This window comes from Nerophis ophidion, linkage group LG02, assembly GCF_033978795.1.
Source record: "Nerophis ophidion isolate RoL-2023_Sa linkage group LG02, RoL_Noph_v1.0, whole genome shotgun sequence".
In the NCBI taxonomy this organism is placed as follows: Eukaryota; Metazoa; Chordata; class Actinopteri; order Syngnathiformes; family Syngnathidae; genus Nerophis; species Nerophis ophidion.
The window spans coordinates 42,587,336-42,656,906 of NC_084612.1; the positions used below are offsets into that span (position 1 = coordinate 42,587,336).

At 40.5% G+C, this 69,571-nt stretch overlaps 1 protein-coding gene and 1 long non-coding RNA gene across 3 annotated transcripts; one reads left to right on the forward strand and one right to left on the reverse strand.

Annotated features, from left to right (window-relative positions):
• Positions 1–14,965: 14,965 nt before the first annotated feature.
• si:ch211-71n6.4 (para-nitrobenzyl esterase) lies at positions 14,966–60,589 on the reverse strand. 2 transcript variants are annotated; one of them, XM_061884070.1, is made up of 11 exons: positions 60,453–60,589; positions 59,261–59,531; positions 49,603–49,740; positions 49,320–49,521; positions 44,364–44,471; positions 43,600–43,796; positions 34,900–35,099; positions 34,768–34,826; positions 27,613–27,780; positions 22,826–23,053; positions 14,966–19,395 (listed from the first exon to the last, which is right to left on the reverse strand). In XM_061884070.1, the coding sequence occupies exons 2-11, from the start codon at positions 59,522–59,524 to the stop codon at positions 19,253–19,255; spliced, it is 1,707 nt and encodes a 568-aa protein (XP_061740054.1). In that variant the 5' UTR covers positions 59,525–59,531; positions 60,453–60,589; the 3' UTR covers positions 14,966–19,252. The 2 variants fall into 2 exon arrangements, with proteins under 2 accessions (XP_061740054.1, XP_061740046.1); XM_061884062.1 differs by having other exon boundaries at positions 49,320–49,740.
• LOC133541037 (uncharacterized) lies at positions 41,443–43,820 on the forward strand. The gene is made up of 2 exons (XR_009803779.1): positions 41,443–41,543; positions 43,620–43,820. It is a non-coding gene; the product is annotated as an uncharacterized LOC133541037 (long non-coding RNA).
• Positions 60,590–69,571: the final 8,982 nt, after the last annotated feature.

Sequence of the window (69,571 nt, forward strand, 5' to 3'; positions counted from 1 at the left end):
GTATACTTACACCGATCTCTGAAAACTCAGAAGCCTCCAGGCTGAAGCCCTTAAGTGGAAGTTTGTCCCTCATATGGGTTAGCCTTAGTTCTTGACCCTCTGTGATGGACGTTAGGTGGGCTTCCCTCCGCAGCACAATTCTCACCTCTGCACCATCCTGCAAAATCAAGTTAAAAACCTCAACTCAATGTTAAATGCATACATACAATGTAGCAGCTGCGTGTGTCAAATCAGCAGTGTTACTGATTGACTTCATCAGTAAAAACTAAGTTGCTTACTTCTTTCAAAAAAAAGTCCTCAGTGGTACACAGGTGCCCCTGATTTGTACCTCACGGATTCGCTGCATCTAATGAGTAAAGAAAAACATGAATGAAAAGAAAGACCACTTTATTTGTTTGAATGTAGATGCAATGAGTGGGGAAACACATTTACTAAGAAAAATAGCAAGTGATTTCACATTAAGAACAAATTTTGGATTCATTTAAGAAATGTAATTACTTTAAAAATTAGTCCTTGAGGGGTCACCAGGATGTTCGTTTGACCCATCTTAATGACATCCTTTATCACCTTGTACACAGACTCGGGGTACAGAAGGTTCATCAAGGTCTGCGCTCACCTGAACTGTGACAACATTAAATATTTTTAGATTCGATTTGGAAAGGACATGTTTGTCCTTTATTCCAATTCCATAATTTTTCAGTACATAGCTGCTGCCAGTTATGATGTTTGAGGTCTGTGGCTCAAAGAATACAATTTTGATAATGATTTTGCTATCTGAAATTGCCACCACTTTATTTCTGTAATGTACAGCGGCCTCCCCTCTGTCTTCCTCCTTAATGGAGATCCAACTTGTGACCCTTGTTACCTCACGTGTGTGAAGGACCTTCACATGAAGGGAAACTAACATATCAATTTTCATGGCCATGATAGATTTCTACAAAAAACAAAACATAGCACAAAGTATAGTTAATACATTATGATTCATACCAAAACATACATATATAATGTGATTACATTTAATTGTGCAATGTACAGCTGGAAGTAGCATTTAATCAAGAGCCTTCTCTTGTGCTCCCCATATTAATAGCTAGATACCTCTTATGTATGTATGCATGTATATATATATATATGTGTGTGTGTGTGTGTATATAATATATATTCATCTCAAAGTAAACACTTGCGCATTTTATATTTTTATATATAAAAAAATAATTATATATACATATATATATATATATTAATGGCTTAGATGCATATTGTCCTTTTGAGCTGCGTGCCTACGAAGTCCACAAGAATGTTGGCACACTGTGTTGCATACCGTTAAAACAAGGACATTGGGAATACTCTTTTATGGATAATTATTATTTTTTTGATATATGTTGTAACACATGTTCATCACTGTGTTACATCACTTTTTCTTTTAACTACACTCAATAATCATTTGGGAACTGAGGAAACTAATTGTTGAAGCTTTGAAAGTAGAATTATTTCCCATTCCTGTTTTATGTAGAGCTTCAGTCGTTCAATAGTCCAGGGTCTCCGCTGTCGTATTTTTGCGCTTCATAATGCGCCACACATTTTCGATGGGAGACAGGTCTGGACTGCAGGCGGGCCAGGAAAGTAACCGCACTCTTTTTTTACGAGGCTACGCTGTTGTAATACGTGCTGAATGTGGCTTGGCATTGTCCTACTGAAATAAGCAGGGGCATCCATGAAAAAGACGGCGCTTAGATGGCAGCATATGTTGTTCCAAAATTTGTATGTACCTTTCAGCATTAATGGTGCCTTCACAGATGTGTAAGTTACCCATGCCTTGGGCACTAATGCACCCCCATACCACCACAGATGCTGGCTTTTGAACTTTGCGTCGATAACTGTCAAGAGGGTTCGCTTCCCCTTTGGTCTGGATGACAGAATGTAGAATATTTCCAAAAACAATTTGAAATGTGGACTCGTCCGACCACAGAACACTTTTCCACTTTGCATCAGTCCATCTTAGATGATCTCGGGCCCAGAGAAGCCGGCAGCGTTTCTGGATGTTGTTGATAAATGGCTTTCGTTTTTCATAGTAGAGCTTTGACTTGCACTTCCAGATGTAGCGACCAACTGTATTTGTGACATTGGTTTTCTGAAGTGTTCCTGAGCCCATGTGGTGATATCCTTTAGAAATTGATGTCGGATTTTGATACAGTGCCGTCTAAGGGATCGAAGGTCACGGTCATTCAATGTTGGTTTCTGGCCATGCTGCTTACGTGGAGTGATTTCTCCAGATTCTCTGAACCTTTTGATGATATTATGGACCGTATAGATGTTGAAATCCCTAAATTTCTTGCAATTGCACTTTGAGAAACGTTGTTCTTAAACTGTTTGACTATTTGCTCACGCAGTTGTGGACAAAGGGGTGTACCTTTCCACATCCTTTTTTGTGAAAGACCGAGCATTTTTTGGGAAGCCATCTTTATACCCAATCATGGCACCCACCTGTTCCCAATTAGCCTGCACACCTGTGGGATGTTCCAAATAATTGTTTGATGAGCATACATCAAATTTGTCAGTATTCATTGCCACCTTTCTCAACTTCTTTGTCACGTGTTGCTGGCATCAAATTCTAAAGTTAATGATTATTTGCACACAAAAAAATGTTTATCAGTTTGAACATCAAATATGGGTTAAAAATTATTTGCAAATCATTGTATTCCGTTTATATTTACATTTAACACAATTTCCCAACTCATATGGAAACGGGGTTTATATTCTGACACCAGGGCAGCACGGTGGTAGAGGGGTTAGTGCGTCTGCCTCACAATACAAAGGTCCTGAGTAGTCCTGGGTTCAATCCCGGGCTCGGGATCTTTCTGTGTGGAGTTTGCATGTTCTCCCTGTGAATGCGTGGGTTCCCTCCGGGTACTCCGGCTTCCTCCCACTTCCAAAAACATGCACCTGGAGATAGGTTGATTGGCAACACTAAATTGGCCCTAGTGTGTGAATGTGAGTGTGAATGTTGTCTGTCTATCTGTGTTGGCCCTGCGATGAGGTGGCGACTTGTCCAGGGTGTAAACCACCTTCTGCCCGATTGTAGCTGAGATAGTCACCAGCGCCCCCCACAATAGATGGATGGATGGACGTTATCAAATCCCCTTGTTTTACTACTTTCGTGTGATACTTAAGCGCATAGAGATATCTGTAGGTTTCAGTCCTTGTTGTTCCAATGTCTAAATTAATTGGCTCCAAATACATTGTAGCCAAACACACGAGACTCACTTTTACTTCGAAAATAAAAACTTCTGCTGTCAGAATTCGAAAAACATCTATTTTGGTCCGTTTTTCTGTTTCATATTACTGGAAGATTTTATTTTTCATTAATGAAACATAAAATTCAAATTAAACTGTTTTTTATAATTAGTTATTGAATTTTGAAAACAAAAAAAAATAAGAAAACTTTGTGTTGCTTTTTTGCATTTTTAAAGGAAAATCAAATGAAGTACTTGGTTTTGTTTTTCAATTTCCATTTATCAAAAGAAAATTAAATGACCAAAAAAAAACGGACTGTGCCCCCCTACGCACTGGAGTGTACTAGCGCCCTCTAGTGGATAAATGGCAGTAGTACCATTTTTATAGGTGTCGGTTTTTTTTCTCGGTAGCATCTTGTAATGTTTGTGCTACATGTAAAATTACTCTATACATATAACGCAAAGGGTTAATTTTTGCTTCCTATGAAATCTATGTTCAGTTTCTTATCAGAATCAGAAGTACTCCAACAAATTTTGTAGTCAGTGTTTTTAGTTAAATTTAGGGAGTTTTAACCACAGAGCACACTGTCCCACTTAATCATGCTAAATGCTAATGACAACATCAAACTAAAGTTGTGGTTATTGTGATTGTGTTTGATAAGATGAGGCTTAAACTGATGATACACACGCGCTAACTTGACGAGAAAATTTGTAATAATGACTTATTAATCGTCAAAAAACTAAAACGTCCATATCTTGCAGTCTCGAAGAGTCTACTTGAATGGCGATTGATTAGCTGGCATTTGATTGGTTGGTTGTTGCCGTACTGCGTGATGTCACAAACTTCTAATTACAAAGCAAACACATCGATCCATCCATCCATTATCTACCGCTTATTCCCTTTTGGGGTTGTGGAGGGTGCTGGCGCATATCTCAGCTACAATCGGGCGGAAGGCGGTGTACACCCTGGACAAGTCGCCACCTCATCGCAGGGCCAACACAGATAGACAGACAACATTCACACTCACATTCACACAATAGGGCCAATTTAGTGTTGCCAATCAACCTATCCCCAGGTGCATGTCTTTGGAAGTGGGAGGAAGCCGGAGTACCCGGAGGGAACCCACGCAGTCACGGGGAGAACATGCAAACTCCACACAGAAAGATCCCGAGCCTGGGATTGAACCCAGGACTGCAGGACCTTCGTATTGTGAGGCAGACGCACTAACCCCTCTGCCACCGTGAAGCTCAAAGCAAACACATACTGTCAAAATTTATAGACAGACAATGACAATACAATATTTCGAGAAACAAATGTAAAGTTGAAGTAATTTGATGAAAATGACGTCACATTTGCACATGAGTGACGTCACAACATTTTGAGTCACACTCCAGTTTAAGAGCTTTTGTGCCAACCGCTGATAACAATTTTTCAAAGAACACTAAACCTGAAGATGTTGTGTGACTGGCAAATTGTAAATGTGAAATAATGATTGCCTTAATTTTTGTGTCAAAATCGAGCAGACAGACAAACTTGTGAAAAGTTAGGGAACGTCTAAATCAGACCTGGGCAAATTAAGACCCGGGGGCCACATGCGGCCCGTTAAGCTTTTCACTCTGGCCCGCCAGACATTCTTAAATACTTTTTTTAAATAAATGATAAATGGGTTGTACTTGTATAGCGCTTTTCTACCTTCAAGGTACTCAAAGCGCTTTGACACTACTTCCACATTTACCCATTCACACACACATTCACACACTGATGGAGGGAGCTGCCATGCAAGGCGCCAACCAGCACCCATCAGGAGCAAGGGTGAAGTGTCTTGCTCAGGACACAACGGACGTGACGAGGTTGGTACTAGGTGGGAATTGAACCAGGGACGCTCGGGTTGCGCACGGCCACTCTCCCCACTGCGCCACGCCGTCCCTTTTTTAGCTGTTTAAGGTTTGAAAGTGTAGCTGCCATTATGATGTGCAGTAATGCTTTCTAATAACTGTAAGTCTTGAACTATACAAAGTATTTCAATGGTTGGAATCTGCGCTTTTTGATGGTATACCAATTACTATGGAAATCTAATTAGGTAATATGGTAATCTAGTTACTTACTATGGTCATCTAATTAGTTACTACGGTCATCTACGTCACAGCAGCTCAGACGAGGCACCAAGCAGTGTGGGTGAGAAGTGTTTCCACAGACGCAGAAGGAGATTTTCACAACAAAGTTCTAAAGCTTAGTGATATATCAGATTGTAGGTGGGTTCATTGTATACCTTTCCTGTTCATATTTCACTGTTTGTTGCATTTTTGTCGTGTTTCACTCGATTGTAAAATATGTCGATCGAAAGGGGGTGTGACATTCATATTTTGTCAATATTCAGTATTTTATTGTTCATACAAAAAGTAAAAATTCCATTAGGTGTTTTAAGGCGGTCTGTCACAACGTTTTTAGCATTCAATCAGACATTATTGTGAGGTTTTGTATTAGTGTTCCTAAAAATAGATATACGTCTCTCCCAGACACATTTTTTTTCTCTAAATGTGGCCCCTGAGTCAAAATAATTGCCCAGGCCTGCTGTAAAGCAATTTACCAAGAGAAAGGAGAAGATTATTGAAGGGAAGAATCTGGATGGAAAATGTGTGGAATAGAATCTGCTTCACTCATTAAATTTATGCTATATATTTCACCTCATGTTCACCTGCTTTTAGTCAGTTATGATTTAATATTGTTAATGAACGAAAACCAGTAATCACTTTTATGGAAAGTGTTTACTATTCTACATAAAAGCTAACTTAGATGAAATGCTTGTGAAAGTACAGCATGATGTTATCTTGTACACACTGGATCCCTGCTTTTTGTGGCCTGGTGTTTGGTTCTCTACATGTACTGCTACTAATATTACTATTAAATAAATAATCCAACGCAAAATACTGTACACAAGCAATAATGTCCTGCGTACACAAACTTCAAAAAGTACCTTCCAAGTAATTCAACTACAACAGATCAGTAAATAAACCTAAAAAAAAGAAGTTTGCAAAATGTTGAACACAATTCAAATAACACACCACCATATAAAGAGAAAAACATGTTTTACGCCCTTTAGTAGTACTCCTAAAATAGGCCCCTTTTTTGTTTTTATGACTTGGGATTGAGGATTGAATAATACTGTACGCTATTCAAATTGAATCCTATGAATGTCATTAGCTGTTGTATATGTGCCCCTTTTTATGTTCTGTTCTTGAACAATGGCAGATTGTTAATGGCAGGAGCCAGCCCTGCTTGTACATTACTTACACACAATATGTCGATTCTTCAAACCCCGTTTCCATATGAGTTGGGAAATTGTGTTAGATGTAAATATAAACAAAATACAATGATTTGCAAATCCTTTTCAACCCATATTCAGTTGAATATGCTACAAAGACAACATATTTGATGTTCAAAATGATAAACCTTTTTTTTTTAATTGCAAGTAATCATTAACTTTAGAATTTGATGCCAGCAACACGTGACAAAGAAGTTGGGAAAGGTGGCAATAAATACTGATAAAGTTGAGGAATGCTCATCAAACACTTATATGGAACATCCCACAGGTGTGCAGGTTAATTGGGAACAGGTGGGTGCCATGATTGGGTATAAAAGCAGCTTCCATGAAATGCTAAGTAATTCACAAACAAGGATGGGGTGAGGGTCACCAATTTGTAAGCAAATTATCGAACAGTTTTAGAACAACATTTCTCAACGAGCTATTGCAAGGAATTTAGGGATTTTACCATCCACGGTCCATAAAATCATCAAAAAGTTCAGAGAATCTGGAGAAATCACTGCACGTAAGCGATGATATTATGGACTTTTGGTCCCTCAGGCGGTACTGCATCAAAAACCGACATCAGTGTGTAAAGGATATCACCACATGGGCTCAGGAACACTTCATAAAACCACTGTCAGTAACTACAGTTGGTCGCTACATCTGTAAGTGCAAGTTAAAACTCTACTCTGCAAAACCCATTTAAAAACAATATCCTGAAACGCCGCCGGCTTGGCTGGGCCCGAGCTCACCTAAGATGGACTGATGCAAAGTGGAAAGGTGTTCTGTGGTCTGACGAGTCCACATTTCAAATTATATTTGGAAACAGAGGACTTGGTGTCCTCCAGAACAAAGAGGAAAATAACCATTCAGATTGTTATAGGCGCAAAGTTCAAAAGCCAGCATCCGTGATGGTATGGGGGTATATTACTGCCCAAGTATCATGGACGCCCCTGCTTATTTTATCAAAACAAGTGTTACAACAGCGTGGTTTCGTAAGAAAAGGGAGTGCGGGTACTTTCTTGGCCCGCCTGCAGTCCAGACCTGTCTCCCATCGAAAATGTGTGGCGCATTATGAAGCGTAAAATACGACAGTGGAGACCCCGGACTGTTGAACGACTGAAGCTCTACATCAAACAAGAATGGGAAAAATTCCACTTTCAAAGCTTCAACAATTAGTTTCTGTGATATATTGAATGGGAGGCAATAAACAGGCGAGGTGATGAAGTTACGTCTCGTTTACTGTGACTTCAGAACAGACTCACTCACTTGCCGTCAAGTGTACAACAACAACGTAAAACGTTGGCCAACCAAAAAGCAACCCCAGTATGCTATGACCAACAATGACCAGGAGATGGCAACATACACACATAGACCAATCTATTACATTCCTCCCCTTTTAGAATTTTAGAAGTTACTCAAAATAAAAACAACCCAACCCAAAATGCAGCAGGCTCAATTAGAAAAACTACTTATGCCATATATATATATAAAAAATTTTTAGTACTGAACACTTAACCCTCATTTGTAACAACAACATATGTATTATACAAACAGTATTCATACACCTTTAACACAGCTTTTTATACTGTTGTCAGAGATTCAGTTTGTTTGGTGGTACTCGAACCCTTTCTGGATACCTGCGGATCACTGGTGGGGTTTTTGTTGTGGGTGATCTGAATTCTGATGATGGCAACTCAGCAGGACTTGAATCTACCTCAGTGTTGAGACTTGTTTGTGTCTGACTCACTGATGGTCCTGGTGATGGAATTGACATAGCACACTCCAGTTGTACTGATGGCACATTTTCTGCAACTGGTGGAGACAAGATAACTGGCAGTCTCTCTATGTTCTCTCGCCATGGTAACATGTGATCCACATGCACAGTGCGCTGTCTCTGTCCCGCTTGGACAGTTCCCAGTCTGTTCAGTATTTTTGCTTTACTCCATTTTTCCACTCCTTCCCTGAAATGTCTGATCCGAACAACCTCTCCCTCCAGGAAAAAGCGAATAGGGGGAGCCCTTTTGTCATGATAAAGCTTCTGCGCTGCTTGTTTTCCTTCGATCCGTCTGGCAAGGTCCGGCTTGAGCAAACTGAAACGAGTCCTCAACTGGCGTTTCAGGAATAACTCGGCTGGAGTACGTCCCGTCACTGTGTGGGGTGTACTGCGGTACATGAGAAGGAAATTTGCAAGTCTGTAACTGAGTGACAAGGAAGACTTGCTGTCTGCTTCCAGCACATTCTTCATCAGAGACCGTTTCAAGATATGTACTGATCTCTCTGCTGCTCCATTTGATGCTGGGTGGTAAGCCGGTACAGCAGTGTGTTTTACTCCATTACTCTCCAGGAACTGAGTAAACTCTTTTGCCACCAGCTGTCGGCCATTGTCTGAAACTAGCTCTTCTGGCAGTCCATACGATGCAAACAGACAGCGCAGCACTTTAATGGTGTTGTGAGAAGTGGTGGACGACATGGGAAAAACCTCTAACCACTTTGAATGGCTATCAATGACAACCAAAAAATACTGTTTATCTTTCTCTGCAAAATCAATGTGAATTCTTTGCCACACTCTTTCTGGCCATCGCCAAGGATGTAACGGTGCCACAGCTGGCATTTTCTGTACTGCTTGGCATACTGAGCACTTGTTCACCAGCTCTTGAATTTCACCATCACAGCCTGGCCACCAAAGGTAACTGCGGGCAAGAGCCTTCATACGGCAAATACCTGGATGTTCATGATGGAGATCCTCCAGTAATCTCTGTCGATAACCTGGGGGTATGATGACTCGCTGTCCCCAGAGAATGCAGCCTTGATCTGCTGACAACTCCTGTCTGCGTACAAAGTAAGGTCTCAATGCTACATCTTCCACATAACTTGGCCAGCCTTTTAATGTGTAGTTCCACACCTTTTTAGCACAGGATCTTTAAGAGTAGCACTCTCAATGTCTTTTGCACACACAAGAAGTTCATCCAAGTATGAAAAATAGAAGATACTTCCCTCCACTGCTGTGTTGTTCATCCCTACTCGGGGTAGGCGTGACAAAGCATCCGCATTAGCATGATCAGCTGACTTTTTATACTCAATCTCATAATTGTAGACCATGAGAATAAGTGCCCAGCGTTGCATTCTTAATGTTGCCAACGTTGGAACTGCTGATTTTGGCCCCAGGATGGCCAACAGTGGCTTATGATCAGTGATCAGTGTGAATTTCCTTCCGTAAAGGTATTTATGAAATGTCTTTACTCCAAAAATGATAGCAAGTGCCTCCTTTTCAATTTGGGCATACTTCCTTTCTGGTTCAGTGAGTGTCCTTGAGGCAAATGCAACAGGTCGCTCTTCTCCATCTTCTGTTACATGTGAAATTACAGCACCAACTCCATAAGGCGGAGCATCACATGCAATTCGCAGTGGCAGGCGGGTGTTGTAGTGTACCAGCACTTTGTTCTGCAGTAGAAGTTGCTTTGCATCTTCAAATGCTTTTGCACATTCAACTGTCCAAATCCACTTTGAGTCCTTTTTAAGTAGGTTGTGCAGAGGCTTTAGCACAGTAGAGGGATTTTGCAGGAATCTGCTGTAATAGTTCAGAAGACCCAAGAAAGACTTCAGTTCTGTTACATTTGTGGGCTCAGGTGCATTGGTTATGGCAGTCACCTTTTCTTCTGTGGGATGTAACCCAGTCTTATCAATGCGATGTCCCAAATACTCGACACTGCTCTGGAAAAACTGACATTTTGATAGCTTCACCCTGATGCCATGCTTCTCCAAACGTGTGAGAACATTATCCAGTCTTGTCAAATGCTCCTCCTCCGAAGAAGCTGTAACGAGAATGTCGTCCAAAAAACATGTCACATGGTCCATCCCTTGCAGAATCTGGTCCATAACAGACTGAAATATTGCAGGAGCACTCGAAACTCCATAACTGAGGCGATGATACTTGTACAGACCCTTATGTGTGTTTATGGTCAGATACTTTTCTGACTCTTCATCCAAGTGTAGTTGTTGGTAGGCGTGTGACAGATCCAGTTTGCTGAAAGATGTACCTCCTGCTAATGTAGCGAATAGATCGTCCGTATTCGGTAATGGATAGGTCTGCTCTTCAATGCATTGATTAACACTAACCTTGTAGTCACCACAAATCCTGATCGTTTTGTCAACCTTAGGTACTGTAACTATTGGAGCTGCCCACTCGCTAGTGTCAATCTTTGAAATCACTTTTTCACTCTCCAACCTCTCTAGCTCTCTCTCTACAGCTTCCTTTAGTGCGTAAGGAACTGGGCGAGCCTTGCAGAAAATTGGTGTGGTATCAGGTTTGGTGCGTATTTTAGCTTCAAACCCTGTGATACAGCCTTGGCCCTCTGAGAACACTGCCTGATGTCTCTCTATCACCTCCTGTACTCCTGTGTTACCATGCGTCCTTTTCTGCACCTTTTGTACAGTGAAAATATGTTTCCAGTTCAGCCGTAGCTTTTTTAGCCAGTTACGGCCAATCAGTGCAGGTCTGCTTCCCTGTACAATGACCAGTGGAAGTGTCACTTGCTGGTCCTCGTACTGTACTGGTAACATGATGTACCCTCGAACAGCAATCCTTTGGCCTGAATATGATTTCAACTTTAACTTGAAAACTGGTTTCAAAGGAAATTGAGTGAGGTTTGCCTGGTAAAAGCTGTCAGAAACTACTGACACTGCTGAACCGGTGTCCAGTAACATTGTGGTGCTCTTGTTTCCCAGTACAATATCCACTGTGTAACCTTTTTCCCAGTTTGAGGTAGAGTCAACTGCGTACAATCCAAAAAGTTCTGCCTCATCACCACTTCTAGATGCACTCCCTTCAGTTTCAACATACTGAGTTGAAGATTGGCCTTTAGTCTTCCTGCATGCACGGGCAATGTGTCCAATTTTGGAGCAAGAATGACACTTTTCATTTTTAAATCTGCAGTCATGTGGTGAGTGCTTCCCACCACATCTGTAGCATGTTTGCTGTCCCCCTGTGTCTCTTTTGCCTCCTTTGTATTCCTTTGCTTTGTTATTATTTTTCCATCTGAACTGTCCTTTCCTCCCCTTCTCAGAAAAATGAGAAACACTTGACAGGGCATTTACCTGGTGAGGTCCACTGTGTCCAGAAAACTCCATTGTATTTTTGGAAGCAAGCTCCATAGAGACTGCAATTTCACAAGCACGGGGAAACGTCAGGTCCTTTTCAGACAACAGCCTGCGTTGCACTGCATCAGAACGTAATCCACTCACAAAACGATCTCTCATGGCATCGTCCAAATATTGTCCAAAATTGCAGGTTGCTGACAACTGTCTCAAAGCCACAATGTAATCAGAAACAGCTTCTCCTTCCTTCTGATTACGTTTCTGAAAGCGAAAACGCTCCGCTATCACAACAGGTCAATCAATCAATCAATCAATGTTTACTTATAAAGCCCTAAATCACTAGTGTCTCAAAGGGCTGCACAAACCACTACGACATCCTCGGTAGGCCCACATAAAGTGCGGGCTTATAATGTCCACATAGCGCCCTCTTCAGCACATCATACCCTAAAGTACTTGGCAATGCCGGAGACGTGAGGTTCTTCAGCAGCTTATAAGTGTCTGCTCCAATAACAGAAAGGAAAACACACACCTTCTTGTCCCCTTCAATCTCGTTAGCCAGCATCCACTGCTCCAAACGCTCCAGATATGAATCAAAATCCTCCTTTGAATCATTGTATTCATCGATGCGACCCACTGTCAGAGCCATGTTAGCATCCGGTGCTACTGCTACTCCGACACGTGCCCGGTTCCTCCACAAAGTAGGCTACTCTTCAGCCTTACCTACGACCAGTGCACAGCGCTCCTCTAAAGTCCCTTCACGCAGTGGGCTTCTTTTAAATCCTCGTCGCCATTTGTGATATATTGAATGGGAGGCAATAAACAGGCGAGGTGATGAAGTTACGTCTCGTTTACTGTGACTTCAGAACAGACTCACTCACTTGCCGTCAAGTGTACAACAACGACGTAAAACGTTGGCCAACCAAAAAGCAACCCCAGTATGCTATGACCAACATTGACCAGGAGATGGCAACATACACACATAGACAGATCTATTACAGTTTCCTCAGTTCCCAAACGTTTATTGAGTGTTGTTAAAATAAAAGGTGATGTAACACAGTGGTGAACATGCCCTTTCCCAACTACTTTGGCACGTGTTGCAGACATGAAATTCTAAATTAATTATTATTTCCAAAAAAAAAAATAAAGTTTATGAGTTTTAACATCAAATATCTTGTCTTTGTAGTGCATTCAATTGTATATGGGTTGAAAAGGATTTTCAAATCATTGTATTCCGTTTATATTTACATCTAACACAATTTCCCAACTCATATGGAAACGGGGTTTGTATATAGAGAGATATGTAATTTTCATCCTTTGGCTAGATTTTAGCTTTGTAAAGGGTATTTCAATAAGTAAAAAGTACAGTAGATACTTGATTTTGATGATGTAATGCTCATAAGGGTATTCTAGTAAAATATGCAGAGATGAGATGTGTCAATATCAAAGTATTATGTTGAATCACTTTTTGTCAGGCAATAATACATTTAATGAAAATAATATATCCAGAAATTGTATATTTACTATGTGCACGAAGAAATAATAGCTAAAATTGTATGTAGCTTCTAAACAAGAAATAGGTTTTAGCACATCAATATCGGACTAACAGGCCCTTAAATCTCATTAACGCCAGAGAAAAGGAAAACTGTCATTTTTCGGACGTGGTAAAGACCTAATTAATGTTAAACACATAGTGCTACAGTAACCACAAAAATAGAGTGTTTGTCTTACATGTATTAATCCGCTGTGTACAGACGAAGCAAAGCAATCCAGGTTTAGCGAGCGGTGCACGTTCCCACGAAGGGAATCAACTTTTTGCAGGGATTCAAATTTGCGAACAACTGGTCTTTTTGTCGACTGGAACCAGGAAAGTCCTAGTGAAATGTCTTCCTTTTTAAGTGAAATCCTCTCATACACACTTACTGCCTTACGGGAAATCTGTTCTTAGTATGGTTGTTTCATGAATTAATTGAAAATAGGTTGGATCTTTTAATACAGTGGTCCCCAACTGGGCCATGGCCCGATTGGTACCGGGCTGCAGAAGAATTTTTTATTCATTTTTATAAAAAAAAAAAAAAGTCATAATTTTTTTATTAAATCAACATAAAAAACACAATATACACTTACAATTAGTGCACCAACCACAAAAACCTCCCTTTTTTATGACAAAAACTTCCCTTTTTCATGACAAAGAAAAAAAATAAAACAAGCATCCCCCCCCCCAGGCCGCAGGACAAATTATAAAGCGGTCCGCGGATACAAAAAGTTTGGGGACCACTGTTTTAATGGACTTAAATGAAAAGTCTGTATTTGTCACAATAATAATACAAACGTAAATGTCTACAGAATGTACTCCAAAAACGACAGTTAAAAAAAAGAAAACAATTAGCATGAACAATGTAACACATAACACATCGTTATATATTTATACTACACATTTTTCACATTGCTCAGTAGTATTTTAAAATATCATTCTACGGCAATTCTATTTTAGCATAAGGCCAGGGCCCATTATTGGGCCGCGAGCGCCCCTATGAGGCCACCAAAAAAATTAAGTTTCCCAGTTGTGGTTTGTTATGGGCCGCAGTGGTACTCACTTGTAATACACTTTTCCACTACTTGTGGCAGTAATGATGATCTCAAACAAACAGAAGTTTGGAGCTACAGTCATAAAGAAGTTTCTTCAGCGCAAAAAATTATGACTAAATCGGTGAAGCTGTATTTTCATTGGCAATTACATTAAATTGGCAGTTTAGTTAAGAAACAAATCCATTATTAATTGTGTTTATTTATGTTGGCTCAAAATAATTGTATGTACATGTATTTTTTCGTCAGTTATTTAGAAGTCCCTTTATATGCAGTATATTTTTGGTTAATATTTATGTTTCTAATCAGCCTGATCTATACTCGAGTTTTTTTTTTAATTTCACTTCTTACTAAGCTGTTTCAATGGACAGCGTTTGTCATAAAGCATCCCAAAGGTATTAAAAATAATACCTAGATTTACATATGGTTCGTATCATTTGAAAAGGTTGTAAACTGTAATTAGTTTAGATATGATTATTGAATATGATTAATATCAAGAGGAAACTTACAAATTCAATGTTGATATTTAATTGGGCCCTTGGGCCTTCTGTAGTGGAAATGTTAAGTCCTGAGCTCAAAAAGGTTAAGAACCCATGTTCTATGTGGTATATCGACCATCATTTTAGCAATATATAATACTACAAAGACCCAAATATCTCTTCAATGAACCAGCCTATGAATCAAATGTATACCTGTACAATCGTATAAATACCACAATATTGTATTTATAAACAATGAAAAAGTACACCACACAATGTGAAAGTTTAATATGGCAATAACAGCTCAAAAGACACATTTGATTTTTAAATGCAATGTGAAACAAAAACATTGGTTGAACACAAAGTGCAATGATTAAATGATGGCTGAAGCCAATTAGTATGATTAGTAGTCAGTGCACAGAGTTAGTGATCTAGTGGCTCACTTATTCCCCTAAAAAGAGGAAACATGAAAAACATAAAAGCTGCATTTTTATAATCCCCATATCAGAACACATCATTCAGGTTCAGCAATACATGTCAACTCACCAATTTATATACTTAACAAACATCTGTTTACATTTGGACGTCTTCAACTCTATCCCCTGCATGTTTTAGTTGCCTGAATTTACTTGTGATAATAATAAACTATATTAACTGGATACAATACCACCAACGACACTTTTAGAAAATGTGCACATAAGAAAGATGAACACTTCAGCAAATATAAATGTAAAAGTAAGTCATTCAAAGTAGGGATGGGTACCTTTCACATTCTAACCAATATGGTACCGATTTCCTGTACCTGTAAATAGATACCGGTAATAAACGGTACCAATTTTTGGTACACTTTTCTATGTATTATCTAGTAGACTTTGCAAGCAGTTGCAATTCCAAGACGAACGAGTGTGTTGCCTTGTCAGGAAGTAGTCTTTGCCAATAAGTTGAATGTGCCAGTCTTGTCTTTTTTGAGTCCTACAACGTATTTATACTCTAAGTATCCTACTAATTACACACAAGCTGGTTAATTGTAACCTGCACCTTAGTCGTACTTTTCATTACCAAATTCGGAGGGTTTAAAATTGCCATGTAATATCGCTAATGCTAATTGGTAGGATTTGTAAGGCATCAAGCTAGCACATTTTGAAAAGTGGAGCCGTATTTTGAGTGCTTTATATTAGACATACTCACTTTGTTTGTATGGAAAATTGTAAATTACAGATATCATAAAATTGACTATTTCCCACGTTTTAATTTTTACTCAAAAACCTGCACATCTAATTCAATTCTAGTTGGTGCCAGATAGTATAAAATCATGTTTGTGTTTGTTGGTGTTCAGGTCATATAATCCACAAAGGTTGAATCGATGCAAAGAGACTCTTCTGAAACATCTTCAACAAAAAAGCCCGGTTGCTTCCATTTGGCCTTTGAAAATATTATAAAACACCTTTCAGTCAAGTAATAAAGGCAAAAAACAAAAAAGTGGGTTAACCGGTCCTGCACGGTGTTCCTTATTTTTCAGGTAGTTGGCAACACAATCCCCATCCCTACTTCAAAGTAACACAGGCATATGTTTCAAAATAATAAAAATGCATACATAGCACATAGTGTATTACAAAAATCACCACATTTCTTTCTTTCCAGACAACAAAACTGACTTCTCCAATTATAGCTTTATATTATAAAATAACATTATACAAGGGAAAGCAAGCTTCATTCCACTCTGAGTCCCAACACTTCAATGCTCATCACAATTACACAAAATAATACAGCATAGTGAGGAACATTTGCAGCCCTACTGATTTTGTAAGTTTACAAAGATGTGAACAGTAAATCATTTTTATGGTGGATTTATTTTAGTGAAGTAAAGTAGAGTGAATTATATTTATATAGCGCTTCATTAAAACCAGGGTGGGTGGCACTGGGAGCAGGTAGGAAAAGTATCTTGCCCAAGGACAAAACAGCAATGACTAGGATGGCGGAAGCGGGGATTTAAACCTGGAACGCTCAAGTTGCTGGCAAGACCGCTCTACCAACCGAGTTGGTGATTTAAAAAAATAGTTTATAAAATAATTAGTCCATCCATCCATCCATTTTCTACCGCTTATTCCCTTTCGGGGTCGCGGGGGGCGCTGGCGCCTATTATTTGATTGAAGTACATATTACATTTGAGTGAAATAAGTATTGAATTACTGTGTTCACGAAACACACAAGTTAAGAAAGTACTCCTTATCTCCACCCATTATGTGTACAGAATACACCTGTCACACCAACACTTCATTCAAAACGCTTCACCACCATGAACGAGACAAAAGGAGAGACAAATTCTAAAAAAAAACTACAATACACCACTACAACTATAAAAAAAACTACAATGCACTACTACAACTACAAACCACTACTGCATCTATTAAAAAACTACAATACACTACTTCAACCAAAAAAAAAACTACAAAGCACTACATCTATAAAAAAAACTACAATATACTACTACAACTACAATAAAGTCGGATGGATCTCTGTTGTTGACAGTAATTAATTTACACCAACTAAAAACTACTTTTTGTATTGGGATCAGATACTTATTTACTGCAATCCAATACAAATGAATTAATATATATATATATTTTTTGTAATTCCATTACTTGGTACAATAAAGCTAACACAAAAATGTGGTATTCATATATTTGTAAGAGTAAACTTAATCAGGAGATTAGGTTAGATCATATGACAAAAGTAAAAAGTTAGTGAAAAGTGTCTTAGTGGCTTCATGAGCACAGGCAGAGTAGAAATAAGGGAATCGACAGGTGATGACACTTCAAAATGTTGAACAATACTGATACAGTTCCTGCTTTTTTGCAGACACTGCATCCATCCGCCTGCTCCAACCTTCCCTCATTCAAGAAGATCCCGAAAGACTTGAACTCCCGCCAACCCAAAGAGTGCAATCCGCCCTTTTCTAGCTGCAAACTATGGCCTTAGATTTTGACGTGCTGATTCTCATTCCAGAAGCTTCACACTTAGCTGTGTGTAGCTCAGCATACCTTCATGATCCAATCAAATGAAATAGTGGCTATGAACCCTCATTTATCATATGGTTTTCACTCGATGCAGTGTGATGCTACGAGTATTCTGCTAGCTACCAAAAATAATGAGTATTTATTTCTCAGAGTGAAAATTGTTCGTTCACAAAAAATAGGGCTTTCACTTCACCATTTTACAAGGTAAAGTGCATGTGTCAGCATTTTTAGCTCATCCACTGTTTTACATATCAGCAGGTATTTCATATGCCCATGTATTGTGTCTGTGTTTACTTTCACAAGTGCTTTTTTAAAAGGTGGGGAAGTTCAAGTCTTTTACACAATGGGGTCACACAGAAAAATTGATGCGGGGAACAGATGTATCGATACAACTTCTTCATCTGACACAATACCAATATTGCCGCATTGAGTATTGGCTGATACCACTACTGATCTGAAACGCTATCAGCAGTAATGCTTACTTATATACTTGTAATATTTAGTAGTATGGCTTGTTAGAAAAGGCTTGATCTAGTGAATTTACTCAGATTAATGGCAGGTATAAAAAAGTACCAACTTATTGTTTTATTAATAGTCTAGAATAGATTTATGCTGTATTTAAGTTGAAGTGGAGTGGTAATTGTTTTTATGGCGACACATATAACCACGATAACTGATGTATTTGCAATCCCATAGTTGTTTTTGTGCTGATATTGGATCAGGACACCTAGTGTGGGGCCGCATGTCATTTTTCTATTTATTATACATGCTAAAATCAATCCAACACAGGTATACACGTCAAGTCACAAAGGGAACCTCCTTAGATTTGTTGGTTCTCATTAATTTTGTTTACTATTATTAATATGTTAACTAATATTTTTTAGAGCTCTAACTAACTCAAATCTTGCAAACACGTTATTCAAAAATGTACACACCCCCTGCAAAAAAACTTTAACAAAAGGCAAGTGAGAAAGACCTGCCACAAGTGTCGGCTCGACAGGACATCTGGCAGGATGCAAGGAACTTTGATCTTGGACAGGGGTGTCCAAAGTTTTTTATTGGACCACGACCTGCTCTAAAAATCTAACTAATTAATTATTAAGGAGTTATTTCAGATACAACAACTATTTGCGTTGTCACCAATAATACAAAAACTAAGATAGTGTTATTTTTCTCAAATCATTTAGCATATACTGATGAGCACTGCATTGGTTTTAGCAAATTTCATGTAAAAATCATGTAAAGTGGCCCTGTGCATTCTTTAGTTTTTCACTATGCCACCCTCAGTGGACACCCATAATACTTAAGTAAATAATCTTCCAAGTCATAAAAACTGCAGAAAAAAATAAATGAATATAAGTAATGGGACAAGTAAATGGGTTATAACACAAATTATCAATGAACAAAAGCCGGCAGGGGACCTCAAGGGAGGGGGAATCGATCAACGGATTGTGAATACGCCCTTAAACAACAAGATTGGTTGTTAAAATTTAAACCTTTCCCTTTTAAAGTCACAAGGTGTCAGGTGACAGTTGCTGTCATCAGTTTATCCAGGCGTAGTTATACAGACCATTGTCCTTCCATAACTGACAACGAGCAGCCGAATAGTTGTTGACAACAACGAGGCTGCTGGACAAGAGTGCTGTGGCTGCTGGATAATCTGGCCATGAGTCTTCCATTTTACCTGCAAGAGGGAAACATTCTCTTTATTTTCCATCCACACCAGTGAAATTTGTTGCACTTGTTCCAGGACCTATTTCAGACATTTTCTGAAGATTTTATCTAAATCTGTCCATTAGTTATGTTGATAATTATTGGATTAAGCAAATGGTTTGCATTTTTTTATGAATCAGCACATGCCAACATGGTGTCGCTGCTTGTTTTTTCAGGAAGTTGGCCACCCTATATACGATATATATATATATATATATATATATATATATATATATATATATATATATATATATATATATATATATATATATGTATATATATTAGAGATGCGCGGTTTGCGGTCTCGTCCGCGGTCGGGCGGGTGACATGACGAAGAAATAGATTTTAATTCGATTCGGGCGGGTGGCGGTTGAACCATTCGGAAATGTTTGATATACATGGTTTTGGGATCGGTATCCTTTACCATTCAAAGAGCCATTTAGGACCCGTGTCACAAAGCGAAGAAGACAATAGGAGACGCAAACAATCTTTAGAATGACTGCAGGCAGTCACCCTGTATTAGGGCGTGCTATGAAGCCATTGGCTTTGTCGCCTTCTACAACATGTACGATCTGCTTGTCAGTCCAGCAACATGTGGTGTGTGGCTTCCGCAGACACACGCACATGACTGCAAGGCATACTGGGTGACACAGAGTACACTAATGGTTGTGATATAAACAATTTTAACACTCTTAGTAATATGCACCGCTATGTAAAGCCAAACCAAACAAGAATGACAAACACATTTCGGGAGAAAATCCTCACAGTAACACAACATAAACGCAACACAACACATACCCAGAATCCTTTGCATCCATGACACTTCCTGACTATTTTATACACCCCGCTAGCAGCAAACCCCGCCACCCGCCCCCCCCCCCCCGTGCGTCGGTAAGGTGGGGGGGTTGGGGGTGCGGGGGTGTAAAATATATTTAGGGCGTGTCACGGATGCAAAGGATTCTGGGTATTTGTTGTGTTGCGTTTATGTTGTGTTACTGTGAAGATGTTCTCCCGAAATGTGTTTGTCATTCTTGTTTGGTGTGACTTCACAGCGTGGCGTATATTAGTAAGAGTGTTGAAATTGTTTATATCACAACCATTAGTGGACTCTGTAATAAGAACATTTTCTATTATATCAAACATATATATAGTGGATTAGGTAGTGCCTTTAAGGCCATGTACACACAAACACTGAAAGTTTCAAAAACACATTTGGGGTTAAATCAATCTCCATCCACACAGGTGTAGTTTCAAAATAGAATGGAGTAGAATAGAAAGTACTTTATTGATTCCTGGGGGTCTATGTCAACACACAAACGCATACACCTGCTGTAATGCACATTTTATTCAATCAGAAACCTGAAAAAAGCAGCAATATCTGACTTGGTGCAGCATTACACCTCCTATAGTGTTTATTTTGATATATTTTAGATGTACAACGACATGTACATTATCTTTAAAACCTGCCTGCACGTACACAGAATCCTGGGAACATTAATAGAGTGAATGCACGCCTTTGCTGCTGAAACCCAACACTCATAGAATTATAACATGTTCATCAAAATGGTGATGTATTACATGTGCAGTGTAGTGTACATTATTTCTAAAATCAGCACGCACTAACGAGCCAAGGAAACCATTTTGCATGTTTAAGTGCCTAAATAAAGTACACAGACGTGCGTTTGCCGCTCCAAAACTATCATGGAATTATAAAGCATTTAATTATGGATATAGTGATATGGTAAATGTGTAATGAAGTGTTTATTGTCTTTACCATCAGTACACACTACAAGAAGGACGCTACATTATGTTTTTTTATTTAATTGGTTGATTTTTATGCGCGAGGAGGGTCGCGCCCAGCTCGTGGAAGCAAGACACGTAAGTTAACGTCAAGATTTGTCGTTAAACAAGGACTAAAAACATAAGATAATGTTTCAGTTTTCTTATGACACATAAAGTCTTGCTTGTCAAATTTGCTCCACCAGGTGGTCTGTCAGCGATTGTATCCAAAACACCTGACTGTCATTTGCACAAAGCCCATTTTGATTTGTCTTTTTTTATTAATGTTGAGTGAAAAGAGCAGCATGTTTACATTCAAACATACACTAAAGTCATCGTATAGTGTGTTTAAAGCCAGCAAGCCAGTGTTGTTGAGTTTGGAAATGACAGCGCACAACCGTGACGTCATCACAAGTCTCCGTTTGTGCCGTGTACACGCATACGCTAAGCGGAGTGTTTTGGATCTCTACACTTGGGCCGGCGTTTGTAAGTCTGCCTTTTTAAAAACAAAAGTATGCGTCTGCGTGTGGACAAAAGGCCTAAACGTGAGCTTTGACTACTAATGAGGCAAAATGGCATATAAAAATAAATAAATAATAAAATAAAAAATAAATAACTTAAAGACGCCTGGCCGCAGCAAAAATTCCTCGAATATATTTCGTAATCGAATTACTCGAGTTACTCTAGGAATTGTTTCAGCTCTATTTTTTTGCTATGAATTGTTTCCTTCCATAATATTTAAAGTTTAATATCCATCCATCCATCCATCATCTTCCGCTTATCCGAGGTCGGGTCGCGGGGGCAGCAGCCTAAGCAGGGAAGCCCAGACTTCCCTATCTCCAGCCACTTCGTCTAGCTCTTCCCGGGGGATCCCGAGGCGTTCCCAGGCCAGCCGGGAGACATAGTCTTCCCAACGTGTCCTGGGTCTTCCCCGTGGCCTCCTACCAGCTGGACGTGCCCTAAACACATCCCTAGGGAGGCGTTCGGGTGGCATCCTGACCAGATGCCCGAACCACCTCATCTGGCTCCTCTCGATGTGGAGGAGCAGCGGCTTTACGTTGAGCTCCTCCCGGATGGCAGAGCTTCTCACCCTATCTCTAAGGGAGAGCCCCGCCACCCGGCGGAGGAAACTCATTTCGGCTGCTTGTACCCGTGATCTTATCCTTTCGGTCATGACCCAAAGCTCATGACCATAGGTGAGGATGGGAACGTAGATCGACTGGTAAATTGAGAGCTTTGCCTTCCGGCTCAGCTCCTTCTTCACCACAACGGATCGATACAACGTCCGCATTACTGAAGACGCCGCACCGATCCGCCTGTCGATCTCACGATCCACTCTTCCCCCACTCGTGAACAAGACTCCTAGGTACTTGAACTCCTCCACTTGGGGCAGGGTCTCCTCCCCAACCCGGAGATGGCACTCCACCCTTTTCCAGGAGAGAACCATGGACTCGGACTTGGAGGTGCTGATTCTCATTCCGGTCGCTTCACACTTGGCTGCGAACCGATCCAGTGAGAGCTGAAGATCCCAGCCAGATGAAGCCATCAGTTTTGAGTTTAATAATTTTATAAAAAACATCAACTGACGATGACACTCACTTGCGGTTTACGTAAACACACACCTGTTCTGGCGAAGTGCACAAGGTGTCTTGTTATGAGGTCCTGGAATTGCTTGTCCTGATCAGAGGGTGGTGTCTCCAAAATGAAGTCGAGTCCACCAAAGAAGGCCACAATGTCCAAGCAGTGGAAGGAGAAGCGGCTGTTAAAAGGAATCAGCCCAGCAGATGTGTTGACTGGTCCAGAAGGTGTGTGTGTGACCACATAGCGATAAACGGGACTCTGAAGGGCCACTGCAGTAAAGAAAAAACTAAAGTCAGTGATTTTGATTTTAATGTGAGGCAAAAATCCCAAATCATACAAGGTAAAGATTAAATCATATACCAAGATGTGCAGACTGGTGAACCTACTTTATTACACTTAAATGGGTCATATTGGGATTTTTTTTCTACAAACCCCGTTTCCATATGAGTTGGGAAATTGTGTTAGATGTAAATATAAACGGAATACAATGATTTGCAAATAATTTTCAACCCATATTCAATTGAATGCACTACAAAGACAAGATATTTGATGTTCAAACTCATAAACTTTATTTTTTTTTTGCAAATAATAATTAACTTAGAATTTCATGGCTGCAACACAAGCCAAAGTAGTTGGGAAAGGGCATGTTCACCACTGAGTTACATCACCTTTTCTTTTAACAACACTCAATAAACGTTTGGGAACTGAGGAAACTAACTGTTGAAGCTTTGAAAGTTGAATTATTTCCCATTCTTCAGTCGTTCAACAGTCCGGGGTCTCCGCTGTCGTATTTTACGCTTCGTAATGCGCCACACATTTTCGATGGGAGACAGGTCTGGACTGCGGGCGGGCCAGGAAAGTACCCGCACTTTCTTTTTACGAAGACACGCTGTTGTAACACTTGTCTTGCTGAAATAAGCAGGGGCGTCCATGATAACAGCGCTTGGATGAAAACATATGTTGCTCCAAAACCTGTATGGACCTTTCAGCATTAATGGTGCCTTCATAGATGTGTAAGTTACCCATGCCTTGAGCACTAATACACCCCCATACCATCACAGATGCTGGCTTTTGAACTTTGCGCCTATAACAATCCGAATGGTTATTTTCCTCTTTGTTCTGGAGGACACCACGTCCTCTGTTTCCAAATATAATTTAAAATGTAATTCGTCAGACCACAGAACACCTTTCCATTTTGCATCAGTCCATCTTAGGTGAGCTCGGGCCCAGCCAAGCCGGCCGCGTTTCAGGATATCGTTAAAAAATGGGTTTGGCTTTGCATAGTAGAGTTTTAACTTGCACTTACAGATGTAGCGACCAACTGTAGTTGGTGACAGTGGTTTTAGCAAATGTTCCTGAGCCCATGTGGTGAAATCCTTTACACACTGATGTCTGTTTTTGATGCAGGACCGCCTGAGGGAGCAAAAGTCCGTAATATTATCGCTTATGTGCAGTGAGTTCTCCGGATTCTCTGAACTTTTTGAGGATTTTACGGACCGTAGATGGTGAAATCCCTAAATTCCTTGCAATAGCTCGTTGAGAAATGTTGTTCTAAAACTGTTCGACAATTTGCTTAAAAAGTGGTGACCCTCACCTCATCCTTGTTTGTGAATTACTTAGCATTTCACGGAAGCTGCTTTTATACCCAATCATGGCACCCAACTGTTCCCAATGAGCCTGCACACCTGTGGGATGTTCCATATAAGTGTTAATGAGCATTCTTCAACTTTATCAGTATTTGTTGCCACCTTTCCCAACTTCTTTGTCACGTGTTGCTGGCCTCAAATTCTAAAGTTAATGATTATTTGCAAAAAAAAAATGTTTATCAGTTTGAACATCAAATATGTTGTCTTTGTAGCATATTCAACTGAATATGGGTTGAAAATGATTTGCAAATCATTGTATTCCGTTTATATTAACATCTAACACAATTTCCCAACTCATATTGAAATGGGGTTTGTACAAACACTTTCCACTACATAAAATGTAATGGTGAGTATTTGATCAAAATTTTGCATGGATTATGTTTTACAGATCATCTTCAAGCGGCTTTCTGACCGTCTTTTCCGATGGTCTCTTTAGAATGTGCCATTTTGTGGGCGATCTTATTTACCTGCCAAATCATTCCCCCAGACCCAGCCCCCTTCGACAGCCCTTTTGTATTTTTTCTACTTCCCCATTAAGTCTACTGACAGACATAAGTTATAAATATACGCTATTTTTGATTAGAAATGGTAAAGGCATTATATGATGCATGTGCATGTATGAGACAGTCTGCCCCACAACAAAAGGATAAAGAAAAATAAGGAACTTATTGACTACAACTGAATAAACATGTTGGAATTGTGCAAAGCTGTTTGGGTAAACCTGACTATATACGGAGCGATCCTCCAACGTAAGAAAGGCAAATATGTCAATAAAGTCTCAAAGTCTTAACGCTATTTCCAACTTTTACTACCAATCTTATGATAAAAGAATGGCACAATTCCAACAGATTTTACCTCCCGTAAAAAACTTTCATCTCCGTGAGTGAAGTGAATTATATTTATATAGTGCTTTTTTCTAGTGATTCAAAGCGCTTTACATAGTGAAACCCAATATCTAAGTTACATTTAAACCAGTGTGGGTGGCACTGGGAGCAGGTGGGTAAAGTGCCTTGCCCAAGGACACAACATCTGCGACTAGGATGGCGGAAGCAGAAATCGAACCTGCAACTCTCAAGTTGCTGGCACGGCCACTCTACCAACCGAGCTATGCCGCCCGTGAGTCCGTGCTTGCCCGTACACACAACAACACTTTCTCATTCTACGCCAATCATCCATCTTTCAGGCACGAACCTGCAACCCTCAAGTTGCTGGCACGGCCACTCTACCAACCAAGCTATGCCGCCCGTGAGTCCGTGCTTCCCCGTACACACAACAACACTTTCTCCTTCCACGCCAATCATCAATCTTTCAGGCACGGACGGTGTGTTGGCAAACATGGGAAAAACTGACATTAAATTCAAACCACACAAAGATTAAACATTACCACCAGCAGGTCGTTACAGTATGAATTGATATATATAGCCTATTATTTGCACACTATTGACAAGTGATGTACCGAAAATTCGACCACCGAAAGGAGACTTTGATTACCGCAAACAGTGTAGCCAAACCCGGATGTAAACAAGATGCACGCCATTATCTGTAGTGGTGTCAGCATGGCTGCGATGTTGATGGAACCAGATATTCCCGTGGACAGCGATCTACAAAATGTGCAAATATTATGAGGACAGCGGTGGCTTTTAAAAAGAGGAAATTCAAACTGGAGCATCCTGAAGCAAGTGTGACGTCCATGCTTGCGGTAGCTCACCTCTTTCGTCAGGGACATTGAGGGACAGAAGTTAAGAGTCTCTAAAGACGACTGCATTTTATAATAACACCAGAAGATTAGATTTGTTGCTAGTAGTTATTAATTAAAATAAAATAAAAAAGTCATTAAAAGTCTCTCGAATGACACTTGAAAAATTCTCAAAGTACATTGTACAATAAGCAACAACAATTGAAAATACGGCAAAACGATATCTTAATATCATTTAATAATAACAGATTAGTTTTTAAATGTATGTATACATTTTTTTAGCCTTTTTATCCAATCCAATCGACTGTATTTATATAGTTTGGAAAACAATAGGTTTCAAAAAGTGCTGCACAGGAGTTAAACCACACATTTAGAAGCAGGATATAAAATAAGGAGTCAATTGTAAAAAACCCTAGTAGCTTTTTTTTTATTTAAGAAAATCATATCATCAAAGCAGATTTGGCAAAATAGTCGATGGCATCAGTGGCCACGCCCATAATCACTCCCCTGACCATGCCACCGCCATGGGTATCTTGGCTGTCTCGTGGAAACCCTGTTGTATGTTAAATTTTATGAGTGATTTTGCCATTTCCCATATAATATCAAGTTAATTTGGAGTGTGGTGCACTTGCACTTGTAAAAAAAGAATTCTTAAAGGAAACTTGTTGTGCTTCTGACACTGTCTTGTTGACATACAGTGGTCAGTGTGTCATGTTACATCAAACATATCGGTGACAGTGTTGTAACGCACACAATCGTAAAAAATTACCGGTAGATTACTCATTACTAAAAAAAAAGATTATTATGTAAAAGCGGTTTTCCAAACATTCAAAAACCATTAAATTATCAAATTATTTTGAGAGTATATTGTTTCAGACTTATAATAGTTTAAAAATAGTATTGTTAATCCTGTCGCCAGTTTCTGTTTGTTTGTGTGAGAAATTGTGTGTGCGTGTGTGTGTGTGTGTGTATGTGTGTGTGTAAAAGAGTGGTAATTTTATGTTAAGCTGTTTAAAAAAGCATAATGTTTATTACTCACCAGCTGTTTGATTGTAGAGGGCATCTCAGTTGTAGTTTTGATTAACAACTTTGGAGGTGTTGAAATCATGTATAATCATTAATGCTAATCTGTAGCATGTATAGGACATATCCAATGTCATTTAGCATCGAGCTAGCACATTTAGGAAAGTGGAGCATTATTTTTGAGTGCTTTCTATCAGGCATGTTAACTTGGTTGGCATGGAAAATTGCACCATTACCGAGGGGCAGTCCTCAACGTAAACTACATGCCCGCCAATAACTTAAAACTGGTACGGAGTCTGCAACCTGATGTGACGTCACGTTCAACAGAGGTATTGAAATATAGTATTGTTTGATTTAACATGAATCGGTACTCAGTAGCACTGATGGAATACAGTCGGTACTTATACAAATTCGGTACCCAAGACAAAAGTCCAGCAGGTCAAAGCAGTGACAGGGAAGTTACCTGCAGCCCTCTGAGCCAGATCATTATTGGGACAAGTGACTCTCAAGTCCGAAACCATTGTAGTGTATGCTCTCTCAGGACATCGGTCTTTGGTGGGGCAGGGGGCAGAAGACGGATACAGATCCAACGCCTCTTTAGGAAGATTTACACTAAAAGTCTTCAGTTTTTCTGAGAAGACAAAAAAACATCAATTACAACATTCACTAATACATTACACATTTCAGTGTATTTCCTACCTTTACATTGCAAGGATACCCCCCCCAGTCCCCGAAGAGGGTCAGGTTTAATTATTTAAATTGTATTATTTATATAATGCTAGAACACAACAGAAGTTACAGTATATACAAACCCCGTTTCCATATGAGTTGGGAAATTGTATTAGATGTAAATACAAACGGAATTCAATGATTTGCAAATCATTTTCAACCCATATTCAGTTGAATATGTTACAAAGACAACATATTTGATGTTCAAACTGATAAACATTTTTTTTTTGCAAATAATCATTAACTTTAGAATTTGATGACAGCAACACGTGACAAAGAAGTTGGGAAAGGTGGCAATAAATACTGATAAAGTTAAGGGATGCTCATCAAACACTTATTTGGAACATCCCACAGGTATGCAGGCTAATTGGGAACAGGTGGGTGCCATGATTGAGTATAAAAACAGCTTCCTAAAAAATGCTCAGTCTTTCACAAGAAAGGATGGGGCGAGGTGCACCCCTTTGTCCACAACTGCGTAAGCAAATAGTCAAAACAGTTTAAGAACAACGTTTCTCAAAGTGCAATTGCAAGAAATTTAGGGATTTCAACATCTACCGTCCATAATATCATCAAAAGGTTCAGAAAATCTGAAGAAATCACTCCACGTCAGCGACATGGCCGAAAACCAACATTGAATGACCGTGACCTTCGATCCCTCAGACGGCACTGTATCAAAAACCGACAACAATCTCTAAAGGAGCTCAGGAACACTTCAGAAAACCCCTGTCACTAAATAAAGTTTGTCGCTACATCTGTAAGTGCAAGTTAAAGCTTTATTATGCAAAGCGAAAGCCAATAATCAACAACATCCAGAAACGCCGCCGGCTTCTCTGGGCCCAAGATCATCTAAGATGGACTGATGCAAAGTGGAAAAGTGTTCTGTGGTCTGACGAGTCCACATTTAAATAGTTTTTGGAAATATTCGACATAGTGTCATCCGGACCAAAGGGGAAGCGAACCATCCAGACTGTTATCGACGCAAAGTTCAAAAGCCAGCATCTGTGATGGTATGGGGGTGCATTAGTGCCCAAGGCATGGGTAACTTACACATCTGTGAAGGCAGCATTAATGCTGAAAGGTACATACAGGTTTTGGAACAACATATGCTGCCATCTAAGCGCCGTCTTTTTCATGGACGCCCCTGCTTATTTCAGCAAGACAATGCCAAGCTACATTCAGCACGTGTTACAGTAGCGTGGCTTCGTAAAAAAAAGAGTGTGGGTACTTTCTTGGCCCGCCTGCAGTCCAGACCTGTCTCCCATTGAAAATATGTGGCACATTATTAAGCGTAAAATACGACAGCGGAGACCCCGGACTGTTGAACGACTGAAGCTTTACATAAAACAAGAATGGGAAAGAATTCCACTTTCAAAGCTTCAACGGGGCAGCATGGCGTAGTGGGTAGAACGGCCAGCCAGAAACCTGAGGGTTGCAGGTTTGCTTCCCACCTATTGACATCCAAAAAATCGCTGCCGTTGTGTCCTTGGGCAGGACACTTCACCCATTGCCCCGGGTGCCGCTCACACTGGTGAATGAATGATAGGTGGTGGTCGGAGGGGCCGTAGGCGCAAACTGGCAGCCACGCTTCCGTCAGTCGACCCCAGGGCAGCTGTGGCTACTGATGTAGCTTACCACTACCAGGTGTGAATGAATGTTGAGTCCCACTTCTCTGTGATATAACAATTAGTTTCCTCAGTTTTCAAATGTTTATTGAGTGTTGTTGAAAGAAAAAGTGATGTAACACATTTGTGAACATGCCCTTTCCCAACTACTTTGGCACGTGTTGCCGTCATGAAATTCTAAGTTAATTATTATTTGCCAAAAAAAAATTAAGTTTGTGAGTTTGAACATAAAATATCTTGTCTTTGTAGTGCATTCAATTGAATATGGGTTTAAAAGAATTCAAAAATCATTGTATTCCTTTTATATTTACATCTAACACAATTTCCCAACTAAAATGGAAACGGGGTTTGTAGTGGGGAGAGTGGCCGTGCGCAACCCGAGCGTCCCTGGTTCAATTCCCACCTAGTACCAACCTCGTCACGTCCGTTGTGTCCTGAGCAAGACACTTCACCCTTGCTCCTGATGGGTGCTGGTTGGCGCCTTGCATGGCAGCTCCCTCCATCAGTGTGTGAATGTGTGTGTGAATGGGTAAATGTGGAAGTAGTGTCAAAGCGCTTTGAGTACCTTGAAGGTAGAAAAGTGCTATACAAGTACAACCCATTTATCATTTATAAATAGAAAATGCAGCCATCCATCCGTCCATCCATTTTCTATTGCTTTTTAAGGCCATACATTGTTATTTTATTAAACAAACTAAATACAAATTTGTACCTCGATTTTCAGTGGCCGACATTGCGGATGATTCAGTTTTTGACAAAAAAAATTTTGCTCCAACTTTGTATACCTTCTAGATTGGAGAATGGCGTAACATTTGTTTGCCCATGTTTCAATCCGCAAACAAGGAATCCCCTACACGTTTTTCATTGAGTACAACTTTGAAATAACCCACCACGGGGCCAAATAAATTTGTGGTTGCCATCACATAGGTAAAGAAGATTAGAAACATTATTCGATTCAAGAAATAACTTGTAGCCCAGTACGGAGTCACCTCTCCACTCTTTTCTTCGCTCATCACTGCATTTGTAAACAACAGTCTTTAATGAAGGTACAAGTGATGTTAAATGTTAATTTGTCCAGGCAAAGGGGCTATTTTCAACTTGTTCACAAGGTAATTTTTTCAAATAAAATAATACCAGAAAAACACCCCCAGCTCTTACCATTAGTGGTTTAGGTCAGAACAAATTTAATAAATAAATGTCCATAATTGTCACAATTATAAGTTTAACATTATAAGACATTACTGCAAAGATTCAATTGAATGTTGGTTTTGATTGGCTTTCATCTTTCGTGTCCGTACATGCGGGCATACCTGCGGCACATGCCAAACCACAAGAGAGATCGCCACATATGAAAGGATTAAACATTGGATGTAATGTCCGCCGGGCAGTGTTTTAATCACGGAGCGAGACCATAAATTACTCAAAACTCCACCCCTGTGCCGTGGTGTTCTTTTTTTTTGTGCCTGTGCATATCCTGAAGGTTTGAATGAGGATGAGGGCAGGTAACACCACCCTCCAAGCATCTAACTAACTGACATACAGGAGCCAATCCATTTATCAATCTTCTTTGGGCTTAATTAAGGTTGGATTGCGGGAGCAGCAGCCTAAACGAGAAGTCCAGGCTTCCCTTTATCTAGCCACTTTGTCCAGCTCCTCCTGGGGGATCTTGAGCCGTTCCGGGCCCAGTCTCCCCAACGTGTCTTTGGTCTTCCCCGTGGCCTCTTACCGGTCAGACATGCCCTATAAGCCTGCCCTGGGAGGCGTCCGTGGGGCATCCTGACCAGATGCCCAAAGTAACTCATCTGTCTCCTCTGGATGTGGAGGACCAGTGGCTTTACTTTGAGCTCCTTCTTAAAGATAGAGCTTCCCACTCTATCTCTAAGGGAGAGCCCCAACAGATGACGAAGAAAGCTAATTTTGACCGCTTGTACCCGTGATCTGGTCCTTTCTGTCATAACCCAAAGCTCACGACCATAGGTGAGGATGGGAAACTAGATCGACCGTTAAATTTGAGAGCTTTGCCTTGCGGCTAAGCTCATGCTTTACCACAACGGATTGATAGTGTCCGCATTACTGCAGACGTTGCACAGATGCACCTGTTGATCTCACGATCCACACTTTTCCAACACTCCCTCCGAGATAAAGTGACACTTTTTCCACCTCAAAAAAAAAAGGCTAAAACACTCAGCTAAACACGGTTACTAGAAAGTTTCACTCAAAGCACACTTTACATCAAAGGCCAAACAGAATATAATATATATATATATATATATCTATATTTAATCCACTATTTAAAAAATGATATGCATGTTGTTTCAGTGTAAGTATATGCTGATTTTGAAGATTATTCACATATTGTACATCTACTATATCACTCTATTGATTTTAAAGATAACATACACATTATCGTACATCTAATATCTCACTATATTGATTTTAAAGATAATAGAGACAACATTGTTCATATACTACATCAATGTAATCAAAATATTGATTTTAAAGATAATATACATGTCATTGTACATGTATTATATCATCAGTATACAGTGGAACTTTAAATTATGAAACCCTAAATTTGCAAACTTTTTGATTTACCAACTATTTGATCGAGCCAAGTATGCCTCTGTGTGCGAACCATGTTTCTCTGTACGAGAGACATTTTGTGGCCTGTTGGCAGCCGTTTTGTGCTTGCTTGTATTGAAAACACTGACAAAGCACGATTCAGATTACAGCAAGTTTTGGATGAAAATGGACTTTTCTGGAAAAATATGCCAAAGTGGACTTACACAATATTGCCAAAAGTATTTGGGCACCTGCCTTGACTCACATATGAACTTGAAGTGCCATCCCATTCCTAACCCATAGGGTTCATATGATGTCTGTCCACCTTTTTCAGCTATTACAGCTTCAACTCTTCTGGAAAGGCTGTCCACAAGGTTGCGGGATGTGTTTATAGGAATTTTCCACCATTCTTCCACAAGTGCATTGGTGAGGTCACACACTGATGTTGGTCGAGAAAGCCTCGCTCTCAGTCTCCGTTATAATTCATCCCAAAGGTGTTCTATCGGGTTCAGGTCAGGACTCTGTGCAGGCCAGTCAAGTTCATCCACACGAGACTCTGTCATCTATGTCTTTATGGACCTTGCTTTGTGCACTGGTGCACAGTCATATTGGAAGAGGAAAGGGCCCGCTCCAAACTGTTCCCACAAGGTTCGAAGCATGGAATTGTACAAAATGTTTTGGTATCCTGGAGCATTCAAAGTTCCTTTCACTGGAACTAAGGGGCCAAGCACAACTCTTGAAAAACAACCCTACACTATAATTCCTCCTCCACCAAATTTTACACTGAGCAAAATGCAGTCCCAAATGTACCGTTCTCCTGGCAACCTCCAAATCCAGACTGGTCAATTAGATTGCCAGATGGAAAAGTGTGATTTTATCACTCCAGAGAATGCGTCACCACTGCTCTACAGTCCCGTGGCGACGTGCTTTACACCACTGCATCCCACGCTTTGCATTGGACTTGGTGATTTATGGCTTTGATGCAGCTGATCGGCCATGGAAACCTATTCCATGAAGCTGAGTTGCTGTTGTTCCAAAACTCTTCCATTTTCTTACAATAAAGCCGACAGTTGACTTTGGAATATTTAGGAGCAAGGAAATTTCACGAGGGCTTCACGGTGGCAGAGGGGTTAGTGCGTCTGCCTCACAATACGAAGTTCCTGCAGTCCTGGGTTCAAATCCAGGCTCGGGATCTTTCTGTGTGGAGTTTGCATGTTCTCCCCGTGAATGCGTGGGTTCCCTCCGGGTACTCCGGCTTCCACCCACTTCCAAAGACATGCACCTAGGGATAGGTTGATTGGCAACACTAAATTGGCCCTAGTGTGTGAATGTGAGTGTGAATGTTGTCTGTCTATCTGTGTTGGCCCTGCAATGAGGTGGCGACTTGTCCAGGGTGTACCCTGCCTTCCGCCTGATTGTAGCTGAGATAGGCGCCAGCGCCCCCCGCGACCCCGAAAGGGAATAAGCGGTAGGAAATGGATGGATGGATGGAAATTTCACGACTGGATTTGTTGCTCAGGTGGCAGCCAATGACAGTTCCACGCTGGAAATCACCGAGCTCCTGAGAGCGGCCCAATCTTTCACAAATGTTTTTAGAAACAGTCTCAACGCCCAAGTTAAAGTTAAAGTACCAATCATTGTCACACACACTCGGTGTGGTGAAATTATTCTCTGCATTTGACCCATCACCCTTGATCACCCCCCTGGGTGCTTGATTTAATACACCTGTGACCGGGCCAAGTAATTAGGACACCTGGATGGGTGGCCAAATACTTTTGCCAATGTAGTGTATTTCACAGTGAAGGAGAAGACTTCCTCTTGTTCAGCAGGGCCTTTTCCAAGAGCACACATACACACTCGGCCCCTCCCTCAGCCCCCTTCCTTTTCCCTCAGTCTGCTCCTTTTTCCTTTCTCTCCTTTCGTTTGCTGCTTATTTGCAGATATTGATAAAGGGGGATTTTAACTTTTGCAATGTTTATTATTCCAGCAATATGATGTTTAAGTTAAGGATGTTTGTGATTTGTGACCGTTTGTGAGGGCACCAAAGGGAAATCTGCGTGTTTGCGCGTTTGTTGGCAGAGCAATGCATATAGGACAATGATCGTTGACTCATCACCGTTTTTTTTATGTTTGTTTGATAGCTAGTACTGTACAGCACGTTATATTGTGTTCAAAGTGTAAAAATCGTAACTAAAATATGGACTTTTGTCAGGGCTGGAATCCATTTATCATATTTACATTGTTTCTTATGAAAAAGCCTGCTTCACTATACGCACTTTTTGATTTACGAACCCAGTTTAAGAACCAATTAAGTTTGTAAATTGAGGTTTCATTGTATTAATTTTAAAGATAATATACACGTCATTGTATATCTAATGACATTGATTTTAAAGATAAAATTCACGTCAGTAAAGCCAAGTGCTACATATACTTCATCATAGTTTGGTACGGCAAAAACAGCATGTTCCCCGAGGTCACACGCACATGGCACCGCGCCCCCCAGGGGGGCCCACCCCACTATTTGGGAAGGACTGAGCTAATTCAACCCAAGCCAAACACACACTGGACACATGCACTTGCACACTGATGTGTTGGCCTTAGACTTGATTGTGAATGTGCATTTGTAAAATGTATCCACCTCTATGTTCCTATATTACATTAGTATACATGCTCAATCTAACAAGCAGCTGTTGAGGTGTAGTCACCTGTCACAAACCACCTATAATCTTCCCATGTCCACATGGAGATGTTTTCAGCTTGAGGGCTGCAGAAGAAGCAGGAGATTGATTACGATAACAAAGGTGTGAATAATTCATGGGAAGCAGGTAAAATTTCACCTGAAGTCCACCTCCTGCTCGGTTGTACCGATGACCAAGGGGACATCATTATAGGCTCCTTTTTTTCCCCAAATATCAAAGGGTGACGCTTGCAGGACATAGCCGTCCACCACTGCAACAGGGCCACAGAAGCGCCCTATGGTGGGAAGGTCCACCAGATCATCAGCAGCCCAAGAAGGGTACTTCTGCCATGGGATCGCCTAGGAAGTGGTGAAGAGCAGATGTATACCTTTAGGGCTAAAAGCAGTAGATGAATGCAAAGAGGACAATCTGGTTTCCATAACTTAACAAAGCAATCGGTGGCTAACATTTTACAATTAAGCTTAACTATAGAACTACACAGTCTACAATAATGACGAGACAGAGCAGTCAGAAACTATTTCTACATTTTTATTCAATGTAGATTTAGTAGCGCATTCATTTTTTTAGCGGAGCAGAAGCTTGACAATGCATCCATAATGGTCTGATGTTAGTGCAGTTTATTTGCACCAGCATAAAACCAAACTGGTTAAGATGGTAAATGTGCTATGAAGACAATACACACATGAAATTAAATCTTTCAGTGCATTTATAAGTACCCAATGACACCCCTCTCACACACTTTCTCCGCGCAGCACAACAGAGCTGCTAAATTCAGAACCAATAGACTTGAAAACTATTTTTTCCTATGTATTATTTACTGAACAAACACAATTCTCAGGAATGTTTCTTTAAAATTATTATTTTTAAATTATTGTGTGTGTTTTGTCATGTCTTGTTGTATTGTACTTGCTGCACTGTAACAGTGTTGTGTGTTTTAATGACAATGTTTATGTCCTTGTATTTTCGTAATGCAGCTGCATTGCACTTTAGCTCAAGACAAGTTTTGCTCTAGGACAAGATTGTAATCCAACAACATATCTAATCAAGTTTATTATATTTTATTATTAACATTATTATTAGACTATTGTAATCAGACATTATTAAACATAGTCTATTAAGGGTATTCAATGTATTTTTATTGTCTTGATTCCATTTCATATTTTATCACAACATCCGGTTTCGGTGAGCAAAGTCTATTTAAGACGATCTAATTTTCGATGCATCACTTGTCAATAGTGCTCAAATAATAGGCTATATGTAATATATGAATATATATTTTCATTCCAAAGAAATAGCGATTGTTGAAGGACCGGATTTGACGCTGTGGCGCATTTGTTAACATGTGAATTGAAAAATAAAGCTCACATAGAGCCACGCTAATGTCCGTGTCTCCTCTACTTAACACCACTAAAAGATTAGAACCCTCCCAAATATATTACACCATATACATTCATTCATACATTGGTATTACTTTAATTTATTTTCACGGAAAAAAAACACTCAGTTTTACGGTGTTGCGACTTTAATTTGATTTTGTAGTAGTCGCGACAAGTTCCTTTGTTTTCAAGTGTACATTGATTAATTGATTGATTGAAACTTTTATTAGTAGATTGCACAGTTCAGTACATCCATCCATCCATTTTCTACCGCTTATTCCCTTTTGGGGTCACGGGGGGCGCTGGCGCCTATCTCAGCTACAATCGGGCAGAAGGCGGGGTACACCCTGGACAAGTCGCCACCTCATCGCTGGGCTAACACAGATAGACAGACAATATTCACACTCACATTCACACACTAGAGCCAATTTAGTGTTGCCAATCCACCTATCCCCAGGTGCATGTCTTTGGAGGTGGGAGGAAGCCGGAGTACCCGGAGGGAACCCACGCATTCACGGGGAGAACATGCAAACTCCACACAGAAAGATCCCGTGCCTGGATTTGAACCCAGGACTGCAGGAACTTCGTATTGTGAGGCAGACGCACTAACCCCTCTGCCACCGTGAAGCCTCAGTACAGTACATATTCCGTACAATTGACCACTAAATGGTAACACCCGAATAAGTTCTTCAACTTGTTTAAGTCGGGGTCCACGTTTATCAATTCATGGTAAGGGACGTCGAGGCCACATTGGAGCCAAATTGGGGCCTGTGCGCATTTACACTGGAGTCTGATAAAGATCACAGTTTACTTGCAGTGTAAACAGTCAACTGGAAAAAAATCTGATTTAAAAAATATCCAATTTGGGCCAATTTGTCCTGCAGTGTAATTGTAGTCTAAGTTGTTAATACTGATACCTGTGAATTCCCACAATTTTCAATATTTATTGAATAACACAATAAAAGTTCAATAAAATGGACCGCTGTACTTTTAAATTCACTACTTTATCGACAAATTTTTCCAACATTCAAAAAAGAACAGCAGCAGCCTATTCTATAGCCTCCAGTATAGCTAGTATTCCGACACGGGACTTCTTCCCGGAAGTGAAAACCAGTGCTGGTCGACCAAGCAAGATGGCTGTTGTACAGCAAGCAGCGCGCAAACTATCTGATTACAAAGTGGACTTAAAACTTTCTGCAAAAAGCAGATATTAGCAAAAAAAATCTAACTATGCAATGGAATAGATCTCTATACTTTATCAAAAAAAGATTGGTGGAGTGATATCAGGGATTATGCGTCAAACGCGTTCACAGAAAAATCAAACTATTGTGTTCCAGGCGCCAATCTATTCAAAAAAACAGAAGGAAACTTGTAAAAGCATGGAGGTCTACAACTTCTTTGTGTGTGGCTTTTGTTCAGACTCAACTACCTTCAAGACAGCTGATGCGACTTCTCATTGATTGTGGCAGCATCACAGTGCAGTAAACAGTGTTGAAGCTAAGCGTCCATTGACTTTAGGGGTGCATAGAGTGGGTTGTTTCACTGCAGCCAAATTAGACAGTCGTTGGCTAAATACTAGTTTTCGTCCTGCCCATCGGAAGCTCACCATTTCTGAAAATAAATGAAAAGTTGGCTTGGCCTCAGCTGGCCTGGACTGTACTGCTGCATAATTAGATGATCGGTCTGAGGCTGAATTCTTTTTTGAATGACAGCAAAATGAACAAATCAGTAACCTTGAAATACAAAACACTGCAAAAATATTTTTCAAGTTTCATTCCGTTGTTCCAAGTTCCATCCATCCATTTTCGATAGGAGGTGTTGGCCCTGCGATGAGATGGCGACTTTTCCAGGGTGTACCCCGCCTTCCGCCCGATTGTAGCTGAGATGGGCGCCAGTGCCCCCCGCGACCCCGAAAGGGAATAAGCGGTAGAAAATGGCAGGAAAACATCCCAAGCGGAGGCGGATCAGCAGCGCAGAGATGTCCCCAGCCGATACACAGGCGAGCAGTACATGGCCACCGGATCGGACCGGACCCCCTCCACAAGGGACAGTGGGACATAGGAGAAAAAGAAAAGAAACGGCAGATCAACTGGTCTAAAAATGGAGTCTATTTAAAGGCTAGAGTATACAAATGAGTTTTAAGGTGAGACTTAAATGCTTCTACTGAGGTAGCATCTCGAACTGTTACCGGGAGGGCATTCCAGAGTACTGGAACCCAAAATGAAAACGCTCTATAGCCCGCAGACTTTTTTTGGGCTTTGGGAATCACTAATAAGCCGGAGTCCTTTGAACGCAGATTTCTTGCCGGGACATATGGTACAATACAATCGGCAAGATAGGATGGAGCTAGACCGTGTAGTATTTTATACTTAAGTAGTAAAACCTTAAAGTCACATCTTAAGTGCACAGGAAGCCAGTGCAGGTGAGCCAGTACAGGCGTAATGTGATCAAACTTTCTTGTTCTTGTCAAAAGTCTAGCAGCTGCATTTTGTACCAACTGTAATCTTTTAATGCTAGACATGGGGAGACCCGAAAATAATACGTTACAGTAATCGAGACGAGACGTAACAAACGCATGGATAATGATCTCGGCGTCTTTTGTGGACAGAATGGAGCGAATTTTAGCGATATTACAGAGATGAAAGAAGGCCGTTTTAGTAACGCTTTTAATGTGTGACTCAAAGGAGAGAGTTGGGTCAAAGATAACACCCAGATTATTTACCGTGTCGCCTTGTTTAATTGTTTGGTTGTCAAATGTTAGAGTTGTATCATTAAATAGAGGTCGGTGTCAAGCAGGACCGATAATCAGCATTACCGTTTTTTTGGCGTTGAGTTGCAAAAAGTTAGCGGACATCCATTGTTTAATTTCATTAAGACACGCCTCCAGCTGACTACAATCCGGCGTGTTGGTCAGCTTCTCCCCCTTGGTTTTATTTTTAGGAAGTACGGTATTGCATTTAGTTTTTATGCCGATGATTGCCAGATCTATTTTCCCATGGCACAAAATAACACAGTTCAACGTCTCATTGACTGCCTGCACGACATCAAAGCCTGGCTTTCAGCGAACTTCCTGAGGCTAAATGAAGACAAAACAGAAGCCAAGCCGCTCTCCCTCCCCCAACGTTGAGCTCGGCACTCTGACCCCGTATCTCAGCAACTGTGTCACAAACCTGGGGGTAAAGTTCGACTCAGATTTTAAATTCGAAAAAGAAATCAGCAGCGTCGTTCCAAAAAGCTTTTATCAATTACGCCAAATAGCGAAAGTGAAACCGCTTCTGTCAGGACATGATCTCGAGAAATTAATTCATGCCTTTATCTCGAATCGTTTAGACTACTGCTATACCCTGTATGTAGGAATTAGCCAGGCCTCCCTCGCCCGCCTGCAGCTCGTGCAGAACTCTGCTGCTCGTCTGCTAACACAGACCCACAGACGTGAGCACATCACCCCTATATTAGCATCCCTTCACTGGCTCCCTGTGCAACCTCGCGCCAACATATCTCTTCGACCTCCTTCAGCTTTACTGCCCCACTCGATCCCTAAGATCAGCCGATCAGTTGCTACTGACGGTCCCTGACACAAGGCTGAAGCTTAGAGGTGACAGAGCTTTTGCTGCTGCTGCTCCCAAGCTCTGGAACGACCTACCTCTGAGTGTTAGACAAGCCTCCTCTCTTCCTGTTTTTAAATATCTCTTAAAAACATACTTTTATTCCTTGGCTTTTAACAGCAAGTGATATCTATCCTGCAATGGCGCCCCATTATACACCTGCTGTGAACCTGTTTTTATGTTTTATTTTATTTATTTTTTATCATGTTTTGTTTGTGTTGTGTTGTTTGCTCGGTCCTTGTATTATCTTTTAACCTGCCCATGGTACAGCACTTTGGCTACCCCGGTGGTATATTTTAAATGTGCTTTATAAATAAAGTTGATTTGATTTGATTCCTCTACATAAAAAAACAGAAGCAGCCACCGACACATACATGAGTACAGTCAAACGTCTAGAGCAGTGGTTCTTAACCTGGGTTCGATCGAACCCTAGGGGTTCGGTGAGTCGGCCTCAGGGGTTTGGTGGAGTCAAGCCACACCTGAATCATCGGGTACATAAAAACTTCTCCCTACCGTCATATAATGGATACGGCAACAGCAGAAGTCAAACTGATTTGCAAGTGTGTAATTTGTTGTGAGTTCATGCACTGTGTTGGTTTTGTTCTTTGAACAAGGTGATGTTCATACACGGTTTATTTTGTGCACCAGTAAAAAATCATTTAACTTTGTCTTGAATTTTAAATTTTTTTATTTTTCACTAAAGAAGGGTTCGGTGAATGCGCATATGAAACTGGTGGGGTTCATTACTTCAAACGGGGTTAAGAACCACCGGTCTAGAACGACCACTCAAGAGAAACAGCTATTATATACAGCTACTATATACAAACGTTAGCTGAGGCAGGTGGCGCAAGCACAGCGGAGTGAGTTGAGTGACATTACAAGAGAGAGAAGGTGCGAACTGATCACAAATGGAGGAAGAACAATTCATGCCCAAAAAAACAGCAGGGGGTCCATCATCTGGTGGTGGTTTGGCTTCAAGCGGGAAGATATTCAGCAAACAGCAATATGCAAAGTATGCAGCAGAAGTGTTACTACAAAAGGTAACAGCACTACTAATTTGTTGTTTCATTTAAAAAGTCACCCGCGAGAGAATGAAGAGTATTCAATAAATACAGTTTTGGTCAATTGACTTAGTTGCGATTTCCCTCTGTGCATGAAAGTTTAAAAGTAGTATATATTAAAGCAGTATGAAGAAAAATCTTTTAAAGGCCTACTGAAACCCACTACTACCCACCAGGCAGTCTGATAGTTTGTATATCAATGATGAAATATTAACATTGCAACACATGCCAATACGGCCTTTTTAGTTTATTAAATTGCAATTTTAAATTTCCCGGGAGTTTCGTCTTGAAAACGTCGTGTAATGTTGACGTGTACGCAAGACGTCACAGGTTTTTAGGAAGTATAAGCGCTGCGCACACACACAGCTAAAAGTTGTCTGCTTTAACGGCATAATTACACAGTATTTTGGACATCTGTGTTTCTGAATCTTTTGCAATTTGTTCAATTAATATTGGAGAAGTCACAAGATGGAGTTGGGAAGCTTTAGCCTTTAGCCACACAAACACACGGTGAATCCTTGTTTAAAACTCCTGGAGGTGAAACTTTACTATGGATCAGAGCGCAGTCACGCAAACATGAATCACGCCGGAATGTCAACCAGCAGGTTTCGGTGAGAAAATTGTGGTAAAAAGTCATTTCTTACCGGAGAAAAGCTGAGCTTGTGCCGTCCATAGCTGCCGACGACTCCCCTGAGACACTGGCGTCAAAACACCCGTGGAGACAGACCTCCGAAAATCAGGTACTATTTTAATCTTACTAAAACACTAGCAACACAATAGAAAGATAAGGGATTTCCCAGAATTATCCTAGTAAATGTCTCTAAAAACATCGGAATCTGTCTCAATGCAATCTTGTTTTTTTTGTTTTTTTTTACTTATTTATTCATTTTTCTAGTCCGTCGCTATCAATATCCTCAACACGAATCTTTCATCCTCGCTCAAATTAATGGGGAAATTGTCGTTTTCTCGGTCCGAATAGCACTTTTTGTTGGAGGCTCCCATTAAAATCAATGTGAATATGTGAGGAGCCCCCACACTAGTGACGTCATTGTCTGCGACTTCCGTTAGAGGCAGGGCATTTCTCTTAGCACCGAAAGTTGCAAACTTTATCGTGGATGTTCTCTACTAAATCCTTTCAGCAAAAATATGGCAATATCGCGAAATGATCAAGTATGACACATAGAATGGACCTGCTATCCCCGTTTAAATAAGAAAATCTAATTTCAGTAGGCCTTTAATGTAGACACATAGAATAATCATACTGATGTGATTATATGTATCAAGTGTTCATTCAAGGCTAAGGAAAAATATCAAGATGTATATCGTATATCGCGATATGGCATAAAAATATCGCAATATTAGTAAAAGCTAATATCGCCCAGCCCTACTTCAAAGATCATAACAGCAGGAAGGGCTGCGGAATGATATGATTAAGATTGATGAGTATGATACATTTCAAGTCGATTAGTCGACGTATGAAAAATGATCAGTTCCCTGATGCATCAAGATTAAAACTGATTATTCTGAATCGATGGACAAATGTCCAAATATGTTAAAGTAATTTAAAATGTAGTATGAATGCTAATGTTCTTCAAACGTTAGTTCTAGATTTGGTTTTATCTAACCATGGGAAAACCATTAGCTAACATTCTGTTAACGTTGTGTGTTAGCGCGGACACAAAAGGGAGGGCGAAGGAGAGGACAAGCTATGCTTACCGCGGCGCTAATATAGCTTGAATGGAAAACAAAAAAATAATTCATCATTAGTACATTTAACAAATGGCTAACTGGACCTGTGTTAAAGCAAAGAATAACCAGCTAAGAAAAGGAAATGAACAAGTAGAATATAAGTCAGGAGAAACAGCAAAGGCTAGCATAAGTTGTCCTCTCCTCCTCACTCTGTGTGTGTTTGCGCTAACCCAGCTATAACAATAAAAGAAAGTTAGCTCATTGTTCTCATACGGTTAGCTAGAACCAAACCTACATTTAACATTTAGACAACATTAGCATTAATGCCGCATTTTAGAACCGTCTGTATTACTTTATTTAACATACGTGAATAACCTATGATTAGACATTTGTCCATCAATTCATGAATCACCCATATTCTAATTCTGATGCATCGGAGAATCGATAATTTTTCCCACCTGTAACCATCGGACTGATATTTTACTTTAAACTAATCTGTATTGTTTTTAAAGATGATATACATTTGCAAGTAGGAATGTTAACAGCTTAGAGTATGTAGTATTATACTTTAAATGTTTACAATTTAAAACATCTTTATTATCCCCAGTGGGGTAATTTGTTAGTTTTGCATCACTGCACGTATAAAATAATTTACTGTGTTATTTTATATTTGTTTTACTGTTGACCAAAGATTTTTTTTTAATTAAATATGTTAATTTTATTTGATTTGCTTTGTTATTTACTTTATATTGATATAATTTTGAACCAGTCGCTACAGTTTATTTTTTGTACAGATGTAGTAAAACTGACAGGTTAAAACAATATCAAAAAACGTTTTTTGCCATATCGCGCTGCCAATCAATCAACATCATGCATTATCGCTACAAATTTTGATATTAGTGGCTGCTACACAAAGTAAAAAAATTCTGGATATCAAATAAATGTCCAAGAAATATTATTTATACAACACTATTTGTATCTGCGAGGGAAGTTGTTGTGGCAGCTATCGCTAATTAGCCGCCATAGACATGTGGCCGCTAACAAGGGTTTGACTGTACTTCCAAATAAAAGAGAACACCTCCATGCTCATATGATAATGTTGCTTACCTGTAGAATCTGTTTCACAGGGAGTTGTCTAAGGCACAAGAGGTCTTTGCAGCCTGTGTTATTCAGGAAGACCAGATTGGTAGACTCAGCCTGTTCCAGTGTTGAATTGTAGATGTACGAGCCACTCATATCCACGGCCGCCTGGAAAAGACCCTTTGCAAGCGGAGACATCATCAGGGTCCATACAGACGTGCCACCTTGGAAATAAAAATCATATTTCATTCAGTGCTGTGTTCTTGAAGGAAATATGTCGAAAACAAACTTTGCCAGTGGCCTGGGTCGATTTATAATGCAATGAAAGCCACAGTTACAATCGCTTGCATGGATGTGTGACCCTCGTGAGCCAACAGATCAAAAATATCTTACTATGTAGCAGTATGCACATTTAATAAAGTCAAATACAAATAAGGCAACAAGAGAAGTATGCAACACTTCTTTTTTCTAAAGTAAATCTGTACAGACGATACGGGCATCTACATCAACAATATGATTTGCCTGAAAGGCTGGACAGGACCGATAAAAAATACATGAATAAAAAATGTGATCAATTAAAAATTGTTACAAATAAGAATTGAGATTCATTAGAAAATGTATTTTTTGACATCTCTAGTAATAATAATAAAACAATATAATAATGAAAGATGCATAAATTGATTTATAATCAAATCATAGCCTCTGAATTGTAGTCCAATTGTGAGGTGCCCAAAGATCCCCTCTCCTAGTCAATGTTGTGGTAAAATAAAAGCCATCATTTATTTTTATACCTGAACTCTGCCCAAAGATGGTGACTTTTTCAGGATCCCCTCCAAAACTTTGGATGTTTCTTTGGACCCACTTTAATGCAGCAATTTGGTCCATGAAGCCATAGTTTCCTAAGAAAAAATGAGAGCAATTAGTTTGTCATGTTCTGCATAACTATTGTTTAATTCTTGCAACTACTTCTTCCCTATGGTTTACTTTGTGTTCTGAAAAATGTGTGCTCTGGGTGAGCAAATCATTCAAATACTACTAGTATTTTTTACATGCTGTCTCTACATCCAACCTATTTTTAAACCATAACCGTTTCCAAGTCAGAGCTCACAAAAGCAGCTCTTTTCAGCTCAAAAAATATATTAACCTTTGGTTGCACGACCTACCAGTACATACACTGTTCCAGGAGTGGTGTCAAAAATTACCTCAATTAAACTCAATTCAACACAATAACTGGGTAATTTTTCAAACTCTTTAAACAAAGAGTTGTAATATTTTCATATTCCATGTATTTCTCATAAAGCATGTTTGTGACATGCAGCCCTTTGCATTTGTATTTATTTTTTAATTCATTTCAAGAAAGTGGGAAAGCCAGAGTTCCTAAGAATTAAATGTTCATAGAAGATTACATAGGAACTGCTTGAGGTCATTTTTGACCCCACTTGTGGAAGACAGGGGTAGTGAGACAAAAACCTTGCCTTGTTTTATTTGTATACTTTTCTTTTATTAAAGGGGAACTGCACTTTTTTTTTTATTTTACCTATCCTTTCCAATCACTGGCATGACGACAGATTTATTAATTTTTTTAATGCATTCTAACCTGTAAATAAATCTAAATAAAGTCAGCTTACACCAGAGCCCATTAGAGGTCCTCTATTCTGGCAAATAAAACCCAATAAGTAACCATTCAAAAACTACCACCAATACTTAATTTACATTTAGTGACTTGAATATTAACCAAGTATTAGTGATGATGTTATAGTAAGCGCTAACGCAGACAAACTATCTATAGCGGCGCCGTGATCACAAGCTTGTGTACGTATATTGACATTACCGAGTGGTAGGCTGCTTTCTTGCTTGTGGGAGTTTATTTTAGATCATAAATCATGCCTCTCACCGGGATAGTAGAACAATGAGGACATATTACGACAAGTTGGTACACTTTGACAGCCAGGCAATGGCGAGAATGACACGAAAAGCTTTTTTTACGTGGATTATGAGTCATTCGTCATCGAAACGGGACTATGACAATATGCTACCAGTCTGCATCCTAATGACAGCAGACATTGTGCAGTAAGTGAAATTTTATTATATTTGTTGGCTCTCATGAATTGTGCAGTGAGTAATAATCAGTGAGCACAGGCGAAAGTTGTGATGTTTTTTTTAAATTAATGTGCCGCGTATGCTTAAAATTATCAAAATATGTAAATATTAAATATTGCTATAAATAATAATTTTACTACATTGCATATGTATACTTACAGCGTGTACAAAAACCAAAAACCCAGTAAAATTGGCACGTTGTGTAAATCGTAAATAAAAACAGAATGCAACGATTTGCAAATCCTTTTCAACCTATATTCAACTAAATAGACTTCAAAGACAATATACTTACTGTTCGAACTGGAAAACTTTGTTATTTTTTGCAAATATTAGCTGATTTGGAATACCCAATCATGGTGGGTGCCATGATTGGGTATAAAAGCAGCGTCCATGAAATGCTCAGTCATTCACAAATAAGAATGGGACGAGGGTCACGACTTTGTGAAGAAATGCGTGAGCAAATTGTCCAACAGTTTAAGAACAACATTTCTCAACAAGCTACTGCAAGGAATTTAGGGATTTCACCATCTACAGTCCGTAATATCATCAAAAGGCTTAGAGAATCTGGTGAAATAATTGCACGTAAGCAGCAAGGCTGAAAACCAACATTAAATGCTCGTGACCTTCGATCCCTCAGAATCAAAAACCTGTGCATCAAAAACCGACATCAGTGTGTAAAGGATAACCCCACATGGGTTCAGGAACACTTGAGAAAACCACTTAACAGTTAACAGTTCGTCGCTACATCTGTAAGTGCAAGTTAAAACTCTACTATGCAAAGCAAAAACCATTGATATTCGCTGGGCCCGAGCTCATCTAAGATGGACTCATGCAAAGTGTAAAAGTATTCTGTGGTCTGTGGGGTGCGACTTATACTCAGGATTTATTGATTGATTGAAACTTTTATTAGTAGATTGCATAGTTCAGTACATATTCCGTACAATTGACCACTAAATGGTAACACACGAAAATAATTTTTTTAACTTGTTTAAGTCGGGGTCCACGTTAATCAATTCATGGTAAGGAGCGACTTATGTGTGAAATTATTAGCACATTACCGTAAAATATCAAATAATATTATTTAGCTCATTCACGTAAGAGACTAGACGTATAAGATTTCATCGGATTTAGAGATTAGGAGTGACAGATTGTTTGGTAAACATGTAGCATTTTCTATTTGTTATAGTTATTTGAATGACTCTTACCATAATATGTTACGTCAACATACAGAGTGCGTTCTCAGTTAGTTATTTATGCATCATATAACGTACACTTACTCAGCCTGTTGTTCAATATTCTTTATTTATTTTAAATTGCCTTTCAAACGTCTATTCTTGGTGTTGGGTTTTATCAAATAAATTTCCCCAAAAAATGTGACTTATAAATGTTTTTTCCCTTCTTTATTATGCATTTTTGGCAGGTGCGACTTATACTCCGAAACGACTTATACTCCGAAAAATACAGTACTCCACATAACTTTGGCAACCAGAATTACCATCACACAACCTACGTTGAGTTATGTATCTTTTTTCTTAACAATAAACTAATTTTTGAGGCCAACCAGAAGTGTCCCAACTCACATTTATTTGGTTGCCCTTAGCTGCGCGTTCAACCCCAAATTTGCTCACTCTGTTCACTTTTGCGGTACCTTACAACCGCAAGTTGAATGTGAAAGGTCAATTTTGATTGGTTGTTGTCATGGACATTTCTGCCTTGTTTGATCAGATTAATATGCTCACATCTGATCCACCATAATCAACCTGAATTCTATCACAGTCTTAGATCACGATCAGATCATCAATGAGCCCGTTTCCCGGTAAAATCTACATCAATCAATCAAAGATTTGATTGGTTGATTAACTGATTGATTGATACATCCATTTGACATTACTGACACCTAGCGACCAGTGTGTATTACGAAATATCATTACAATCTGTTTATTTGTGGGTATCCCCATTAGCAAGGCCCATAAAAAAATTTAACACCACAAATTAGAATTAACTCCTTAGTCAAAGACAGCAGTAATACAGAACTGCATCATCACACTCAGTATGTTTCAATGCACTAAATTAGTCTGATTTCTCAAGGAATTTGGTTCTTCTATTTTTACACTTACATATGAAGTCCATGCTCTCTCCCTTCGACTGGCCGTGCCCCGTGTTTTTTCATACATTAGGGGGTGGTCATTACAGTGTTTTAGCTATCTGAGAATGTAAATAGACAAAGAGAATGCTACAAGTGAATAAAGCTAGCGCTGGGAGTTTCAGGGCATTCAATCGATCGCAACTTGACTGTTTGGTTTGTCATAGACAACGCTTCGCCTCTCATCCGAGTAGGCTTCATCAGTTCATGCTCATAGACTTAGATTGGTCAGATCTAGTCTTAGACTTAGGTTGGTCTGGCAAATGGTGCCAATACTTGTGTGGTTATTTTTATCAACTCCTGAGTTTTTAGTGTTAATACAAACTATACAGTGAATTATTTTTTAATTGCTGGTTTAAATGCCAATGACAGTGTCTAAATTGTCGTATACAAACGTTTATTTTTTACGTCACTAAATAAAGTTTGAGTTACAATGTTATTATGGATGTTTTTTAAATTAAAGAGATAGATGCTGTCTTGAAGTCATGTAAAACATAAACGTATCATTTTACCCCATTTATTCCATTGTGTATACAAAAAAGTTTTAGTGTAAAAATACGGCTGTTTAGAGGTTTTTCTCCACATGCCTCGATGTGCTGGTGTCATGTCACAAAAGCTTTAAACTCGACTGCTAAGATACCTTTGGCAGCGGGGGAATGGTCAGGGGCATGGTGAGGGCCATGGTCACCATGACATCATCGATTAATTTGCCTAATCTGCTTTGATTTTCCTAAAAAATGTTTTGTCACAAGTGTATTTCACAATTGAGTCCTTATTTTTATCTTACTTCTAAATGTGTTTTAACTCCTGTGTAGCACTATGTGAAACTTTTGTATTATAGAATGTGCTATATAAATTAAATGGATAGGATTAAAAAGGCTATAAAGAATGTATACATACATTTAAAAACAAATCTGGTATTAATTAGCATTAAGATATATTTTTTGGGCACCTTATTTTCAAACGTTGTTGCTAATGTGCAATATAGTTTGAGAATTTTTCAAGTGTCATTCCCGAGACTTATAATGACTTTTTTAAAATCAAAAACTGCTAGCAACAAATCTAATCTTATGATGTTATTGTAAAATGCAATCGTGTTTAGAGAATCCTAACTTCTGTCCCTTGATGTCCCTGACAAAGAGGCGAGCTATGGCAAGCATGATCTCACACTTGTTTCTCGCTGCTCCAGTTGACCTTTCACTTCTGAGAAGCTGCCACTGTCATCTTCATATTTGCACATTTTGTAAATTACTGTCCATGGGTATATCTGGTCACATCCACATCACAGACATGCTGACAACGCTCCAGACAATGGTGTGCGTCGTGATTTCTTCTTGGGGTTACAATATATTACTTTGATTAGTTTTCATGCAAAAAAAATATATTTGTATATATTTCCATGGTGTGGTGGTAAAAAAGAGCTGTGGCAATCTGCCACATTTAATTACATTAAGGGGAAACCCTGTCACATATTCAAAGTACGAAGCACATAAATCAAACTGACCTGAAGTGTTTTTGAGTGAACCTTCCCTTAGTATCTCCAGTGCCATGAAGCCAAATGCATTGAGTCTGTAGTTAAAGCTCACATACACCATCTGTGTTTCTGCTGCAAGCTTCTCTGTTGGTGAGTAGCCATCTTCTCCACCACTTAACATGTGCAGGTAGCCTCCATGGATCCAGACCATGACTGGCAGCTTTGAGTTGGCCTGCAGTGTTGGAGTCCACACGTTGATGAAGAGGCAGTCTTCCTGGCCCATCAACTTGCCTTCAATTGATAAGGGCCGCACCTGGGGACACATGCTACGAAAGCGGCTGGCGTCAGTGACTCCATCCGGACACACCGGGTCAGCTGGGGGTGCCCAGCGCAGATTACCAACTGGTGGAGCAGCATATGGAATGCCTTTAAAGGAATAGGCGCCATTTTTCTGTCAAACAAAAGATTCACACACGATTAATTCAGTCATTACATAAATAGTTTAGAGCTGAGACCCTCAATCAGTCAACAGACCCTGCGGACAAGACTTACGTTAGCACGAGAGACCACAATCAGGCATGTGATTTGAACTTAATGAAAAAGACTGAAAATAAGCTGTGGGCCAGGTACAGGTTTGGGGCACAAGGGAGTGGTTCATTCACACATTACTTTGGCATTTTTGGCTCTGACATGAGCCTTCCTGGCAAATTTTTGAGCAGCTTGCATTTTCATTTTTGTTCCTGCCTGATTTAGCCATTCCTTTACCACTTTTGACGTGTGTTTGGGGTCATTGTCCTGTTGGAACACCCAACTGTGCCCAAGACCCGACCTCCAGGCTGATGATTTTAGATTGTCCTGAAGAATTTGGAGGTAATCCTCCTTTTTCATTGTCCCATTTACTCTCTGTAAAGCACTAGTTCCATTGGCAGCAAAACAGGCCCAGAGCAAAATACGACCATCACCATGCTTGATGGTAGGGATGGTGTTTCTGGGATTGAAGGCCTCACCTTTTCTCCTCCAAACATATTGCTGGGTATCCATCCATCCATCCATTTACTTCCGCTTGTCCCGTTCAAGGTCGCGGGGGGTGCTGGTGCCTATCTCAGCTGCATCCGGGCAGAAGGCGAAGTACACCCTGGACAAGTCGCCACCTCATCGCAGGGTCAGGTTGTGATTTTTGTCTGAGAGTAACCCTGGGGATCAAAACTCGGCTACACCTTAGGTTTAATTGTGATGAGTCACATACGTTGTGTGCAATATTTGATGTGGATGTTGTTTAATTTCTATATGCATAAACATCTGTAGTTGATTGTGTGAATGCATTAACACTAAACCTTATATTTTATTTATGTAAAAAATACAACGGACATTGCTGGGTATTGTGGCCAAACAGCTCAATTTTTGTTTCATCTGACCACGGAACTTTCCTTCAGAAGGTCTTATTTGTGTCCATGTGATCAGCAGCAAACTTTAGAAAAGCCTTAAGGTGTCACTTCTGGAGCAAGGGTTTCCTTCTTGCATGGTAACCTCTCAGTCCATGGCGATGCAAAACACGCTTGACTGTGGACACTGAAACCTGTGTTCTAGCAGCTTCCAATTCATTGCAGACCTGCTTTTAAGTGGTTCTCGGTTGACTCTTGATCACCCTGACCAATTTTCTTTCAGCAGCAGGTGATAGCTTGCGTTTTCTTCCTGATCATGGCCGTGACAAAACTGTGCCATGCACTTTACACTTACAAACAATTGTATGCACGGTTGCTCTTGGGACCTTAATCTGCTTTGAAATGGCTCCAAGTGACTTTCCTGACTTGTTCAAGCCAATAATTTGTTTTTTCAGATGTTTCCTTGCCATTGTCTCATTTGTAACCGAGTGTAATGACTGCATCACATAAGCCCTATTTAAATGGGTTCAGAGAAGTCAACAGGTGTGGTCAATCATAATCACTCACATGAAGTTAAGAGGCCATGCTATGAAGCTAATTTGATTTGATTGTAACTTTTCTACATCAGCAAAATTGATGATGTATGTTGCTGTAGGTATACTTTTGATCCAGCAGGTTTGGTCACATTTTCAGTAGACCCATAATAAAATCATAAAAGAACCAAACTTCATTAATGTTTTTTGTGACAAACAAGTACGTGCTTCAATCACTCTATAACAAAAAAATAAGAGTTGCAGAAATTATTGGAAACTCAAGAAAGCAATGACATTATGTCATTCACAAGTGTATGTCAACTTTTGACCACGACTGTACATATATAAACAACTTTCAATACAGGGGTAGATTTTTTGACGCTGCATAATAAGCCAGGTTTCCATAGTGCGACCAATTTACTCGCATTTGCGACTAAAAATAGATTGTAGGACAAGAAAAAAATTAAACAGTAGCACTTTTATAAATCCGGATTTCAACCCTTAAAGTAAATCCATAAAAAATGAATCAAATAGAGTAAGAGTTAGGGGAAAAAACCATTGTTGTCAGCAGACCATGCAAGCATTATACAAACTCTCGCTGCATCTGTTCAGCGCAGACCTGGTCACGTGTACACAGCATTGTTGCTCTTGCGATATGCTAGTTTAACTGCTAGTATAACAACCTGCTGGTCACCGAGGATTTCATTTCAATCCCTAAAGATTAGGGGTGTAACGGTACGTGTGTTTGTATTGAACCGTTTCGGTACGGGGGTTTCGGTTTGGCACGCGGGCGTACCGAACGAGTTTGGAAGCATAAGTCTTCACAAGCTGCTCTGCTTTCTGCCTCTGTCCGAGCAGTGAGCACCCAGCATTGTCCCGCCCACACAACCAACTGATTGGTTACATACAAAGCCAATCAGCAGTGCGCATTCAGAGCGATGTAACAGCCAATCAGCAGTGCGTATTCAAAGCGATGTAGTCCATGCTTTAGCGTCGAGCAGATATTCGTTTAGCAGGGGAGCAGTGGACTCTACCCAAATTATACTAAACACTTCCCAGTCACAACTATTACAAACATCATTATGAGCCCGTTGACCTTTTAGAAACTTAAACTGCAGCTCAGCTAGCTCACAGTATAGGCTTGAGGTGAAGGCTAATTAGCTTTTAGCGCAACGTTAGCGCATTTTGCTGTGTGTGTGTGTGCGTGTTAGGGGCAGCAGCGCGAGTGTGTGCGTGTGTGTGTGTGTGCATGTGTGTGTGTTAGGGGCAGCAAAGCACTGTCTGTCTGTTATTTCATTGAACTCCATTGTGTTTAGGGATGAATAGTCTCTCCTATTTCTATTGTACTATTTTTCAGCTATAGTTACATTAATTATTAGTAATGTAGCAGCCTAGTTTTGAATAGCAGGGTCCCTGCTATCACATGTTGATAAAAATACAACATTTACATAATAAAAGTCAACTAAAGGCTTCCCAAATGCTGTAATAAATTAAGCATGATGACTTGACATTAAATAGTTTCAATGGAAACTGTTTAATGTTGCACTTTTTATATGTAGAAGAAAGGTTTTTATTTTATTTAATCAAAGCAACAACTTGAGGCAGTTTAATGTGGATTAACGTGGGCAGAATTATTATAGTGTTTCCAAAGTTAAATGGATAAAGCCATAGTTTACAAATTTGGTAAATAAATAACCAAAAAATGTATGTTTTGTTGTCTTCTTACTGTACCGAAAATTAACCGAACCGTGACGTCTAAACCGAGGTACGTACCGAACCAAAATTTTTGTGTACCGTTACACCCCTACTAAAGATACAAACTTGATAGTCATGAATTTGATGACTTTAGACTCGACTTGACAAAATTTAAAGAGACTTGCAACTCAACTTAGACTTCAACATCAATGACTTGTGACTTCACTTGGACTTGAGCCTTTTGACTTGACATGACTTGCTACTTTCCCCAAAACCCAAAGATTAAAAAGTTATTCAGGAGCGCTCTGTATCTTTCATTGTGTACAAGTATGTGTCTGTCAGAGTGTGTGCTACCTGCCAGTACAACAGCCAATCAAATTACATCCACATTATTTTCGTCCCACAGCATTCATCCGATCAAATTGCAGGACAACCAACGAAGAAGAGCTGAGAAAAATTGTTTTGTTCGGGTATTAAAACTACGGCTTGGTAAACAAAAAACTGATTGCAGTATGCAAAACATGCGGTTTGAAGATTACAGACGGAGACGCAACAACTTCCAACTTCGTTCGAAATTTAAATTTGCAATTTAGCAAACTAACCCAGCCGTATTGGCATGTGTTTGTTAAGATTTCATCATTTATATATAATCAGACTGCGTGGTCGGTAGTAGTGGGTTTCAGTAGGCCTTTAAGTCCAGAGTCCGGATAAATTGATCCGTTGTGTCCATCTTTGTGTGTTTTTAATCTTTTGTTAACGAGGATATTTTTTTAAGGCAGCGCTGCAGCAACTGTTGTGTATTAACTTTCATAGTGTTAGGAAATTTTTGGAGATGCGACGACTTCATTTTCTGTGTTGTTGAGTGGCAACAGGCATTCATTCATAAGTTAAGCAAGGCAGCTCTTTTTTTGTGAGTAACGTTAACGTTATCCCTTTCTTGCTGATATTGTGTCTCCGGCACATTTGACTCCGTTTTGAGAGCCAAAACGCACGGTTACCAATTTGGAAATAAACATAACATTTGAGGTCCTCTCCAAGCTTTGTCATAGTCAGCATTGTCACTGGCGTCCCACTGGATGTGAATTCTCCCTGCCCACTGGGTGTGAGTTTTCCTTGCCCTTTTGTGGGTTCTTCCGAGGATGTCGTAGTCGTAATGGTTTGTACAGTCCTTTGAGACATTTGTGATTTAGGGCTGTATAAATAAACATTGATTGATTGCTTCACGGTGGCAGAGGGGTTAGTGCGTCTGCCTCACATTACGAAGTTCCTGCAGTCCTGGGTTCAAATCCAGGCTCGGGATCTTTCTGTGTGGAGTTTGCATGTTCTCCCCGTGAATGCGTGGGTTCCCTCCGGGTACTCCGGCTTCCTCCCACCTCCAAAGACATGCACCTGGGGATAGGTTGATTGGCAACACTAAATTGGCCCTAGTGTGTGAATGTGAGTGTGAATGTTGTCTGTCTATCTGTGTTGGCCCTGCGATGAGGTGGCGACTTGTCCAGGGTGTACCCCGCCTTCCGCCCGATTGTAGCTGAGATAGGCGCCAGCACCCCCCGCGACCCCGAAAGGGAATAAGCGGTAGAAAATGGATGGATGGATGGAATGATTGATTGATTGATGTCAGAAATTATTAATAAAATCAACTGGGTGTGTATTGAGTTACATGTAAATGATGCTACTATGTAGATTCATAACATGGTTTCTCTCATTTCAGAAAGAAACAAGGCAGCATTAGCGACTTGGTACAAAGGAAGGTCTTAACACCACAGCAAGCAGCTGCATTGACTGATGCTATCCTGAATATGTTGCTAACTGACATGAGGCCACTGTCAATGGTGGAGGATGAAGGTTTTAGACCAATGATTCACGTCCTCAACCCTGGTTACACTCTTCCCTCGAGGACCCATTTTACCAAACTGATGAAGAGGAAGTACGAGCAGACATTCCAAGCAGTGCACACTAACATAAAAGCTACCCAGAGCAAATTGCTCTCACTACTGATGTGTGGACAAGTGTAGCCACGGAAGCCTACCTTGGCAATACATGCCATTACATTGGAGACGAATGGAACATGAAGACAATTTACCTTACGACCATGCCACTAGAGGAAAGACATCCAACATCCATCATTGCAGAGATGGATGTTGGAATAGGTCAGGGGTAGGGAACCTATGGCTCTAGAGCCAGATGTGGCACATTTGATGACTGCACCTGGCTCTCAGATAAATCTTATCTGACATTGCTTAACACGATAGGTAATGAAAAACTCCACTATTAATCACAGTGTTAAAAATAACGTTCAAAATGTAAAACATTCTCATGGATTTTAAACCATCCATCCGGTTTCTACCGCACCTGTTCAAAAAGTCGCATTAATGGTAAGAAGTATTTTATTTATTGTTGCTTAGCTTCAGAAAAAGAATATTATTAAAACGAATAAGACTTATTACCGTCTAAAAATGTTGGTCTTACTTAAAAATGCACGCATTTAGTTGTATTCAGTGTTAAAAAAATATACATATATGTATATATATACTGTATATATATATATATATATATATATATATATATATATATATATATATATATATATATATATATATATATATATATGAATGTATGTGTATATGGCTCTCATGGAAATACTTTTAAAAATATTTGGTTTGTATGGTCTCTCAGCCAAAAAGGTTCCCAACCCCTGGAATAGGTAGTAGACAGGTTTGAAATTCCCCTAAACAAAATTATTGCTATTATGCTGTTTATGCATGACAATGGTTCACTTTATAAAAAAAAAAACTAAAAAAACATTTTTGTAACACTTGCCTTGTTTTATTTGGCAAGTCGAAAGGACATGGTGCCAGTATGCACAAGGCAAGTCGAAAGGACATGGTGCCAGTATGCTGTTTTTTAAAATAAAGTATTGGAAAGGACAGAAATGTAGTTTGTCTCTTTTATCCGATGTTTAATCGATTAATCGAAGTAACAATCGACAGATTAATCGATTATCAAAATAATCGTTAGTTGCAGCCCTCGTAGAAACCACTGAATTTTCCCAAGACCAACTAAAATCACCACTTGTGGGTCCTCGGGACTCACTATATTGAAAACCTATTAACATCACTGGTCTCTCTGGCATGTACAGTACAGTACACAAGTAACAATATGATCTGTAATGTAATACATGTGATGCGCTGTCAGTCCTGTTGTATAACTGTTAGAGTAGCTTAGTGTGTACTGCATGACGTAGTATGACTTGACTACAAAAAGCTGTAGGACAAGGATCTTTAATTGAGGGTTGCATCAGAGCTTATGATAGCACTGTGTTTATCTGTAAGGGTGCACATGTGTGTCACTGTGGACGTTGTCTGAGTGGTAATTATACAATTGTTTGAGCTAAGACACTTCATTGTTCTAAATGATTTCAGTGAAACTGAAAAATAGTCTGTGCTATTAATTTTTGTTCATTCAGTACCACCAGTGATGTTAGTAAAAAAGCTAAGCGCAAAATCCTGTGTACTTTGGTTTAAAATGAGCATGGCCTCCAATTAGTATTTAATTTCTCCACGGCTATGATGGAATGTAGGTTGCAAAACAACTAACTGTCAATCAACAAAACTTTTCACAACCATGTAGCAAACATGAATGTTTTCTTTCATAACACAGTGACTTCGAATTATACTAAACCAAATGGCTAACATGCAGTGACGTGCGGTGAGGTTCATGGCTGGTGAGGCACTGACTTCATCACAGTCAGATTTACAAACATATGAACCCTAAAGAGTATCCTATTCACCATTTGATTGGCAGCAGTTAACGTGTTATGTTTAAAAGCTCATACCAGCATTCTTCCCTGCTTGGCACTCACCATCAAGGGTTGGAATTGGGGGTTAAATCACCAAAAATGATTCCCGGCCTCTGCTGCCCACTGCTCCCCTTACCTCCCAGGGGGTCAACAAGGGGATGGGTCAAATGCAGAGGACAAATTTCACCACACCTAGTATGTGTGTGACAATCAGCGGTACTTTAACTTAACTTTAACTTTACACATACAAAGTGGAACACAAAAAAGCACATTTATAAAAAATAAAATTAAAACGTTTTTGTGGTCTTACCTTTACTTATAAATGAAGTTCATGCGCTGCTCCTTTTGAACGAACAAAAGCATCGATAACTTGTTTATATAAGTCTTACTTATCTTTCTTCAGTTTTAAAAGTCTCTGTCTCGATGGAGATCTTCCTTTAATTATTACCTCCTGCTTCGATTGAAAGTCTAGTTTAGAAAACTGTTTTATTTTAGACATGTAATTCTCCATGTAAAAAGGCCAGGCGAGAGGAAAAAAAAACGATCGCTGCTGACTGGTGCTGCTTGTTGTCACTTCTTCTGCAGCCGAGTAGTCGAAAGAATGATCTCTGGGATCACTAGCGCCATCTACCACTAGGAGGCGGGATTACTGCGAGCCTCACCCGGTGCGTTTTCGCAGCCGTTTTATGATTGCTCAGCACAAGAAATACGTTACACACATACAGTTGTTGACAAAATACACTGTACATTATATACCCCAGTTAACTAAACTATGGAAATCCATCCATCTGGGATTACCGCCCCGACAGGCACCAAATACCTTGCGGCCACAGCTCCAATTGGCTGAAACGACAATAGAGGTGCGGAACATGGTCCACTCGGACTCAATGTCCAGCACCTCACTCATGACATGTTCAAAGTTCTTCATGAGGTGGGAATTGAAACTCTCTCTGACAGGAAACTCTGCCAGACGTTCCCAGCAGACCATCACAATGCGTTTGGGCCTGCCAGGTCTGTCCGGCACCCTACCCCACCATCGCAGCCAACTCACCACCAGGTGGTGATCGGTAGAAAGGTCCGCCCCTCTCTTCACCAGAGTGTCCAAAACATGAGGCCGCAAATCCGATGACACAAATACAAAGTCGATCATGGAACTGCGGCTTAGGGTGTCCTGGTGCCAAGTGCACATATGGACACCCTTATGTTTGAACATGGTGTTTGTTATGGACAAACTGTGACGAGCACAAAAGTCCAATAACAAAACACCACTCGGGTTCAGATCCGGGCGGCCATTCTTCCCAATCACACCTCTCCAGGTTTCACTGTCGTTGCCAACATGAGGGTTGAAGTCCCCCAGCAGAACAAGGGAATCACCCGAGGGAGCACTCTCTAGTACTCCCTCGAGTGTACCCAAAAAAGGTGGGTACTCAGAACTGCTGTTTGGTGCGTAAGCACAAACAACAGTCAGGACACTGGGTTGAACTACAACGTGCAGGGTTTGAGCCGGTGGGCAACGAGAATTGCCACCCCAGCCCATCGCCTCTCACTGCCGACAACACCAGAGTGGAAGAGAGTCCAGCCCCTCTTGAGAGAACTGGTTCCAGAGCCCTTGCTGTGCGTCGAAGTGAGTCCGACTACATCCAGCCGGAATTTCTCTACTTCGCGCACTAGCTCAGGCTCCTTCCCCCCCAGTGAAGTGACATTCCACGTCCCAAGAGCTGACTTCTGTAGCCGGGGATCGGACCGCCAAGTGCCCTGCCTTCGGCTTCCGCCCAGCTCACTTCACACCCGACCTCTATGGCCCCTGCTAAGGGTGGTGAGCCCATTGGAGGGGGGACCCACGTTGCCTCTTCGGGCTGTGCCCGGCCGGGCCCCATGGGGACAGGCCCGACCACCAGGCGCTCGCCATCATGCCCCACTTCCGGGCCTGGCTGCAGAGGGGGGCCCCGGTGACCCGCGTCCGGGCGAGGGTATTCTGAGTCCTTTTCTTGTGTTCATCATAGAGGATCTTCGAGTTGCTCTTTGTCTGGTCCCTCACCTAGGACCAGTTTGCCTTGGGAGACCCTACCAGGGGGCTTAAAGCCCACGGACAACATAGCTCCTAGGATCATTGGGACACGCGAACTCCTCTACCATGATAAGGTGGCAGCTCAGAGATATAATTCATATACCTCTAGCAATACGGTCTCACTGCACAGCAGGCCAGCAGTTAGCCGAGTCATTGCGCAATCCATGGTGAGGCTCAACTGGCTGGTGACTCACCGCAAGTCTCTTTTCAGTATTTGAACGGCAAATGTGAAAATTCAGCGATTTTGAATACAAATAATCTAAAACTGGTGAAGTTAAATGGAAAATAACTTCATAGTATAATCACTGGATACATATAACAATTTAATTTTTTTTTTTTTTTTTACACAACACTTCTGTTTTTTTTTGTTTTACGGCACGTGAGGCCCCGCCTCACCTGCCTACCCTGACTGTACGTCACTGCTAACATGTCACAATAGTTTATGAGAAAACTGACAGACAGACAGACAGACAGAGGAGACGTAAAAAACTCACATGTCTTCCTCGATAGTCACCACAGTCAGTGGTAACTTGGGCTAGGCCAGGTGGGAGTGTTTGGGCAAGGTAGCCCATGTAGGTGGCCAGAACCAGGAGAGTGAACACACCAATGCAGATGAGGACAATGCAACGTCTGGACAGCACCAAGAAGGGGCTGATGTAATGTCTGTGTCGAACATACTGCACTTCTTCTTCATCTTCCTCTTGCACCAGGTACCGGTACTCTGTCCTTGCTGGGACTTCATATACGTCCTCACTCATCTTCAATCTAGGACACAACATAAAAAAACACAACTTCACTATCTTTCTTTCCAGACAACACCCATAAATTATGTCAACTGCAGGACCTTTTAGGCCAATTTCAAATTCACTAAATGAATTCATTATTGATGAATTGTTCCATTTATGTCCTGCATGATACAATGGTTCTCTCAGTTATTTAATCCTACATTTATTATGCATGCATTCATCTTTAAAAAAAATATTTCAAATAAGTTCATTACGAATGTATTAATTTTGTATTCTCATTTTATTCACTTACACATTTGTATTCTTAGGTTTTACTTTGTTGCAACCCTTTCTTATTTTTTTTTAATCACTGCATAATATACATAGTATATGTTACTTGCTGTAAAAATGCATACATTATACCAGCACTAAAACATCAAACAAATTAAATTAATGACATGACAATAAAGCTGATTCTGAATCTGATAGGGTCCACACAGTTACACTCCATTGATAGTAACTGAGGTACAGAATGTAAAAGTAGTTTAAGCAGAAAGTTAAATAACAAAAATATGTGTTGGAAAAAATGAATGTAAGCGAACATGAAAACAAAAGTATGGTGTCGTGAATCTGCTTACATTGTGATTCATAATTGTTATGGCGTGTTGTTGTAAATGTGAACCCTCAACGCCGAATCCAAAGTACATTTGAAATACTTTATGAACACGTTCCCAAAAAAATAGCACAAAATAGTGGTTAACATGCAACTATATCTGGTAAAACTTAAAAGTCCGAGTTTGATGTTATTTCGTGTAGCTTCATTGCTGTGACATCTATACAAAATTACAAATATATGTTGTTTACAACGTCAACATTTTGAGCCACGCTCTTGCACGCACGCACTCATTCCATGTCTATAGTCCACAAAGGGCATAATTATCTTCGTATATTTCATGCTCACCATTGAAAAGGACTTGAAAATAGCAGGAGGTTTGTTAGTAAACAAGTTTTTTGTTTTTTTTAAGTTAGAGACAAACTACTAGACGACAAGACAGGCCGAAAAGTTCACCTTCTTCTACATTTCCGGTAGATAAGACGTTGATAGTGTATTATACTGCCCCCTTGAGGGGGAGGCGGACGCTCTGAGCAGGCACACTTAAAGGAGAACTGCACTTTTTTTGGAATTTTGCCTATCGTTAACAATCATTAAGAGAGACAAGAACACACGTCTTTTTTATTTGTTTTATTTTAAAGATGGTGAAAAAACGCTTGATATATGTGGCTAATAAGAGTCACCGTTGTAAGGTTTAAAGCCGTCTAAAAAACCGTCAAAACCCTCCATCTACCTTTTATATACACACTGCAAGTATATATATAATCTAGGCCAGGGGTCACCAACGCGGTGCCCGCGGACCAGATGAGTCGCCCGCTGGCCTGTTCTAAAAATAGCTCAAATAGCAGCACTTACCAGTGAGCTGCCTCTATTTTTTGAATTTTATTTAATTACTAGCAAGCTGGTCTCGCTTTGCTCGACATTTTTAATTCTAAGAGAGACAAAACTCAAATAGAATTTGAAATTCCAAGAAAATATTTTAAAGACTTGGTCTTCACTTGTTAAAAAAATCATTAATGTTTTACTCTGCTTCTTATAACTTTCAGAAAGACAATTTTAGAGAAGAAATACAACCTTAGAAATGATTTTAGGATTTTCAAACACATATACCTTTTTACCTTTTAAATTCCTTCCTCGTCTTTCCTGATAATTTAAATCAATGTTCAAGTATTTTTTTTTATTGTAAAGAATAATAAATACATTTTAATTTAATTCTTTATTTGTGAAATATTTCTTCAAATGTATTATGATTATAATTTTAAAAAATTGTGGCAAATCTAGAAAATCTTTAGTATCAAATTTAAATCTTATTTCAAAGTCTTTTGAATTTCTTTCAAAATTTTAGTTCTGGAAAATCTAGAAGAAATTATGATTTGTCTTTGTTAGAAATATAGCTTGGTCCAATTTGTTATATATTCTAACAAAGTGCTGATTGGAATTTAACCTATTTATAACATGTCATCAAAATTCTAAAATTAATCTTAATCAGAAAAAATTACCAATGATGTTCCATAAATTCTTTTTTTAATTTTTTCAAAAAGATTCGAATTAGTTGGGTTTTCTCTTCTTTTTTTCGGTTGAATTTTGAATTTTAAAGAGTTAAAATTGAAGATAAACTATGTTTCAAAATTTTATTTTCATTTTTTTTGTGTTTTTTCCTCTTTTAAACCGTTCAATTAAATGTTTTTTTCATCATTTATTCACTACAAAAATACTTCCGTAAAAGGAAAAAAAATGTATGACGGAATGACAGACAGAAATACCCATTTTTTTTTAGATATATAGATTTATTTATTAAAGGTAAATTGAGCAAATTGGCTATTTCTGGCAATTTATTTAAGTGTGTGTCAAACTGGTAGCCCTCACATTAATTAGTACCCAAGAAGTAGCTCTTGGTTTCAAAAAGGTTGGTGACCCCTGTTGTAGGTGTATTTATTTCAGTATAAAAGTGTTTTGCTTGGGTCATGAAATGATAATAATGGCGTGCCAGGGCATATACACATTTTATATTTAACACTTACATCTGGATTTTACATCAACTTCACATCTGTTCCTCATTTCAAAGTGTTTTAGTTTTTTTTATGTTGTATTTTTGTATGTTTGTTTTCCGCCCTTTTTTGTCAAACAAAACAACGTTTTTTTTAAGGCAAACCCACAAAATATGCAAAATCTCCCACCAAAAATATTTTTCAAAGTGGAATATTTGATGTGACGTAATCGGGGTAGGGGGTAGCATATTGTAGCATCCCGGAAGAGTTAGTGCTGAAAGGGATCCTGGGTATTTGTTCTGTTGTGTTTATGTTGTATTACGGTGCGGATGTTCTCCCGAAGTGTGTTTGTCATTCTTGTTTGGTGTGGGTTCAAAGTGTGGCCCATATTTGTAACAGTGTTAAAGTTGTTTATACGGCCACCCTCAGTGTGACCTGTATGGCCGTTGAGCAAGTATGCCTACACTCAGTCCACTAATTCGCTCTCTCTGCCCCTCACTCGCCCCCACGAAAGTTGCTGCGTAAACACACCTTCACAATTTGTTTAGTTTTTAACCCCTTCCTAAACCTGTACGCACATTGAAACACACGCAAACTTGACACAAAACCCCGGACATTTGAGGCATTTAAGAAACCCCGCCCGGACACCCAGGACAGTCCCGCAAAAGAGGACATTTCCGGGGAAAAGAGGATGTATGGTCAGTCTAATATAATCTAGTAGCAGACAGGCTCATAACAATATGTAATATCTACAGCATTTACTGTATATTGATCATTTTAATCATTGCTGGGACTGATTTCCTTTGCGCATTGATTTTTTCATAGCAGCACATGTCCGACTTCTGGCAACAAATGTGTGTTCTTATCATACTTGCCAACCCTCCAGATTTTCCCGGGAGACTCCCGAATTTCATTGACCCTCTCAAAATCTCCCGGGGCAACCATTCTCCCAATTACCACCCGGACAGCAATATCTGGGGTTTGCCTGACAGGCACTGCCTTTAGGGTCCTCTACAAACTGTCGTCACTTCCGCTTTTCCTCCATATATACAGTGTGCCGGCCCAGTCACATAATACATGCAGATTTTTCACACACATGAGTGAATGCAATGCATACTTGATCAACAGCCATACAGGTCACACTGAGGGTGGCAGTATAAACAACTTTAACACTGTTACAAATATGCGCCACACTGTGAACCCACACCAAACAAGAATGACAAACACATTTTGGGAGAATATGGATAACAGACAACGAAAACGACTATTTTCGGACAAATGAGGTTTCACAACCTAATCTTTTTGAAGCTGAACATCTGGAGGATGAACTGCTGATTATAGAAGTGAGCACAAAAGAAGGGTGACGCGATAAATGGGACATTTGGAGCCATTCTATTTAGATATAAATAGAGTGCTTGGCTAAATAAAGTGGAAAAAACATCCCCAGCCAGCTTACAAACACTGTCCATCGAGTGAGTCAAACTTTAATATCGATCATTATACACACATCACGTTATTAAAACTACAGTACGTATGCTGTCTGGTTCGCTGTGTACAAACAAAACATGGAATGTGGGCTAATACTTCCCATATACTGTAATATAATTGTTAATGTTTTTCAGTCAGTCAGTGTTGTGCATTACAAACTAAAACACAATTTGTGTTGTAGTAGAAGCTACCTTACCTCTTTCAGTATCGAGGCTTTCACGGGTACCGAAGCACGCCAATGTGTTACTCCGCTGGAAAAAGAGTTCCTCAGTGTTCGCTTTTACATTACCAATGTCTCTACAGTTTGGTTACTATACAGGCTACGAAAAATAAATTAAGTATTAAGTAAGAGGTAGAATTGATTGCTCCCATTAGCTGTATTGCTTGTACATATTTGAATGCAAAAAAGAAAACAAAAAACATTGTCTTCTTGTCTCATATAAGAATTGTGAACGGTAGGCAAAATAAAAAAAAGCGCAGATCCCCTTTAAAGACTTCAAAAACTGCTGTAAAATGACAGATATTATTACTAAATATGTCAGACTGAAACATAAGGCACCTTTTACCAAAAACTCAAAGTAAATAATGTCCAGTAATATATATATATATGTATATATATATATGTATATATATATATATATATATATATATATATATATATATATATATATTTTATTTTTTATTTTTTTATTTATTTTTTCAAAGTACACATTCAATAATTTTTTTAATTAAGTACACAATATCAGTTTTCATGCAAATGTATATATATATATACATATATATGTATATATATATATATGTATATATATATATATATATATATATATATATATATATATATATATATATATATATATATATATATATATACATATTTTTTCATTCAATCATTTGTGCATTTCAAGCACTAAATCTGCCATGCAAGCTCCGCGAGACGAGGGTCTGCACTAGGCCACTTTGGCCACTAGATAGCAACAAAGACCACATAGTTCTCATTTAAATTTCTCAGGCTTAGAAACATGTTGTATTGTTTGTTGTGGATACATTTTATATTGTATTATATAATTATGTACAAGTTTAAATATTGTTGCATATCATTGAGTATAATTTGGGTTTTAATTTACCCTGTTTGTCCATTTCTGCGCACACACAAACACTTATTCAAGTGACAGATTAATAAAGGATTAAATCCTCTGGCCGGAATCTGTCCATCCTGTCACAATTCTGAAATATTTACTGTCCCTTCCTCAGAATTATGTTGAGCTGTACTGTCTGTTCTGAAATAGAAATGTAATTTGTATTTTTTTTTAGATCATTATTTAACTGATTTAATTTTAAATTCTGATGTGGACAACTTGGTTCAAACCTACATCCATCCATTTTCTACCGCTTGTCCCTTTTGAGATCGCGGGGGGTCGCTGGCGCCTATCTCAGCTGATTCGGGCGGTAGGCGGGGTACACCTTGGACATGTCGCCACCTCATCGCAGGGCCAACACAGATAGACAGACAACATTCCCACTCACATTCACACACTAGGGCCAATTTAGTGTTGCCAATCAACCTATCCCCAGGTGCATGTCTTTGGAGGTGGGAGGAAGCCGGAGTAGCCGGAGGGAACCCACGCAGTCACGGGGAGAACATACAAACTCCACACAGAAAGATCCCGAGCCCATGATTGACTGTAGGACTGCTCAGGAACTTCGTATTGTGAGGCAGATGCACTAACCCTCTTCCACCGGGCTGCTCTGGTTCAAACCTATGTTGCTGTATTATTCATTGCCAGGTTATTGATAGAAGAGTACAGTACAACATCTCCAGCGACCCCAGCACCTGCAATACCTAACTGTCAGCCTGTTAATCCATCCATCCATTTCTACCGCTTATCCCTCGAAGGGTTGCAGGGGTGCTGGAGCCTATCCCTGCACACACACTAATCCCTGAGCGACCGTGCCGCCCCCAGCTTGACAATGCCAATATAATTAGATTATTTTACCTGTATGGGTGAATGATGAATAAACCATCTTAAATCTTCAATCATTTACTCCAGCATCTTTTTAGTCAACCCAGTGTGTAGTTATCATTTTTCAAAGCTCCATAATATAAAGGGCTTTTGTTCAGTATAGTGGTCATGTTAAGATCCACTCATCCATCCATCCATCCATCCATCCATCCATTCATCTATCCATCCATCGATCCATCCATCCATCCATCTTCTTCTGCTTATGCGAGATCGGGTCGCGAGGGCAGCAGCCTAAGCAGGAAAGGCCAGACTTTCCTCTCCCCAGCCACTTCGTCTAGCTCTTCACGGGGGATCCCGAGGCGTTCCCAGGCCAGCCAGGGGACATAGTCTTCCCAACGTGTCCTGGGTGTTCCCCATGGCCTCCTACCGGTTGGACGTGCCCTATACATCTCCCTAGGGAGGCGTTCGGGTGGCATCCTGACCAGATGCCCGAGCCACCTCATCTGGCTCCTCTCGATGTGGAGGAGCAGCGGCTTTACTTTGAGTTCCTCCCGGATGGCAGAGCTTCTCACCCTATCTCTAAGGGAGAGCCCCACCACCCGGCGGAGGAAACTCATTTCGGCCGCTTGTACCCGTGATCTTGTCCTTTCGGTCATGACCCAAAGCTCATTACCATAGGTTAGGATGGGAACGTAGATCGACGGGTAAATTGAGAGCTTTGCCTTCCGGCTCAGCTCCTTCTTCACCACAACGGATTGATACAGCATCCGCATTCCTGAAGACGCCGCACAGATCCGCCTGTCGATCTCACGATCCACTCTTCCCTCACTCGAGAACAAGACTCCTAGGTACTTGAACTCCTCCACTTGGGACAGGGTCTCCTCCCCAACCCGGAGATGGCATTCCACCCTTTTCCGGGCAAGAACTATGGACTCGGACTTGGAGGTGCTGATTCTCATTCCGGTCGCTTCACACTCGGCTGCGAACCGATCCAGTGAGAGCTGAACATCCAGATGAAGCCATCAGGACCACATCATCTACAAAAAGCAGAGATTTAATCCCGCAGCCACCAAACCGGAACCCCTCACTGCCTTGACTGCGCCTAGAAATTCTGTCCATAAAAGCCTTGGCGGAGTCCAACCCTCACTGGAAATGTGTCCGACTTACTGCCGGCAATGCGGACCAAGCTCTGACACTGATCGTACAGGGAGCGGACCGCCATAATCAGACAGTCTGGTACGCCATACTCTTTGAGCACTCCCCACAGGACTTCCCGAGGGACACGGTCGAATGCCTTCTCCAAGTCCACAAAGCACATGTAGACTGGTTGGGCAAAGTCCCATGCACCCTCAAGGACCCTGCCGAGAGTATAGTGCTGGTCCACAGTTCCACGACCAGGACGAAAACCACACCGTTCCTCCTGAATCCGAGGTTCGACTATCCGGGGTAGCTTCCTCTCCAATACACCTGAATAAACCTTACCGGGAAGGCTGAGGAGTGTGATCCCAGGATAGTCGGAACACACCCTCCGGTGCCCCTTCTTAAAGAGAGGAACCACCACTCCGGTCTGCCAATCAAGAGGTACCGCCCCCGTTGTCCACGTGATGCTGCAGAGTCTTGTCAACCAAGACAGCCTCACAGCATCCAGAGCCTTAAGGAACTCCGGGCGGATCTCATCCATCCCCGGTGCCTTTCCACCGAGGAGCTTTTTAACTACCTCAGCAACCTCAGCCCCAGAAATAGGAGAGCCCACCACAGATTTCCCAGACACTGCTTCCTCATAGGAAGATGTGTTGGTGGGATTGAGGAGGTCTTCAAAGTATTTCTTCCACCGATCCACAACATCCGCAGTCGAGGTCAGCAGAACACCGTCCGCACTATACACAGTGTTGACAGTGCACTGCTTCTCCTTCCTGAGGCGGCGGATGGTGGTCCAGAATCGCTTCGAAGCCGTTTGGAAGTCGTTTTTCATGGCTTCCCCGAACTCTTCCCATGTCCGAGTTTTTACCTCCGCAACCGCTGAAGCTGCACTCCACTTGGCCTGATGGTACCTGTCCACTGCCTCCGGAGTCCTATGAGCCAAAATAACCCGATAGGACTCCTTCTTCAGCTTGACTGCATCCCTCACCGCTGGTGTCCACCAACGGGTTCTAGGATTACCGCCACGAGAGGCACCAACTACTTTGCGGCCACAGCTCCAATTATCTGCCTCGACAATAGAGGCGCGGAACATGGTCCACTTGGACTCAATGTCCAGCACCTGACTCGTGACATGTTCAAAGTTCTTCCGGAGGTGGGAATTGAAACTCTCTCTGACAGGAGACTCTGCCAGACGTTCCCAGCAGACCTTCTCAATGTGTTTGGCCCTGCCAGGTCTGTCCGGCATTCTCCCCCACCATCACAGCCAACTCACCACCAGGTGGTGAGCGGTAGAAAGCTCCTCTCTTCACCCGAGTGTCCAAAACATGAGGCCGCAAATCCGATAACACAACTACAAAGTCGATCATATAACTGCGGCCTAGGGTGTCCAGGTGCCAAGTGCACATATGGACACCCTTATGTTTGAACATGGTGTTTGTTATGGACAAACTGTGACGAGCACAAAAGTCCAATAACAAAACGTGTTCAGATCCGGGCGGCCATTCTCCAGGTTTCACTGTTGTTGCCAACATGAGCGTTGAAGTCCCCCAGTAGGACAAGGGAATCACCTGGGAGAGCACTTTCCAGTACTCCCACGAGTGTATCCAAAAAGGGTGGGTACTCTGAACTGTTGTTTGGTGCGTAAGCACAAACAACAGTCAGGACCATCCCCCACACTCGAAGGCGGAGGGAGGCTACCCTCTCGTCCACTGGGTTGAACTCCAACGTGCAGGCTTTGAGCCGGGAGTAAACAAGAATTGCCACCCCAGCTCGTCGCCTCTCACTGCGTACAACTCCAGAGTGGAAGAGAGTCCAGTCCTTCTCGAGAGAAGTGGTTCCAAAACCCTTGCTGTGCGTCGAGGTGAGTGACACGCAAATTCGTGAAGCGTTTCCAAATTTTTTTTTTACTCTTCTCTAAGCTGCCACCTTACCGTGGTAGAGGAGTTTGCGTGTCCCAATGATCCTAGGAGCTATGTTGTCAGGGGGCTTCTATGCCCTCTGGTAGGGTCCCCCAAGACAAACAGGTCCTAGGTGAGGGATCGGACAAAGAGCAGCTCGAAAACTTCTATGGATATACAACAACAGAGACTCAGTTTTCCCTTGCCCGGACATGGGTCACCGGGGCCCCCCTCTGGAGCCAGGCCCGGAGTTGGGGCACGACGATGAGCGCCTGGTGGTCGGGCCTGTCCCAATGGGGCCCGGCCGGGCACAGCCCGAAGAAGCAACGTGGGTCCCCCCCTCCAATGGGCTCACCACCCATAGCAGGGGCCATAGAGGTCGGGTGCGTTGTGAGCTGGGCGGCAGCCGAAGGCAGGGCACTTGGCGGTCCGATCCTCGGCTACAGAAGCTAGCTCTTGGGACGTGGAACGTCACCTCGCTGGGGGGAAAGAGCCTGAGCTAGTCATGTTAAGAGTTGGTGTAAATATATGTTCATAAATGGGATGAAAAAAAGATCACAGGTGAATTTTTGTTCCAATCCACCCCTGCTTATGCACGGAGAAAAAACACCAAGGGCCTATTTTACTAAGATCCAAACACCACATGCTAATCAGGATGTGCACAAATTAAAATAGCATGTACTATGAGTGGGCGTGTTGCCTGTGAGTGACTAACACTGCGTGTGCAATTTTAAAGTGGTACAGGACGCCTTATTTAAATAAGGATTTTGTGTGCACACAGGTCTTTTGCCACCAGAATAATCGTTTTCTGTACGTCATCATTCTACCCCTGTGCGATGTGTTGAACCAGCAGCACAAATCTATAATCTGTAGCACCTTTTCTGAATCACAATTTCGACACAAAAAATATATGCACTCTGTGGATTGCATCACCATCGCATTTGTGCGCCTAGAATGACTCAAACGCAAGAAAATGCACAATGAAGACGTCT

Bases quoted from the DNA above. Each gene is read 5' to 3' on its own strand.
- si:ch211-71n6.4 (XM_061884062.1), bottom strand. From the start codon at position 59,524: ATGAGTGAGGACGTATATGAAGTCCCAGCAAGGACAGAGTACCGGTAC. The intron at 35,100-43,599 runs GTAAGCAACATT...ACCACTTCCTAG, and splicing joins CTGTGAAACAGATTCTACAG to GCGATCCCATGGCAGAAGTA. The intron at 23,054-27,612 runs GTAACTTCCCTG...TCTTTACTGCAG, and splicing joins TCTGGCTCAGAGGGCTGCAG to TGGCCCTTCAGAGTCCCGTT.